General features: G+C 41.0%; 1 protein-coding gene and 1 long non-coding RNA gene across 3 annotated transcripts; one reads left to right on the top strand and one right to left on the bottom strand.

Moving 5' to 3' along the window:
• Positions 1-30,096: 30,096 nt before the first annotated feature.
• LOC115598103 lies at positions 30,097-35,197 on the bottom strand. 2 transcript variants are annotated; one of them, XR_003987384.1, is made up of 5 exons: positions 35,135-35,197; positions 33,086-33,203; positions 31,960-32,057; positions 31,788-31,866; positions 30,097-30,312 (listed from the first exon to the last, which is right to left on the bottom strand). It is a non-coding gene; the product is annotated as an uncharacterized LOC115598103 (long non-coding RNA). The 2 variants fall into 2 exon arrangements; XR_003987383.1 differs by having other exon boundaries at positions 31,788-32,057.
• Positions 35,198-35,331: 134 nt separating this feature from the next.
• Positions 35,332-42,342, top strand: FAM110C (family with sequence similarity 110 member C). Its single transcript, XM_008506201.2, has 2 exons — positions 35,332-36,778; positions 40,018-42,342. Exon 1 carries the CDS (start codon positions 35,638-35,640, stop codon positions 36,736-36,738), a length of 1,101 nt encoding a protein of 366 aa, XP_008504423.1. The 5' UTR covers positions 35,332-35,637; the 3' UTR covers positions 36,739-36,778; positions 40,018-42,342.
• The last annotated feature ends 29,747 nt before the right edge of the window (positions 42,343-72,089 follow it).

The following is a 72,089-nucleotide window of genomic DNA, read 5'->3' as shown; positions in this document are numbered from 1 at the left end:
ATGTAGAAGTTGTTCAAGGACAATAAAATCTCTGTATTGTAAGCACGGTGCAGAATGTAAAAATAAAAACAAACCACAGTCAAATAGCAATCAAGATTTGATCTCTAGTATTGAAGAATTTATGCTAATGAGAAAAGAGGAATAAATAGCAGATTGCTGTAATCTCTTCAGTACTGGTGATGGTATAGAAAAAAAGATTCTTTAAGATTACTAAAACGGGGTTTAACAATGCAAGAAGATAAATACTATGAAAATTATATCATTAATGAAAGTTTTCAATTACCATATATCAATTAGAGATGAAAACCAGATATCCAAGAAATGGATAGCTAAGACATTTCTTCATTAGTTTGCAACTGAGACAAATTCCTCAACAAAGAAAGGATTTGTACCTGTTCTTGTCAGAACATGAGGCTATTGTAAAAAAGCTGGACAGAGAAGGTAGTCATGTTTCACATGGGCCTAAATTAACTGGAAAAAGCAACAAAAAGAGCCCATATTAAAATTTTCCAGTTTCAGAGGGGAAATCTGTAGGATATAGGAAGAGCTTATGAGTAAAGTCTCTGGCACTGAGTACTCTGAAAAGTTAAATGAGACTTGGATGTCAAAGAGAGGAAAAAATGCTGCTCAGAGTTTATACTAAGAAGAGGAGAAATGTGAAAAATGAGTCGTAAAATTATTTAGGTGAATAGCCACATAAAAACTACATCGGGAGTAAGTATAAAACAAACAAACAAGAGCTTTCCCAATGTTCAAGGTTACATAGAGATCAAGACTAAAAGCTGTATCTGTAGCTTGATATAGCTATTCTGCAGTGCCCATCCCTGTGTTATATGAGGTCTACAGGTACCTTGCAAATTCACTGTGACCTTTAATACATTTAATAAATATTCTGTTATTCTCTTTTCCTGGATGACAAGAAATTTTGCTGGGTGATTAAATATATTTTAGACTCCTTTTCATCTTACACTTATTCAAAGTGCTTGAGATGTTTCTGTAGCCTCACTTCATCTCTTTATTCCTATAGGTCTTGGAAAGATCTCACACACACTGCCAGGGATGATGCTAGAGCATACTTCAGTTTATAGTTTGTCCCAGCTGTCTTTAACAAAATATGGCCACCTACTCAACCAGCCAAGTCTAAAGAAGGCAACCAGCTGGAAAAAAAGGTGTAGAATTCATCTCTGCCATTATCTCAGGTGGGACTACTTGGAACCCTCCACATTCCCTTCAAGTCTTTTCACATCTTTGATCTGCTGCCTTCTGGTTTTGCTACATAATAAGGATCCTACTCTTCTAAAATACAGGTTTCTGATGATGTTTCAACACTGCCCTGAAATTACTGAGCAGTAGGATCACAGTAGCAGTTTACAGAAACAATGGAAGTGCAAGATACATTCCCAGTTTCTCTCATTTTCACCCATTGTTCAATAATTCATGTACACTCAAATTTCAAATTACTTTCAAGTTCTATGACTAATAGGGTCTGGAGCTCTAATTTACTTATATGAATGTTTCATTACTTCCTTTCCAGTGAATTTAGAGAAGGTATCTCGAAACCTCAATTCCTTAGCATTTTGACAAGGATCCAGTGGCTGAGCCAAAATTTTATTTGAATTTAGCAAGTAAATTTTATCCCTCTGCAAAAGGAGAAAGTTTTTATTGTCATCTCATTTATCATTGCCTTCCAGTTACAAGGAGTGCTTCAGATGTATTTCACTAAGCTCCCAGTGCAAAGAAGGGCAAAATATAGCATGTGAAACATCAATTATTAAAATACAATATTCATTACAATGGATGTAGACACTAGGAAGGGCTAATGTGCTCAGAGGTACATGTTGATCTTGATTTATAGATATTAACTCATGCACTGAAGGTAGACAAAGAGTGGTATAGAAAAGCACCCACAAAGACTCAGGGAAAAAAAAAGGAAAAGGAATATGATTTCTTAATATTTTATTCTCTTCCACTAGGGTTGCAAGGTTGAAAATCCATCCTTTCAGTTTTATCACAAAACCTTTCCACTTTTGTACTGCACCATATCAGCAACGTACATCCTTACCCATGTTTTGCTTCCCTCCTATTCTCTGTTCACTCCTAAATCTGTCATGCTCATTCTTTAAGAGCTTGTGCAGCTCCCCCCTCTCAGAAAGACCCTTCCCCAAGACTCTGCTGCTATGTTGCATTTTGCTGAATTGTACATACCCATACCAGCATCAGCTCTGTTCTCCACCTGGGTCAGGCACCTTGTATCCAAAGTTCCATGGTTGCCAGAGTTTATTTCACATCTGCAACCCCCTGCATGTGTACACACAGCCCAACTCCACCCTTCACCAGGGAGTGTAAAACCTCCCTCATTGCTCCTATCCCAGACACCTCCTGCCTCTTCCCCCAAAGACAAACACCCCGAAAGGCAGCAGCCCATCCAATGTCTTATCTCCTGGAGTGTTACGAGGACTGTAGCCACAGCAAGTCAGCATGTGAGTGGCATTTCCTGAGGACTGATGCAATCAAAGGGAAATCTGGATACCAGGGGTCTGGACTGCAGTCCAGTTCCCAGAAGAGATTGGCTAAGGAAAGGAGGGAATCACCAGTGTCGTTTTCTTAAGAACAAGTTGTGCAAGTAACTATGAGGAATGGCAGAGGTAGAGATAAATAAAACTGCCTTTGGGAGGGACTTAAACACATGGTACACTCCCTTTCTCCTTTGCTTTCTACCATTTGTCTAGGTACACTGATTTTTGGTGCATTCCCTGAGGCTCCTCTCCATGCCCACACTAATTTGGATGATGGGCCAGAAGAGATGTGCAAGAACAGAAATCAGGGTTTGCAGGGCATGTTTTCTCTTTTGGTATCACCTCACTGCTCGACCTTGAGCTTCTTACATCCCATGGTGATAGCTAACACTGTACATCTGCAAATAGAACTCATGGTAACACATCTGCTTCTTCATACTAAGATTGTGGATGACACACAATGTGCAAAAAAAAAAAATTGTTAAAAGATTTATCACATGAAATAAAGTCTAACTTATGTGAAGTCACAGAAATGTATGTTTTGCACTGTGTAAAATCAATCTGGACTTTCCATATTTTTTAATTCTGTAGTGCTTTCCATATTTTGTAATGGACACTCAAAGATTTCATCAGACATTTTTACTGGTGTTTAAGTAACCTTCAAAATACCAAGCAGTGATGAACAACTGCCATTTCAATTAAATCAGCCTCCCGTTGCAGTTTGCATCTTGGAAAAGCAAACTGAGAAAGCCAGGGTGGGAATGATTTTATGACAACCAGGTGATCTCTGGGTTTGGGTTCTGACCCTGTCCTACTGCTCTGTGCCATAAGTTACTTCCTCAGTAGCTTCCATGATGCTTCCACCTTCAGCAAGCAGCCTTTAGCAGCCTGAATTAGACCTAATTCCTGAGCCCAGGACATACAGAGCTGGGAACCTTGATAGCACATTTTAAAGTGATTGACTTTTCCACTTATATCTCATGATAAAGTCTAAAGAATCTTTGAAAGTAACACGGTTCCTCATTGAGAGAAAAGTGTTACCTTGCTCCACATGGAATTTTTTTTAAAGAACTAGAAGTAAAAAAAAACCAAAAAAAACCCCACATGTATAAATCACTTTCAAATGAAAATGTAGCTATTGGCATCCTTGGTAAAAAGCAGGGCTAACAATCAATAAGCAGAAATGTAAATTCAATAAACATGTCTGTTTGTACAAGCTGATAAAGAAGAACTGCTGTAACCTGACTATAAAGAACCAGGTTGTGCTTCAGGCTGAAGGAAGGGCAGGAGCAATATATTTGCATTACTTTCTTACTGTTCAAGAAACATGCCCCAGCCATGTTCACAAAATTTTAGCCTAACAGGCTGGAGTATATGTAGCAGTCCCACAAACTGCACAAGGTGAAAATGTAGCTGTACAGAAATCCTGGAGTATGTTCTTTTATCAAACTTCTCCTAAATGGATTAATCGATCCCAACATCCCCAGACCCCTCATTCTCCTAGCCCTGCTCTGTACCAGAAAGGACCTCACTTGAACATTTCAGAAAGGAAAAGGAAAAGGAAAAGGAAAGGAAAAGGAAAAGGAAAAGGAAAGGAAAAGGAAAAGGAAAAGGAAAAGGAAAGGAAAGGAAAAGGAAAAGGAAAAGGAAAAGGAAAGGAAAAGGAAAGGAAAAGGAAAAGGAAAAGGAAAGGAAAGGAAAGGAAAAGGAAAAGGAAAAGGAAAAGGAAAAGGAAAAGGAAAGAAAGGAAAGGGACAGGAAGAGGAAAGGAGAGGAAAGGAAAGGAAAGGAAAGGAAAGGAAAGGAAAGGAAAGGAAAGGAAAGGAAAGGAAAGGAAAGGAAAGGAAAGGAAAGGAAAGGAAAGGAAAGGAAAGGAAAGGAAAGGAAAGGAAAGGAAAGGAAAGGAAAGGAAAACATTTCCAAGCGGAAACTAAAAAATGTGTGAACATCTGCTGTGACAGGAGATCTGAGTGCCCCCAAGGTCCTCACCCATGTCTATCCATTCATGTTAGTTGTGGACCTGTCCCAGTCCCAGGCTGTCTGCTAGCAAGCTCCTATCAAAGTAGGATTAAAAAGTATATTTATATTGTAATGTCATGTTATAAAGCTGGAACCTGGCTTGATTATTTTTGCAAAACCAAATTATTTCATGTGTAAGTACTCTAGACTCAACGTCCTCTCCCAGCAGGGTTGGAGAGAGGGCCCTATCTTGTACTGTGTCACTTTTAATTTCTCAAAGAGATACTAAGTGGGAATTAAAATTGTGACAAGCAGCACAAATGCCATTCATCCCAAAGTCCCTTATTTAGAGTACATACCTTCTGCTGTTGATCAGTAGCTCCAGCACCCACTGTTATTCAGGCTAAAGTCAGACACAGTGTTCACCTATTTTATCAGATCCATTTGGTCACTCCAACTGCATAAGAATTTGTGCCATAAGAAGGTATGAGATAAAGCAAAGGGAAAACTTGGAACTTGAGAGGGAAGTCTAACACAAGACTTATGAATATTCAAGTGGTGTGAAAATCTAAAGTCACTGTTTGTTTTCACCAAAATTTCAGTTACCTGAAACTGTTTGGGTTATCTTCAGGTTTGCCTCTGGATCAAGCTAACATGACTGTAGATCCTCCCTCTTTTTATGATTCCTTTATTCTGGTAAAATTAAATGATTCTTTGGTTTGACATAAAAAATGGGTTTCTTTCAGTGTTTGCTGATATTTTTGGATTTCTAAAATGGCAGATGCCAAGCTCTGACAGATACATAATCAGAGCTGATAAAGAAGGTGTTAAAGCCCCATGCACAAGTAATTAAAGCCTTGTCTGTCATGTTTCTTGCTGCATATTAAATATTCAACCATGGTATTTTAGTGTTGAAGGATGTAGTTTGTGTGAAAGCTTGACAATGGAAAATTTACTAATTGTGCCATGAGTCCTCCCAAGGAAGAAAAAAAATAAAGTTTCTACTGTTGCACTATATTGGTTATTTCTCCTCTGTTAAAGGAAGGAATAACAATGTTATAGCTGGGGAATCAATGTTTACTAAGTAATTGTTTTCCACTTTCCCTTCAGACAGTTTGTGTGCTTGAGAAATCAGTTCTTTCCAATTTCAAATTTCTCTGCACACTCTGAAACACAAAAGTAATGTAAATGGAACTCCAGATTTTTAATTTTGCATCATGTTAAATATTTGGATCATTGCTGTAGGCTCTGGTTTTGCTCTTAAATATTAGTGACTATTCTAGCATAATTACTGAACCTTGATTTCATTTTGGTGTTTATAACTTGTTAGTCATCTGCAAATTGAAGTCCTCCCTGATTCCTCTTTCCATTTGACTCTCATTCCAACAACTGAAACCTGGAAAATTTTCCTTCTGAAGTGGGAATAGAGACACCAATTTGATTTAATTCAGATGTCAAAACTACCGACCAGTAATATTTGCCAGAAGATGTGTGATTTTCAGGTAATTTCTCTTCCCTGGAACACTTATGTCTCATTAAAAAAATCCATTTAAAGCAAAAGCCTGAGGGCCCAGCCTACCCTGCACGCGGTGTACTGGGATGAAAATGAAATTCTTAACTAACAAGATATAACAATCCCATGCTGCCAAAAAGCAATATATTATTGATACTTGCATGTTTTTTGCCTTAATCTAGCAACACATTGTACTGAAGGCAGCTACTCCTATTTAAATGAGGCAGCCCCGTACGTAATGTATTATTACTAAGCATACATAGGAACAAAGAAACATCCTGATTGTTATTTTCAAGTGTTTGTGTATAGGTGTAATCCTATGATTGATGTTTCTGTACCCATGTACCCAATAGCCAAAGAGATTTTCACATTCACAAAAGCCTTTGGAGATCAGCCAGATCCCCTCCATTCACCTGGATCTCATAGAAGTGGTGGAGTGATGGCTGATCCTGGGCTAGCTCTTAGGCTAAAGCAAGCTCACTTATCCTTGGTGATGGCATTCTCAGTAATTGCAGGAGGAGTTATATTAAAAAATATTTTGAGACAAATAGACCACCAGATTTTCAACCAGGTGTTATTCTAGATTAAAAAGAATCATCATCATCGTCATTAGAGAATCATCATCACCCAGTTAAAGGTATAGAACTACTTTCCACAACTGAAGGAAATATATCTGATTTTCACCTACAGCATGTGGGTTGTTGTCTCATCTTGCTGTCTTGTGACTCAGCTGAAGGGAGTTTTCAGTGTTTCTCCCTGGAAGCTGACTCCCCAGGGAGACTTGAGCCAACATCTTTCATAACCACAACTGTTCAATCTGTACATCCACTTCTTTCCTTTAGCTTTCAAAGAGCAGAGCCTTTTTGACAGCAATTTTCTGAGAAAATCAGTAAGATTCACTGAGTGACCAACAGTGTGAATGTACCTATAGATAATAACTTGAAATAAGAGCTACTTTCCTACCCACAGCCACTTTCCTTGACGTGGTCCTAATGCACACAGGCACCCCAGTGCTCCTACCCCTTTTTTTTTTTGGATCATGATGAATGTTGTGATTCTTCATCTGGAGGAGCCACCAGTGTGCCCTGATCTGCCCCTATGGCAGCTATGGGATGTAGGGGCAGAGGAAGCAGCCTCAGGCATGGATCTGCAGCTACTGCTGGCTACAAAACCCACAGCTCCCAGTACCGTGGGAAAGATCCCCCACTGCCTGAGTGCACAAATGGCCTGTGCAGCTCAAAGGACAGATAAAGTAAACCTGTTCTGATGGACAGTTTTATTCAGCTTTCTTCAACAAAGACTAAAGCTATAGCATGAATGCATGAGAAAGTTATATCAAGGCAATGAGCTGAAAATAAACTTGCTTTAATGAGACGGATGTAGTTGTTTGATTATGCTCATTTTCTAACCTTGATCTTAATTTCCCTTCATATCTCAAGTTCCTATATAAAAACCATATTTGCTTTCCTGTGCTCCCTACTGTTCTCAGCTTTCCAGACTGCTTTGTAATTTATTGTAATCCTCCTGTCGGTGAATCACCCTTCATGCTGGTGTCTTCTGTAGGAAATTATTTTGGGGTCCTCATGTACTTTATTGAACTGTGTTCTTTCAGAGAGTGACTGATGACCCTAGTAAAACTCAGAAGTGGTTTACAACCAGTGGGAAGCTTTTTGTGACAGAGAAATAACTTTAAGCTCCCTGATAGCTTTGGAAGGCTCCAGCAAATAGAGTTTAAGAATGAAATAACTTGGGAAAAAAGCACAAATATTTGGTCTCTTCAGTGTCACTTGTACTCACAGGGTATTTCTGGGGACAATGCCAGCCAAGGATGGCACATGCACCTACCACAGTGGAAAGCAGAGTGCCAAGTGATACCAGCTGGGCCTGGCTCAAGAGCTGTAGCTCCTGCCAAATACCTGTGAATAAAAAAGCTGACTGGGATCAGTCCAAACACCACTACAAGACTCTTTATAGGGCTGACACTGTTGGAGAAAACTGCTGTAGAGACACAAGTAACAGTGCTTTTCTGTTTTTACCTTTTTCCATAAGACTCTTCTCTTCTTACAATTGTTTCAGTGCACTATTATCACAAGCAAGGAGTGGCTCAGAGGCAATAGGTCCTGTTTGGGCCTTGCTCAGGACTGGGTTTAATCATAAAATCCCATTGACTACAATGCTCTGGCTTCTACCCTTCAACCAGCTCCTGATCCACCTCATTACACAATCACCCAGGCCATGCTTCTTCAGTTTAGCTCCAAGGATGTTGTGGAAGATAGCGTCAAATGCCTTCCTGATATCAAGATAAACTATTTCTACTGCTCTACCATCATCCGTCCACGTTGCATAGATGCAGATGCATAGAAGGCTATCAGGTTGGCCAGACATGATATCCCCTTAGTAAAGCCATGTTGACTGCCCCTGATAAGCCTCTTGTCCTTGCTGTGCCTGGAGACAGCACTGAGAAGGAGTTGTTCTACCACTTTTCCAGGGATGGAGGTGAGGCTGACCAGTCTGTAGTTACCCAGGTCCTCTTTCTTGCCTTTCTTGAAGACTGGAGTGACATTTGCTTTCCTCCAGTCCTCAGGCACCTCTCCTGTTCCCAACAGCTTACCAAAGATGATGAACAGCAGCCTAGAAATGACATCCGCCAGCTCCCTCATCACTTGTGGTTGCATCCCATCAGGATCCCTGGATTTATGGATGTCCAGCCTCATTAAGTAATCCTTAACCCAACCAAGGGAGACAATTCCCACAACAAGACTGCTCCAGACAGAATGAGCCATGCTGGCTTTCAAATCCATGTCCATCAACTGATTACAGTTGAATCCACACAGTTTGCTGTCACTGCTTCCAGTGGGCCTTCATCAATGCAGGGCATTGTGTCCTCTGAAGAAGAGCCCCCAAGCAGGGATGGGTCAAGAAATGAGGGTTTTTAACTGAGCAGTGGGTCTTCTGACTGGGAGAAATGGTAAAGCACAGTGCTATGCTTTAGATGTGAGGATGTGACCATACTGGCTGCAGGATTTATGGGAGAAACTCACTCTGGAATCTCTGAGGGTCGTGGTACAGGAGTAGGTTTCTCTGTGAGGTTATAATTCATGAATACTGCAAAAAGCTGCATTTGATCTGTAGAGACCAGGATCTGGGATTCAGCCCACTTTTCTGCTGAATCTATTGTAAGCTCAAACTCCTGTGAGAAGATTCCCATTAATGTGAAGTAGCCCTGAGGCAATGACTATAATCAGAAGAAAAACCCTCAGAAATGAAGCATCACAGAACAGCTCTTACTTTCCCCTTTTCTCTAAAGCTTATTTCCTTTAGGGTGTTATTTTGCATTTAAGTGAGAAATGAATTAAATTTCTACAAATACTACCCAATGCCTCTTCCAGTGGTAATTTAACACAACACTCTTTGTAGTTACAAATAGCTCTGCTGACACATGGTAAAAATGCAAGACCATGGCTCCTGTGAAGTGATGATTCCTACACACAGAAGAGGTGACCTGATGCCAGGCATTCCTCTCCTCCAGCTTTCACACCAGCAGGCAAAGAGTTAACAGTCACCTCAGAGGCACCTGGAGAAGGAGCTTTGGTTTAGGGTCTTCTTAAGACATTTAATTATTGTGCTTTAAACTCAAAAGGGCCTCTGCTTCTTCAAATGTCAAAAAATAAAGCATAATCAGATAGTCTCCATCTAGAGGAGTGGATTATAAATACAGCTGTGCCAGAGTATTGACTCATAAGGCTTTTAAATGGCTTATATTTACAGTCATAAGATAATTTATAGAATAGATGTTATTGTTACAAGACTTTCTACAACATTGTAACTAGCAAAATCATATCAAGGATCACATACTTGGATCTCTATCAGCACAGGATAATCTTGCCCTTGCTTCAGGAGCTTCCAGAGAAAAAAAAGAGAAACAACAGGGTGAGGGTTCTTTAAAGCATTGGCATATCAGTAAGGTGTGGTTACTGTGATTTACAATGCACAGTGTGCTACAATGAACAAGCTGTCTTACTGTTTATGTTGCTTAGAGCCTCTCTTTATTATATCTGCTATCTTATGAAAACATTTCTTCTCTTTCCTGTTCTTGGCAATTCTCCTTTAGTTACATCCATACAAGAATTCTGCAAGATGCTTTTGTAAGTGAAAACCATTGTACTGCACCTCACCCTGCAGCTTACCAGATGCGGAACTGCTTCCATCTCAAAAAATGGCTCATTCCACAACTAAAATTGTCTTTTTCTTTTTCAGTAATGTTTTGACATTTAAAAGCATTCTTTTTAGGCACTGCATCCACTTTCTGAGTCCTGCCCCAGAGGAGCTGGGTTTCCAACCCTGTGGATGCAACGTGGCAGTTCTCTCTTACCCTGCTTCAGTCTTCTATTCTCTGCATCTTCTTCTGTTGCCCTCCTTACTAAGTATACAAAAGACTTTCAAGAGATCGTGCTAGACTCTGAAATCCATAAAGGTGTGAGTCAACACAGAGATGTTTTTAATGGCATGCTGTGATATCTCTCCTTCCTCCTCCCATTAGCCTTCCACTCCTCCTTAGGCAATACTTTACCTGCTTTTTTGTTTTTTTTTTTCTTTTTCTTTCAGTAAGTGATAATCACCTTCTTATCTAGCATCCCCCATGCTATTCCTGAGGTTCTGACTGCCCAGCTACTCTCAGTTGTCTTAAGTGATTTACATATCTAATTAAATGCAGAGTAGCTAGGATTTAGCTCTGAATCTTGCTGCTGCTGTTTTATATCCAAAGAAGGACTTGTGTGTCTGAAAGCTTATCTACTTCTTTCAAATACAGAAGTTGTTCTCATAAAAGATTATCCACCAGTCTTGTCATGTTACATGTTTACAGTGGTAACAGGATGTGGAGGACAGAGATGGGAGCCAGAAGGAAGGGTCAGAGAGAGGCAAATGTGAATGAGGTCTCTGAGGGGATGGAGTCCCACAGTGGCAGTTTTTACTCACCCTTTGCTTGATTATCTGGCTAGAATTAGCACTGATAAAGTTACTCACGTAGTCTGTGAAGGATCATAAAATGTCAAAAGTGAAGAATAATAAACAAGAAAGTAATCCAAGATTTTTCTCTTCACAGGTTTTTATCTGATGTTGTAAACTTTTTTAAAAGCTCCAAGTTTATGGACTTTCTCTAGCAGAAAAATGTATATTTTTATCATATAACATCAGAATTCCTTCTGTAAGTGACTCAACTCCTGAAGTTTCAGTGAGATAAAGAAAATGGTCCATTGAAAATGGCTATTTGACACTCTTAAAGGACTTCTGTTTTCTCTTTGGTAGGAAAATGTCCACAACAGAATAAGATATATTCTGAAGATTATTTATGAATAGGTACAAAACAAAGATCATGGATCTAGAGTCTTCAAAATAATAATAATTAAAAAAAATATTAAAAGGTAGTTTTTCAGCCAACATGTTCATTGATAATAATTGTTCAGTTTCCTTTTAAAAGGCTGAACATCTCTGGAAGGCATTCACTTTATTTTGGGTGTGCAGCAACAGAAATCAGGCTTATATTCACTAAATGAACAAAACAAAACAAAACAGATGCATCTAAGAAGAATCTAAGAAATGCTACAAAAACAGCTACTTGAAAATTGTTATTTCTGTATTTTAAAATTTATTGCACAGGACTACAGTCTTTTTGCAGGGAAGAAAATGAAGTGTTAATTTCATGAAACCTTAATGGTATAATAAACAAATATTTGAACATTAAAAATACAATTTTTCAGGCCCAGTACAATTTCAACAGCATCCGAGTGTGGCCATAGGAAGGGAGTAGCAGGACAACAAAAATGTGTGCAACCCTGCAAATAAAAAGATCTCTAATTAAGGACAGAGGAATTGTGCAGTTTTAAAGTAGGACTTTCAGATGATGGAGGCATCAGGGAAAGAGAGATTTCTCCTCTCCTTGGAGCTAGAGGCAAAACAGATATCAGCAAATAAATAATAAGTCTCTTGAAACACAGGGAATCAGCTCGGTGTTGGTTCTTCTGTTAAACCTCCAGCCCTGCTCAGGACTTTTTATTCAGCAGGAACCCCATGATGGCTAAGGTAGAATGGGGTAGTTAAGTTGCTCTTTCCTCTGCCAGAAAATAAATAACTCGTATTTCAAGTGTAAAGCTTCCTGTAGGCTGTGATATCTTTTTAAACATCCTGGTACAGGCAAAATTAAAACCCTGGAGATTAGAAGAACCTTTAGTTCCACGTTTATTGTCAGCATTTGATTCACCATGTCCTGGGGCTGTCTTAGTCAGCTGTCGGAGGAAGAGGCTCTAGGTGTCTACTCTGCTTCCTCCTTTGGAAACCTCTGTTACCTCTTATGTCTTTCCCATAAAGACCTCAAAAGTCTTGTTCCTGGTTTTCAAGGTCAGTAGTTGGGTAGGGTTCAAATACACTAATTTAAATTCTTTTGGCAGTGTGCTTTCCCAGACCTTTGTTTCCTACCTGCCCGACATGCTCCCAACAGCAGGGTTTCACACCTTCCTTCCCTCCACCATGACCGCATACCATCCCTCTCCATATCCTTCTTCCTCAGTGTCACAAGCCCATTCCCAATGAAGTTCCCCATGGCAAAAGGCTTGGCTGTTGGCTGGTCTGTACAGGGTCCTGCTGGTGGCCAGCCAAGGGGCAAAGCCCCTGACCTGGCTCCTGATGTGAGTACCACCCAGCATCCCAGCCCAGCTCTCCTGACATGGATGAACTTCTGGCCCTCTGTCAGCTGCCATGGCCAGAAAGCTGTGGCATTTCATCCATTTCTTCTTCTTCAATAATCAGCCTAGAAGCAGGTCCTGATTTGAACAGAAAACAACCTGTGCAGGAACTGTTTGCAAGATGGAAATTAAGAAGTCTGCCATTAGTTTTTGTGGTTAATACTCCACTTCAATGAATGGGGGAGCATCAGCTTGCAGGGTGTTTGTAGATACTTGCTTGAAATTTCAGACAGAAAAGATGGTTTGATCCATTTTTAAAAGTGTAAGAATATTATTCTGTCAGGCAGAAAAAAAAAGAATTGGATATATATTTAAACAAACAGATTACACATAAAAAGAAGAGATAACAAAACATGAGAAATGCTATGAAATGAAAATATGATAGTTTTACCATAACTGCATAAATTACTTAGTGAGTGACTTATTTTGTGATCTGTCTTGGAGCAAGTGAACCATTTGACTCAGACTGTTGGATCATTCTCCAGTCTTCAGATTTCCTACTTGCTGTCACATATTTGTCACAGGTGTCATATCTGATTGCTGTAAAAACACTCAGACAGGTGAGAGACACTGTTTCTGAATTTTGGATTTTTCACAGATGTAAAAGGCTCCAGTCTGAGCAGGGGCTATACATCGACCTTTAAGTTTTGGAAAAAGCAAAGCCAACAAACTGGTGACTGTTATTTTATTTCTTGGTACAAAATACTTTCATAGAAAAGCAATTCTCATATGGTCATATTTACATCTAAGTGTATTTCTGATACAATGTAGTTTGAAAAATACAGGTCTGCATTGCATTGAAAACAATTCACAAGAAAAATCTCTTTTTAAAAGAGTACATAGAACTTCAGAATTTTTTAAGGCTAATTAATTCAAAGTTCCTTGATCTTTTAGGTGAAAAGTCTTTAAAACAGCATTTAATACTTTTCCTATCTTTCCAGATACTTTGAAATACACTGCATTTTTCCTTTATTCTTATTTCTTTCTCCTGAGACTCTAGAATTCTGCATATGAGCTAGGCAAATTAAACCTTAGCCCAACAGGTTTAAAAAAAAAAAAAAAAAAAAAAGATATTTGTAATATTAAGGTTCCAAAGACACCCTCTGAAGATATAATAGTAACTTCGTTGGCATGCATCATTTGAAGTGTTTGAAGTGAAAGATGAACATATTTTCTCTCCTGTTAAGTATTTTGGAATATAAAAACTGGTAAAAATTGCATGTTATTTTATGCTCGTTTCTGCATGATTTGAACTTTCAGATCAAGCATCTGAATGCCTTGTTCAGTTTCAAGCTCCCCTTGTCTAAGTGTAACACAATCCCAATATAGAGAGTTCCTACCTGGAAAAATTCAAAAGGAAGATGACTAATGCTATAAAATGGTGAGAGTGCATAATCCTGTGAACACCTCTTTCATTTCCCAAATGAAATGTCAGACTTTGTGGGTAAGTAAATTATGAGTAGGTTTCAATGCATCAAAGCCATGCACGTGTGAGAGCTGCAGGGCTGTGGGATGGTTGGAGGAGCCTGGTGGTTGCAGGGGGGTGACACCCGGGTCTGTCCTCAGCACAGCTGCAGCTCCCCAGGGTTCTGACCAAGGAATCAGAGCAAGCAAGAGGCTACCCAGGGACTGCTGCAGAGGATAAGGGACACTTGCTCTGTGCAGGCTCCTTTTCATAGCAACTGACATAGACCTCTCCTACTGGCACCTTAGGCAGAAAATTGGGGTGGCAAAGAAGAGCAAACTCCTGCATCAGCTGCTGCTTGTGTGTGCACAAAAAGCAATGCAATATCCAGAGGATGGGTGCTGAGTAATGCTCAGTGGTCCTGGGAACTCTCTTCTAGGGCTGCCTGGATCAGATGGAGGGACTTTCAACCTATAAATTTCTCAGTACACTTCTTCTCTGACATCAGGTGTCTGTGCAGAGCCTAACATAACCAGCCCCAAATATCCTCCTGTCCCAGCTTAGCCGCCACCACCTGACCTACAAGTTCCAGCAGGGCTGAGCATCCACTCTGTAGCTCTGCTGCCTTTATCTCTTCTCCCACCACCAAGACTATGTATTGCTGAGCCATGGAGGCAGCAAAGGATTCATAGATGAAAGAAGTTTAATAGGTGGAAAACCACATAAATGCAAAGCACAGAGAAAACAAACTGCACAAATACAAATACAAATTAATTTTGGATCCCAGGACACTATCTTGATACAAACTGTGGCATAAAGTGCTTCTGCAGCCTTTCCTGAGATGGCTTCTTTAACTGAGTATGCTGTGTAAAATCACTCATTAACATTTGGTGAAAGCCTCTAGAAAAACTTGAAATTAAAAGTCACTCAGACTGTGATGCACTGATGAGAAAACATGGTTTTGAATTTCAAATAAAGCCTGTAGAATTACAGAAGACACCTATAAGCAATTCCCATACTAGAGGGCAACTTCCAGGAAAGCAATTAACATTCCACCTCCTCTATTTCCACCACTGGAGAATTCAAATACTGGCAGTCATTGACATCTGCTTATTTACCCCATTTCCCTCTTGTACATCCAGCTCCCAAACATGAGCTTAACTCCAGCCCTTTTATTAGTGATAATAACAATGCTTTGGCAAGAGCAATTACAAAGCAGCCTCTGGAGAGACTTGGCAGTCATTTCCCCTCACACTAAATATGTCAGGATCTGTGTCACCTACAATTTGCTCAAAAAAAGTAGTTTAAAAACTTCCCACAGCAATTCATTGCTCTGTCTCTATCAATTATCAGACCTCAGGACAGTGATGGGAGGGAGGCTTCGCACAGGCTCAGCAGGGCAGCCAAATTTGGCAAAAGTTGATGTCAGCATGGGATGGGGCCTCCAATGGTGTCTCCTGGCAAGACAGGAACTGCGGACTCTGTCTGTGTGCTGGGGGAAAAGGCAGAGACATTTTCCATAGGTACTTTCCATATGGCACATTTGTCAGGATGGTGCCCCAGACTGAACTTAGAATGTTTTTGTGATCACTGTACTTAAAAGCCATACCATCTTAGTAATTAAAAGTATGAGGTAACCAGTACTTTATATTGAAAGACTCAACCAACTAACCCCAAAGTCACCTGTGTTTAACAATGAAAAGAGAGGCAAAGATCGTGCATCTTATTCTTTCCAAAGAGGTGCTTTAACAGACCATACTTTTTTCTGGTCAATGGACAGTTATGAAGAAAACACAAGGCCTCATGCTAAATTACAATCTATTGTGTCAGGAAGACATTTCCAAACAAATAAACCAAATGAGAGCTGAAAAGCACAATTTTAGTTAGCTGAATAGAGTTGTACATCTCAGTTATGTTTTTCCTGTAATAGATTCTTCCAAAGAGCTCTTGAAATGTCTCAGAAATTTATTTCAGGAAGAATAAAGATTTGTTTCTCAAATTCTAGTTTATATTACAGATTTATGGGGATACTTGACCAATACACAGTTTTTATTTTAGAAGTAAGATTCATCTTCTCCAGTATTTACCCTTCAGGGACTAGCAGGTTCTTTCCCTGTCCTTCTCTCCTTTCCCTACACACATCACCAATCATTTTAATTAAGTTGCCAAGGTTTTTCCTGATCCTTTCTCTAGGCTCTGCTCTGAGTGAGCTCTCCTAGAATCAGATTAAGCACCAGAATATGTTTTAGTAAACAGAATTTATTCTTGACCTTCATCTCCCTGTCCACTGTTATAAACCAATCTTTCGTTCCCTTAAGGAAGCATCAGAAGAAGAAATCTCTATAAAAGACTTTCAATTCACACAGATTCAAAGGGGTAAGCTGTCAAAACAGTGCACTGAAGGGAGTAAATCCCATAATACCCACATCTATTCACACCACAGCAAGGTTTATGCTTTTACACACTGCTGGATGCTAATTTTGAATCTTGTTTTCTCTTTCAAAAAGTAGAAATTACATATTTTTAACTCACTACCTGCTAATATTTTACCTAGCTAATATTTTACCTAGGCAGAGGTCCAGGGGTATGTGGGACATCCTTTATCATCAGCAGCACATCAAGAAACTTCCACAGAACTCTGTTTGCTTTGCATCTGAAAAGTCCCAGAAGCATGAACCGTGTTTAACAACAAGAGTCTGTCCTTGTCCCTTTGTCTCCTCCACAAAGCTCTGCAATGTATTATTTTATGTGCTATCACAATGAGGATGGACTATAAAATAATTGTGTATCAGTAACCCCACTGTGCCAGCACTGCCCCTCTCTCCACACCTCAGGGTCTGTCACTCAAGTTGGCAAATATGTTCCCTACCACGTCACTCTCCCTCCACAGCCCTTCAAAACCAGTTTTATTTATCTTCAAAAGCTTATTTATACAAAAGAAAGCTGATCTCATCAAGCTGCAGAGTTCCTGGGGATGCACAATCACATCCTGATGACTACAACCTGTGCAGGTGCCTCTACTTGTATAATTTGAAACAGACAAACTGGGCTGCTAAAGCCAAGGGGACTACCCTTGGAGCATATCTGAGTGCCATCTGTTACTTATGGGACAGCAACAACATCAGGAACATTCACAGTCATTTAGACTCAAGAACTATTGATCATTTGTGTGTGGTGGAGCAAAGCACCTGGTGTTCCTAAGTGCAAGAAGAAAAATACTTTTTTTCTTTTCTCACTTTTTGCAGTGAGAATTTTCCACCAAACTTTAAGGCCGTTTTTCCAATGAAACACCAAAGCCCAAAAAGAAGAGCAGCAAGTTACACCACCCTAAAGAAAGAACCAGAAGACAATGAAGGACTTCCTACCATGACTCACTTTGGAGTCACCACCACCCAGGGAGGTAGACCTGGGGACATTTTCTATACTCAGATGAGTGCAGTGATTAGAATTGCTCCTGTAGCCTGTAAAAAAATCCCATACAGTTTAAATAGGTTAGTTGAATTCATGGGATACAAATTGAATAGTTATAGGAACCCTGGGCTGTGATGCCTTTCAAATGTCCTAAACCAAATACCTTTTTCTCCATTTTTATAGTTATCACATCCAGAAAAGAGATGAAGTGCCACTGGTGACAAGAGCAAGACAGTAGCAAAATAAATTGACTCTTCCACCCCCACATCATTGTATAGTGACACAATCTGTACTCTGTGTAAGAGCTGAGAAACACTGGAGCAAGCTGCAGTAGCACTTTTTGTTGCCATACAAATTTTCCCAGATCTACTGAATGTCACATAAATATAGTTTGAGTTATCCAGGCTAGATTTTCATCTAAATGGTTCAGAATTTGAGTACTGTAGGTCTTTTTTCTAAATGGCAAGAGTAAAATGACTGCCTCTGCTAGATACAGTTATTGCTCCATTTATCATCTACAAAATGATTTCCAGTTTTATATAATAATTCAACTTTCATAACCCTGCTGTCATTGTAGAAGTAATACAGTGATATTTTCTATTATGCATTATTTCTGACTATATGGAATAAACATCTAGGTGGTCCTTTTGCTGTGCTGCTCCCAGGAATTTTTTTAAAACTTCTACAGCAAATGCCCCTCTCACTGAGAAAACAGAGAACTGTTGAGTTAGCTTAGGATACTACAGACTCAGAAATGTTAAAAATAGACAACAGCAAGTAAACACAGACATCACTTCTGCTGTAGGAATTCCATGCTCTATTAACACAAATTTCATTTAAACCCCAGGCTAAGGTATCACATCTTAAATTCCAGATTATGGTGGATTTTTATGTTGATGCCAAATCTCTGGCATACTGCACTCCACTGCATTGCCTTCTGCAAGCTTTATGTCCAGTCTTTGAGACATTCCCTACAACCTGTCATTGGTAAATTATCACATACATTTCTCATCTGTACTTATAGTGGGGTTTTCCTGCCTTTTATTTCACTTTAATTTTACTCATGAGTGGTAGAAGAATTTTGGAAAGCTTGATTTAAAAAAAAAATCTCCAGGTAGTCCAGATAAAGCTCTGTGGTCAGAACAGGATGAGCCACTTAAGGAGAAGCACAATGCAGCCAATCTATAACTTAATGGAAACAAGTGTGTTTACACCAGAGGAAGACAGACAAACAGCAGGGTCCCTGCCAGGCTCCTGGGTGTGCTCTCTAAGCAGTATATCCACTGCTGGCCTCTGTCAGCAGCAGGATAATGAGCAGCTTGGATCTTTGGTCTGATCAATACTGTCCTTCATAGGTTTTATTACACCCCAGTTTCTTCTCCCAGGCTCATCCTTCTCTTGTGCTCATTAAATTAAATCTCCTATTTTCACACAGTAGATCACTTTACCTGTTTACGTACACAACCATTATATATGTCACCTATGAATCTGGCTGAGAAAATAGCCTGGTTTTCATCCTGCTTATTTATGGGCTGTATGGTGCATCCATTTTTCAGCATCTTCTAGAGGAAACAAGAAAATCTCCTTCAAAAGCTGACATCACATATGATTCATATGTCTCTGCACACTATTTAAAGAAGCATATTGCCTTTATATGTAAAAAAAAGAATTAATGGCCTATTGATGATCACATCTTCTAGTCAGGCTTCAGTTTAAGAAAAGTGAGCAATTACCTATCCAAAAAATGTCATTAATAACCCTGGTCAAACAAAACATGATAAGCAAACTGACAGCTCCTGACACTCTTTTTACTTTCTGTAATGTATAATCACTCAGAAGGTCCTTGAAGATATTGATTACCTGTGTCTTTTACCATATACAGATCCTTTCTTTGCCACAGGATTTTCTCAGCTAGCAGGACCTAAAGCCAAAGAATTATGGAGCTGAAAACTGAATGCCTATGGGGAAAAAAATCCAGACTATGCTGTCAGCACTTAAGGACCAGTAGAGCATCATTACAAAACCAGCTAAAACAGAACAGAAACAAATCAGCCAAACAGAAACAATCAGCTATTTTTTTTGCCTTTTGGATGGTTTTGCTTGTTTGTTAAAAAGTACAGTTTCTCAGAATGGACAAAAGAAGAGAGAAATTGTTTAGAACTGAAACATAAATATTAGCTCAAGGAAAAAGTAGTATATGCACCTTGTACAATGTACAAGATATAGTCTATATGAAGGGGATTTCTGAAAGAGTTTTTGCAGACATGAGGAATCCAGGACCACACTGTCCTGGACAGAAAAGTCTGACCTAAAGGCCAAAAGCAAAACAATCGTTCACTGTACATGCACTTAGTGTAACCAGGCAGCTATAATCTATCCTTGTACTAAGTACCAAGCCCTATTAGAGATATGACCAAATCAAAAAGAACAAAACATTGCCACTGCATAGCAGCCCTGCTGCATCCCAGATGGCTCCTCCTTTGAGCCTGCCTCAATGGTGAAACTGAGTAGCAGGTAGAAAAAAGCCCCTTTCAGCAAAGAGAACTGAAATTTAAAACTTGATGGTGGAAACATGACAGACAGGAGACCCCAAGCTCCACTATCAGGGCAACATTATATAAAAGTACATATAACCAGAATAAACATCAAAATTATGATTCTTTTCCTCTGTAAGATCTGCTGTCAGACTCTCACTAAGGAAAAGAAGAAATTCTTAAGTCCTTATTCACAGCCACAGAACTGGCTGTGGATGGCTTGGTTTTAAAGAACAGCTATGAAGTACCAGCCCTCAGCACACCCACTGAGCAAAGTGTCTTCCTGGTGTTCCTAGAGAACCAACATGACTCTTTAAAATTTCTTTTGTGAGTAGTTCCTGCATCTTGCTGACAACCAAGCAGAGGGACAGGTTGTCTACCAGAGAAACAAAGTCTGGAAGATTTCTCTTAGGACCTCTTTTTATGAAGACGAGATCAGGAATGACAAGTTATGCTGTTTCTCAGGTGGACAATTTCTTCAAGAAGTTCTTTGCCTCATTAATCCTAGTGAATTTTGGGAATTATTGAAGTCCCTATGCACAAACTCACAGAGTATGTGAGCACCTTAAGCCCACACCTAGTGCTAGCAGCAATGCGTTTACACAACTTGCAGACAGAACTCGTCCTTGTCTGCCCCAGCCAAGTATGGACACTGAAGATAAGGTGGCACTGAGCCCATCAAGTGCAGATGTGTGCAGGATAGGTAACATGACTGTCCAGTTGCAGAGAGCCTTGTTTGCTATCTGTAGCAAAAAAACACCTTGGTTTAAGACTAGTATGCATTTTCCAACCAGGCATACCCATAGATGGAGTAAAAACATTGAGAGACTTCAAGCTGGCCAGCCATGGGATAAAAACATGAGGGCAAAGAAAAGATGTAAAGCAGTAGATTTTAAAAGCCCTCAGCTAAGCAGTTTTATTGTTTAAGATTTATTATTATTTTAATATGACACATAGTCTACAAGCTGCAAGCTGTGTTAGAAATTGAAAACTGTTGCTTTAACATTTTAAACTCAGGATAATCCAGGGCAAAATAAAAAACACAAAACCATCCCATCTTAATAATTCCACCAATCATAATACTGTTGTAAGATTATTTGCTAAAACTTCTTATCTTCTCTGAACTTTTTAGAAATTCCGGGCAGAGTGTGCTAACTGTGCCTGTGCCACACCTTGGGTGAACTTGGCAGAACTGTCAGCCAAGGACATATTACAAAATTGTCAGAAATCCCTGACCAGAAAGGCCAAGTGGGAATTAGATTACAGTAGTGTGGGAGCAGAGGTGTGACTCGGAGAGACTTCCCAGCACAGCATGAGGGCCTACACCCAGCATCAAACCTCTGCAGACTTCTGCACACATCCTTCTAAAAGCAGGGTTATCCCAGAGAAAGCTGCAGATATTTGGATAGAGGCCATCACCTCCTCAGTCCTGACAGAGTAAAGAAGCAATTATAAGGCACAGTTCATCTTGTAATAAAACTGTTTCCACCAAGAAGCAGCAAGAGCAGAGGGAGCAACATCAGAGGACATTCAAATGCAGGATGACTTGCCAGTGCTATTTACACTGGGACTGAGTTCTCTAAAGCAGGTACATTGAGTCAAGTAGGGGTGCATAACGTGGCTTCATGGAACTCTCAAATATGGCACATATCCCATAATGAACCAATGTGCTTATAGAGCAGTAGCTGGAAAATCCCACGGGACAACCCTGAGGCATCTCAAACAGTGAAGGAAGGGACTCAACCGAAGCAACTAAACTTGGTCAGACTTAAGGGTGAGCTACACGATTCTCTAGTGACTGGTGTTGACTCGACTTCCAATTGATCATGGCTGCAGTTTAGACTCTGCAGCTACAACAGGGACACTTAACATTTGTCTTATGCTGAATCCCACGAGTACCAGTCAGTGTATAAGGGTACATAGTAGATTATTTTAAATGTAATAATCATAGTATTTCAGAAAGCTCACTGAAGCACAACGGAGATGTGGAAAAGTGATGGGTTTCGCCCCTAGATTAACATGTTTGGAAGATTTAACATCAACACATAGGCCCTGTTCTGAAAGAGCTAGTTTACAGATGTGGTTTGAGAATATAATATACTTTAAGTGGGCTTGCACAAGCCCATCAGATACTATTCTGCTGGTTGCATTCCAGCAGAGCACTGCATGGATAAATAGCTCAAGGAAGCATTGTTCAAAAGGATGTTCTGCACCTCTGCTAACCTCAGCTACTTTGATACAGCTAAGCAATAAAAGGATCAAAGCTATTTTAAGTTAAAAAAATCAAAGTTTTCCCTTCTTTACCTTTCTTTCATTCCAACCTACAGGCTTAGGAGAACTCCTTGTACTTGGCAAAATGCATTGGTTTTGCTGGCTCATGATAAAGCTGGGATCAGGCCCTAATTTCAGGATCTGTGTGTGTGTGTCCTCTAGTGACCGCAGAACAAATGTCCACAACCTGCTCTACAAACAGTGCACTAAAGGCTGAAGACAACCAGCTCTGTTTGGAAGGAAAACAAATCTTCAGTGACTTTGTACTATGAAGTTAAAATTTCCCATATCATATTTTTAAACTAGTTCTGTTCCCCAGGGATGAACAATCTACTCAAAAGGAGTGAAGAAACACCTGAATGAACTGGATTGCAGTGAGGAGTCCCTGGCAGTTCCCTGCTTCCAGAAGCAGAGTGGGATGAAGCTGGAAAGCTCCAGAAGCCTCTGGAAAAGGCTCTGAAGATATTCTCCCTTCCAGTACGGGCATGCATAGATGTATGTGTCCACAGACACAGGTAATGGAGAAAGAGACCACTCTGTCAAGAAATTAAAGGCTGGAGCTCAGTTTCTTGCTACCATCTTGAGGAAAGTCAGGGCAGAACCTGCTGCCCTGGGGCACATATGGGTGAGGTCAGCAGGATGGAGCAGCACAACTGGATCACATCCACCCACCTGCTACCCAGACTGGACCCTGTCCCATTGGCTCTCCGTTAGTAGGTGGGATGTATGGTGCTCTGGTCTATTTTACCAATAAAAGATATAGCCCACGAAATCTGAGACCACCCCTAAAATGCAAATTATAGTGCAGTAAAAGGAGATGATCAGGATCAGGTTGAAAAACCCACATATGAATCGAATTAAAATTGGAATAGAAATGAACCAATGAATCACCCCTAGAACTGAGCTCTGTGTGCACGAGGGCCCTTCCTGCCTGGGCCATCTGACGTGGCTATTTCCAGACCCTATGTTACTGTTTAAAAATGAAAAAGCCACTTCCACAGTAAATTTTACACTGGTCACAGAATTATCAGAATGGAAAGGGACCTCTAGAGATTATCTATTCCAACTCTCCCACTAAGGCAGGAGATCTGTGTGTATTTTTCAATGTAGACACCATGTCTGCTTGGCAGGTTTTAAACACTGTGACTGGTACAGGAGGGGCTGTTTTTGTTCTGAGAGAGAGAACAATGACTTCTGCTGCAGACTGAGACCTTCCTTGCAGAGCAGGATTCTGGTCAAAGACCCCAAGTGTCCTGCCTGGGTGTCACGGGGCCCAGGCTGGCCCGTGACATGGCAGTGACAGTGGCCCAGCTGCTCACGGGTGAGCAGAGAGCATCTGCTCTCCTTCGGGAATAGCCCAGGGACACGGGAAAGGGAGAGAGAGCCAGGGCCCCAGCTGGGGAGCCATAAGCACAGAGGGGAAGCAAATGCCTCTCATCAGGCCCCAATTAGCACAAGGTACAGGGGAGGCAGCTTGCTTCTCTTGCAGGCTGCATAAGGCTGGGGCAGAGGCAGTGGTGAGGGTGTGAAGAGAGGGAGGGAGATAGCGGAGGGGGAGGAGGGAGGGAGAAGATGGACAGCAGGGCTTATGTGCTCTGACTGAGATAAGCAAACCAGCAACCCACCCCTGTCAGTAAATGCATTTCAGCCTTCCCCAGAGCAAAGCTGCAGCCCAATGGCTTTGCAAATAATTTAATACTCCTTACCTTGAGCCACACGGTGCAGACCCAGGGATGAACAGGAATGATTTGCTGACAATGAAGGTGAAACCTTGCTGCTCTTATGCTGGGAATGCAGCTGCCATTTCCATGGGCATTGCCATGATTTCTCCTGTTGAGCCACAAAGAACTCGGTGCTGTGTAAAAGGTGGCCAGGGGCCAGGCTTCACACCTGTCCCGTGTACACCAGGGCTGTCGATCAGGCCCTCAGCAACAGGCAGAACTGAAATATTTCATGTAGTGAAGCAGACTGGTTTTCAAATGAAAGCAACATTCATATTCCTGTGGAAGAAAATGCATTCTTCACTGCAGAGGTCAGTGCAGTCTCTGGAGGGCCATAGTCCCAGTTTGGGAGGTGAGGGGTGGCTGATGTGGATCACAGCCTTTGTGCTGTGTCCTTCAAAGGGGTGAGTTTCAGTAAATCTGTGTTTGTGCACACTGAATAGAAACCTGCACAAGACCTGCACAAGATAACAGCTCTGGTAGGAAAAGGATTTGGAGGTTGTCACCACTTTAAATTATGTGTAAAATTATTTCAGTGTTCATTAAAACCACTGCCTATTATCTGTCTTATTTGGTTGAAAAAGGAAAGATTTTGTGTATTTTGTTTTCTTTCCCACACTCTGTGCATTGAATTGAAAGTTGTTTTTGCCAGCTGGCATCCTCGCTGATTACCCCCTTTCAATCTCTAAAATCCATTTAGACACATTATGGCAACTTACTGACCAATTTATATTCTCAGCCCTTGCAAAGAATAGTGAAAAAAAAAAGTAAAATGCTGAATGTAGACATTAAAGGTCAGAGATACAAGCAAACACTTTGATATGTCCTATTCATTTACATATTCAACATTATAAATATCTACATATTTGCAAAATAAAACATCTCTCAAACAAGACAATTGTAAACCAATGTGTACATACTTTGTGTACAATACTTTTAAGATTCTAAAAAGGTTTAATAAAGATTAAATTTTAAATTTAATAATTCATCTAAGTAAAATTATTTTAAAATAAAGTAGTTCCAATTACGTAAGTGATAACTTAAGCTCTTTGCAGTATTAATCTCCTTCCAAAAGCTTTGTAAAGGTTGAATAATCATTGACATCTTTGGATAGCCTGACAGGATGCATGTTATTTTCATTTCTTGAGTAATCATATCTCTGAGCAAACAAACTTGCCGGGTGCTGTATGTCCTTATCTCTGACTCAAGCCAGTGGGGACTGGAAACCATTATGACTTAACAGCAGTTAACGTCACATCCCACAGAAAAGCTTCATTTTTGCATGAAAACCTACAAGGCACACACACTGCAATTTTTCACCACCTGTGGTTTATCTCTTCATCCCTGCCATGCCCATATAACTTGACTCGGCTGCGGTAAGAGACTCAAGAAGGATGGAGAAAGAAGAAAAGCTGGGAACACTGTGGTCTGGCAGATGAGTTCAGCATTCTCAGCAAGTCTGTGCAAGCATCAGGTGATTCACAAATGGCTCAGAAAATGTTGTCTCTGCTGAAGTCAGATCAAGGGCAGTTCCAAGCTCCATAAGGAAGCACACAAATCCAGGGACTGCACTAGGTTCATAGGGGCTCTTGCTGAGGCACTCACAGGCTTGTCACTCCCTGGGGACTTCCATCCCTGGAGCTGTGTCCTCGTTCAGCTAAACATCTGCAGTCGTTGGACTTTGGTCTTCCAGCCTCAGATGGTTTAGCTCAGGAAAAAAGGCAGTAATAATCCACATGCCACCCCATCTCCCCCCACCAAGCATCAGGGCTGCCTGTGCAAGGTGCTGAATGCCCCCAGTTCACAGACATCAGGAGGTTCAAGAAGAGACTCAGATGTTGCATGAGTGGGTGTGCAGGTGTCCAGTTGAGCACCATCTGCCCCTTTAGGGAAAGAGCTTCAGTTCAGTCTGGGAGGGCTGCACACTGCTACAATATTGGAAAGATCAAATTCTCTCTGTTATTAGGATCATTGGAAGAGCTGCATACACAATGTGCAAAACTCTGGTATAGAAAACTATGGTTTTTTTAGGAGGGTGGGGTTTGTTTGGGATGTTTAACAAATGTGGCCATGGAAGCCATTTTCTAAGGAGAAATTTAAGTAATTATTATCTGCAGCTACTCTTTAACTTTTAAAATTAATTTTATTAGGCCTTCATAACAGGTTTCCCTCTAAGTTCAACTGTTTCTAAAATAACAGAGACTTTCTATTAAAAGACAAACAATATAATTAGGCTCCTTTTTCTCCAGTGAAGGTTGAGTTTCAGTGGGAATAAATAATTACTTAAGACTGTAAACTAATAACATACCATATTTCTTTATATTGATTTTAATCTGCTATTATTTCTTTATTTTTTGCCTGAGGATATTCTAGGTAATTTACAGATCAATTTATTAGAAAAATCAGAAGCCAAAAATCTATAGAGAAAAATTAAGCAAATGAGTCATGATAAAAATGGAAGTTAAATAAATGTTCAAGAATATTACATTATCAGCTTTTTTGTTTTCATTGTTCCTCTTGTTCTGCAAAATTGATTGGTTTTTACATAATCCTTCCTCACAATAATGTTTTTATTTCTAGGCCATAAACTGTTCTGCTCTGACAGCTGACCCTGCTGGGAGCAGGAAGTTGGACTACAGACTTCCTGAGGTCTCTTCCAACCTGGATTTCCCTGTGATCCTGTGATCTGTGCTGACTCCACTTACCCCTCCTCCACAAGCCAAAGCCTGCTCAGGAGCTACATCTCCACTGTCAGATCCCTGGGGCTGAGCCCAGTGCCCAGGCTGGAGAGGGGTTGGTGAGTGAAAGGCACATCACCCATACTCACACTCCACCTACACCTACACCTACTCTGTGACTCTTCTCCGGATTCCTGTGCTACTCCTGAGACATAATTACCATTCCTGTAAGCTGGAGGGGGAGTCAGTTATTCCAAACCATCTGAAAAGTGGGGGTTGTTCTTGATCCACCAGGATGAACTACTTGAGCTGGAGATCACGTGTTGCTTGCCTGAGGGGGTAAGATGCAGGAGAAGGAGGGCAGAAGGATCTAGACCTGGGGCAGCCCTGCCCTTGCAACCCTCTGAAGTAGCTCTGGGTGTGAAATCACCCCAAGCAGTACCCAGGGGACATGTCTGTCCCAGAAAAGAGTGGCTAGAGTATCCCAGAGTAGAGCCAGTGTGAGGCTGACAGGGCAAGTGCTCATCTTCTCTCCCTGACCCCATCATACCTGGTAGGTCATAACCCATCTTCAGACTAGTAAAAACCCTAAAGCCTTGGACTTACACTTAAAAAAAAACAAAACAAAACAAAAGACCCAGGAAGTTTTGCCCTTTTTATTTTTCTGTATAAAAGTTGTCTTTAAAAATATTAAATTCCAAGTAGCTTTCTAGAGAGGATGCCATAAACAAGGCTTCTGAACCTGCTGTACTTGCAATGATAGAAAATAACAAGAGATAGGTAGAAAAACATTTGTTTACATGTAAATTCTTGGTTGAACAAAAAATCCTTAAATGTAATAAATGATCAAAATCTCCAGTACTTCCAGCTCTCTTCTGATCATTACATCTTCTTTCTTGGGGAATGAAATAGGAGTGGCATGGGAATCCTTGCAGTCCAGCAGCCAGAAATGGACATACCCCAACTTAAGCTGAGGCTGAGTACCTTCCTGGCATCTGATTTAATGTTCACAGGGAAGAGGTAGAGCTGTTTGTTGAAGGCATCTGGAGAACTGATTCCCAGAAAAGCCCTGCATTATGTGTAACTGTATAATCCTGTCCAGAGCAGTTGTTGAAACACCAGCATGATAAGATCTGACTAAATCTGTAATTTTGTTCAACGTAGCTGTTGCAACATAAACCTAACGAGGCTTGGATACTGAGGCTTATGTTTATTTGTTTTGTATAGCTTTGGAATTGATATAATTATACAGAACAGCTAAGCCGTTCTACTCTCATTATCCAAGATGTTATTTAATGTTCAGAGTAAATCAGATTAGAAGAAATCTGTTATCACTTTCAAGATAAGTTATTGTAAATAGAGAACTTGTAGTCAGGTCATCCTGAGAGTACTGGGAATGCTCTTCTGTTGTTATGAAGGATTCAGGTGATGCTGGGATGTATTTAGGTCTCTGAAATGTAAAGGGCAAGGCAGTCATGGGTTTTGTTGGACATGACCTGATTTCACAATGTAAACAACTGTGCCAGAGAAACCAATTACAACACAGGTGTTCCCAAGCTTAGTTAAAACACAGCTCTGTAGCAGAAGAGGACCTTATTTATCTCCCTAAACCAGAGCTGAAAATTATAACATAGACTCAAACTGAGAACTAGTATGTGTATAAAACAGTTGCATGAATATCTAAAGGTCAAGCAGCCAATGAATTAAACTTTTACTAGAGAACTCAGTTATGTCCATAGGCTCAGGCTCTAAAACAGATGTGATTTCACAGAATCACAGAATGTTTTAGGTTGGAAGAGATCTCTAAGATAATCCTGTCTAGCCTTTGACCAGCACCATAAGCTAACTACTAAACCATGTCTTTAAGGACCAGTTCCAAACGCCTTTTAAATACCTTCAGGGATGGTGACTCCACAACTGTCGTGGGTCTCTCAGTGTCTGAGAGAGGGAATACCCATGTAAGCTGCTAGGACATGATGGAATGTCTGAAGACTGAACTGGAGGTCACTTAGTTTCTGTGCAACATTATGATTTTCCAACCTTAATACTGTATTTCAGTATTATCCTAAATTAGAGTCTTCATTGTGGAAAAAGAGACTAAGAGATATTATAAGAGTCTGCAACATAAAAAAGCGGACATTTAGATATCATAATGTGATTTGAGACACATCTGCAGGGAACACCTTGACCAGAGTGGAAGAAGGGATTTTTTTTCACACACTTGCCTTATCAATTCCCCAACTATAGGTATACAAATTATATATAACAGACAACAGACAATCCTCTGTTAGGAGTCCAGTAAACAGTGTCCTTTCATATGCTTCCTAATCTAGCTCATGCACTCTAAGAGAGCCCATGTGTGGGATTAAACAGAGAAACTCATGGGATGTAAGCATGAGCCAAGTTTCTCAGCTTCTTGACCACGAGAGATGTGTGATGGTCTTTGTGCCAATGGGTAGGCATGTAATGCCTTGGCACTTCAATAGCAGAAACTTTGCAGTGATTTTTTCTTTAGGCATCTACAGATCAAGGAGGCAGCAGAGACTGTTTTGAGGTACCCAGTGACACACAGACACCAGAAGTTACCTAAAACATCAGGGATCCATACAGCTTTAAATCCTTCATGGATTTTGGCTTTAGAGTAGAAGAAAGGTCATTAGTATATCCAAAGCTAGCTATACATTAGTCTAGCAGTACTTCCCCAGAGGAAAACTGTGGATAAATATGCTGACAATATATAGGGGTTGTCATAATGCTGTCTATAAATCCATAAAGTACTCAAAGAAGCACTATGACCCATCCCTGTGTAGGGCAAAGTGACTGTCTATGAGCTAGGTTGATTTGCAAAGGATTCTGCAACCCCTGAGAGATGCAGTTTTACATCTGCAAGTTGACTCTGGTTACTGGGAAAGACTGTGGGAACATCACTGCAATTTATACATAACTGGAGCAACAATAAGAACCTTTTGTTGAGTGCAAAGTTTATTTTGACATAGGTAGTATACATCCATTCATGGAAGATTTAAATTCAAAATTCAAAGAATCCCTTTCTGGGTCAAGAAGAGTTGCTCTGGGAGTTAAATAATTTCCTCTTCAACATCACAGCTCTATTTTACAGTGAAAACTCCAGCTCTTCCCCATCCTTTTATACATTATTCAATGAATTTGATCCCTCACACAACATGCTAAATAGGTCAGTCTTTTTAAATCTAGATGTTCAATCTCAACATTTTAGCACACACTTAAACAGTACCAAACCTGGGGTGGATTTTTTTCTATTTTTATGTGTTAGGCACGTCAGAGGTGTGTGAAAAAAAGATGTATAGAGTCAGATATACAAATAAAAGGTCTTAAGAGGGGAAGAAAGCATGCCATGGCTCACACCTTCCCCATTGTCACTGCCTAGTGTAATGCATGTTGCATTTGTCCTCCCTTTCATCTTTTGCTCTTACTGTGGTACTCCGTTACTTCTGATCTCCATTCCATTAAGGCTCCCCATATGTTGACATGATTCACTGTGATGGAAATTAACAGTCCTGTTGAGATCCATGATGGTTCCTCAGTCTGGCAAGAGATACACATGGGGTTTACAAAAGAATTCTACTAAAAAACCTGAAGTCCAGTAGTGGCAATTGTGAACAAGGTGGATTGATTTTATGAAGACATTTCCTGATTTAGATACTAAGTTGCTTAATGAAGCAAACAACCCAAAATTACAGGGATGGAAAAGGATGCTAAGCAATCTGGCAGTGGTGTGCGAGGTTTGAAGAGGACATGGACATGATGTGGGTCTACTTCTACCAAAATCTTTGCTGTACAGTGCTCAAAATCCTGCCTGAAGGTGTGCAGGCATGTATGTATCTTCTACTGTATGAATCTCAGTGTGAATCCTGACCCTCACTGATTTCATACTGAGGGCTCTGAAATATCCCCACTGGAGTCAGCTGGTTTGAAACTATTCCTTTACACATTGTGGCTGCTCTACATTACCCAAATGCAGCAAACAGGACACCCAGTGGCCCCACTCAGTATGTCACAGTGGGAGTGAGCCACTCTCTGCTCCAGGATGCTCCTGATTTTCAGGATATGCATTAGCCCAACACCAAGAGCTGCTATGGAGGAGAGGCCTCAGTCCTGGGCAACAGCTGTGCTGGGGCCTCCAAAATGGAAGCATCTCATTTCTGTTAGGGTTTGGGCTCCCCCTTTTTCATCAACTCTTCTCCTTGCCTTTCACCTCCCACTGCCACTGCTTAATTTCTGCCCTCTGACCACTATAAATCAAAGGAGTGTCACTGACATCAGGAATGGGGTGGAAGCAGTAAGCAGCAATGACCTAAGCTTTGCACACACTATACATTTTACCTGCAGTCATATTGCAGCAGCTCTTATTTACTGGTTTTCCAGTCTCCAGCAGCAGGAAAATGTGCCCTGGACACATTCCTTATTAATACAAGAAGAGTGAAAATTGGTTTGTCTTACCACACACAAAATTCAACTGCATTGTATTAGCAATAACTTTAGATCCTGCTGACTCAGAGATGTTTTGTAAAACTCCTCCGTGGGAAAACTCAGGCTGTCAGCTAAGGCTTAGTGTGTGCAGGGTTTGCTTCTCTTATTTTTGCTTGATGCATTACAGGTAGAGAGAGACCAACACCAGCTGACAGGCTAAGAGATGGGTGCTGCTGTGCCCCTTGTTTCTTCCATTTTATTGTCTGCAAACATGTGTGGGGCCAGGGGCAAAGTTTGTTCCCTTGAGGCTCTGATAATACACTAGATTTCAATCTGCTTTCCAGAATAAGAAATTCAATGGCTTTCTCATCTTTGAACATTGTAACAGTGTATCCATAAATATGAGCTGAAATTCCAAGATATATATTTATATATATTCCAAATATCATAAGCATATTTTAAATTTAAATGCATTTAAATTCTTACATACATGGCCTATATATATATTTAAAATAACACATAGCTGTGTAGCTGCTATATTAATGTACTTTATCAGACATGAGGAAAGGGTGAAAAATTTTACTGCTAACAATGTTTTCTGACCTTGGGAAGCCTCTTCTCCCACTTCAAATGCTATTGCCATCACACAGAATTCACAGGATGAAGGATCTTGCATATCAGGAAAGTCATTGGAAAAGATTTGTTGAGACTTTCCATGAGAAATTTTTTGTGACATGCAGTTTGTGGAAAATCAAAACTCACATTTCTCTTTGTCAGTAAGAGGGGGAGGAAACTGGTTGAAAATTAAAGAGGTTCCATCAAAAGTGTCCAGGTTTATCTTTCAGGCATGCCATCAAAACCTAGGAAATTTTAAGCAAAAGGAAAATATCACAATTTATTCTTTATGTTAAAAAATTTTTTGCATCCAAAACAATTAGTATGCTTTTTTTTTTTTTTTTTTTTTTTTTTAATATGAATTCTAAACACAAAACTATTGTCCAGTGAAAAGCTACTCTACTGCTCTTGCTCCTGATTTTTGCCTGTGGCAAAGAGTATGTAAACAGCTTTGGCAAAGAAATTATTTGGAGCTGCATAGTAAGACCAGTATTATTATTCTCATGTATATACTTAATATACCCATGTATATTAATTCTTCTCTTTATTTCAAATTAATGTAAACAAATTATGTCTGAAATCTTTTTGTAAGTTCTTAAAGATGAGAGATACAAAGTACAAGCAACTGGAACAAACACAATTTAAAATTCATGGAGGAATGTGAATATATCTTGTTATGTGATACAGTGTCATACAACTCCTAGGAAAAAATTGAAGGAAAAAATTAAGACAAATTTTTCAATATGGGGATGGGAACGAAACTTTAATCTCATTACTAAATTCATCACATCAACTGTCTTATTGCTAACACTCATTGTTAGAATAAATTAGCCTTCTATATAAGCCCAGACTTCCGTGAAGCATCTAAATATGTAACAACATTACCTGCACTCTTACACATCTGCATGTGAGCTGGGAAGGGCTCCCTGGAACTCATCTGTGTACATACTTTTACTGTTCTGTCTCAGTTTTTAAGCACATTTTGACAGTTGGATGCGGTGATCTTAGAGGTCTTTTCCAACTGTGACAATTCTGTGATTCTTTCATCAATTTTTAGGTAAGCTGTTATGTGAACCACCTCTGCTCATGTATCTGAAAAAGGAAAAAAACCCTCTTTCTCAAAAAAATATGCCCACTCCACCTATCCACAAGAATTTCACTCTATGGGATCCCAAAGCACATCATGAATTTCAGTCTTGATTCAGCAAGCATCCCATCTGAAATCCTTACCAGGAACTCAAAACCTGCCTGGACATGTTCCTGTGTAACCTACTTTGGGTGATGCTGCCATTGCAGGGGGGTTGGACCTCTCGAGGTCCCTTCCAACCCCTAACATTCTGTGACCGGGCAGAATTATGTGTTGGGGGCTTCTTGAATTCACACCTACATATCTAGGAACAAAGAGGATGTAAAATTAAGAGGAAAACCAGCTGTAGAACTACACTGGCAAAAGAATATTTCTGTTCAGTGTTTTACAAGCAAGTCTTCAATGAAGAGCTAGACCAAATCCTTACCACAGGTTGCTTAACCTTTCACTTGTCACAGTGAGAACCTATTACCCAGGTCTGCTGGGCTTGTCTGGAGCAGTAGATTAAAATGTGGCTAATATTTTCAGCATGTCTAAACACTCATCTCTGTGCACTGAGGGCACAGACAAAATTACACTCCTAAGAGTCCCAAGACTCAAAACTGAGCATACAGTGCTCTGCAATGTGTTTGGGAAGTCAGACCATGTCTTCCACAGCCCAACAAAAGGCAGGCATGTGCCCAGAGGAGTGCAGCTCCACTGAAAACTCAGCTGCTCTGGTCATACCTTAGTACTTTGTACCCTCTTATGCCCCAACAAGGATAATGTTGGTGCCAGTGCCCTTTGAGGACAATACAGCTTCTGGGTCCAGCCATCTGAGCAGGGCTCAGTCTGGGTAGCCTAGTGTGGTTTTTCTCCAGCTGCACAGCTGTAAGCAAATTGTTCTTGGTGGGAATTTATTGTATTCTGCAAATCTGTAATGTGGACGAGGCCCATAATCCACCTCTTCCTTTGTAAGCATGTTTGCCACAACTTAGTGACTGTACAGATCACCACAGAAGTGTTCTAGCATTGCAAAATCACAGATATAACAGATCAATTAAAGGAAAAACCAAACCAAACCAAACCAAACCTGGCTTTTGTTCACTTATTAGTGACCACAGGGAGGTGCGTATCACATGAGATCACATGGGTAAAAGTCAGAGGCTCAGACTGCCTCAGGTGATTATTTGTGACTTACGTGTCTGATTTGCAGGCATTTAAATTACAGCAAATGGCCCTGTTTTGCCTGTTCAGAATTGCCAGGTCCTGCTGGGAATTCTGCCCCTTTGGAAACCTGTCCTGCTTTTCTGAAGGGCAAAGATTTACAACATGCAATTCAGATTTATGCCATTCCATGACACCTCACATGTGCACCTCCAGAGCACAGCTCTGGGCCATGAACAAATGTATTCCAGTGGTGCCAATGCCGAGGGAAGGGCAGGGTGCTGCTGGCAGCAGCTGGAGGCACAGCAGCTGCTGTCTACTCAGTGTGCACACAGCAGTGAGTGTGCTGTGGGCCTCAGCCACCCCACCATGCTCCATCATGATAGACTGGAAAACTGAGGGACTTTATTTCCTAAAAACTGTAATTCCAGAAATGCCTTTTAGCACAGCTCCTGGAACATTCAGAATCTTCAAACCTGCAGGGCACTGCATCTTGTAAAAGCTATTAAGGGAAAGGTGGAAGGGCTTGGCCTCCCAAGGAAGGCAGCATTGGGGTCTGCTGGACCAGGTCCCGAGTCAGCACCCTTTTCTCCAGGAGAAGCCCTGGAAAATATCATTGAATCATAACAGTTTGGGTTGGAAGGAACCTTAACGATTATCCAGCCCCTCTGCCATGGGTAAGAACACCTCCCACCAGACCAGGTCTCTTCAGGCCCCATCCAACCTGTTTCTGAACACTTCCAGGGAGGGAGAATCCACAGCTTCCCTGGGCAACCTGTTCCTGAGTCTCACCAGTGAAGGATTTCTTCCTAACTTCTAACCTAACTCTACCGTCTTGTTTGAAATTGTTTCCCCTTGTCCTATCACCACATGCCCTCGTACAGAGTCCCTCTCTCCCCAGCTTTCCTGCAGCCCCTTCAGGTACTGGGTGGCTGCTGTGAGGTCCCCCCGGAGCCTCCCCTCCTCCAGGATGAACAACCCCAAGATGCTCCAGCGGGAGGAACCTCTGGGAGCCCCTCAGGGCACTTGCCGGCAGAAGGCAGGGCGAGGCCGTGCCCCAGAGCCGCCGTTCCCCCCCCCTCCCAGCACCTCGAGGGGCGGCTGTCCCAGCTCTTCCCGCACCGCTTCCCGCACCGCTGCCCCGGGGCCGCTCCCTGCCGCCGGCAGCCCGCGCGCTGCCTGCCGTGACGGGCCCGGCGCGCGGCGACGCCATTGGCTCTCCCGGTCCGGCGGGGGCGGTGCAGCCGCGGGCGGGCGCGCGGGGCGGCGCGGGGCGGGGGCGCGCGCAGCTGGCTGGCAGCGCGAGCACGCGGCGCCCCGACGGCAGCGGCGGCAGCGGGGGCAGCGGGGACAGGGTCGGGCAGCGGAGCCTCGGAGGGAAGGGCTGCCTGCGCTTTGCTCTACTTTTCTTTTAACTTCTATTTCTGTTTTGGGGGGTTTTAAAAATTATTATTTATTTTTTAGTTTTTAATTTTGTTGGGGGTTTTGTTTGTTTGTTTTGTTTTTTGTTTATTTGTCTCTTCGGGGTTTCTTTCTGTTTAATTTCCTTCCCTGCCAGGACTGGAAGCGGGATCCGCGTCCCTGGAACTGCTATGCCAACTGAACTCTCCCGGGCCGTGAGAATGCACGCCATCTCCGACCTCCACTCCTCCCTTACCCTGCGCCTCCTCAACAAGGGGCCCGAGTACCTGCGCAGGCAGATGGAGGCAGGCAACCCGGGACGGAAAAGTGCCGTGGAGAGGCTGGCAGCCGACAAGGCCAAGTACGTGAAAAGCCAGCAGGTAATCAGCACCAAGCAGGAACCCGTCATCCTGCTTAGCTCAGCCTCAGAGAGCAGCAGTGAGACCTGTTCGGTGGAAAGCAGAACGACCAGCAGGGACTTGGGCAGAGGGAAGAGCGCGAAGCCCCTGGAGCTGGCCAAGGCGGTGTACTCCTGCCGTGCCCCCCTGCAGCACGGCCCCCCCATAGCCAGGCGCAGCACCCCCAAGAGGCAGATGCGTCCGGATTCCCTGGTGATATACCGCCAGAAGTGCGAGTTTGGGAGAGGTCAGAGCCAGGACAGCTCGCGGGGGAGCTTGGTGAGGCGGATCTTCCAAGGGTCTGTAAAGGAGAAGCAGTTGGCTTCCCCTGAGATGCCCAGGCTCATGGAGGACGCCGCAGCCCCTGAGAGCAAAGAGCCTGTTTCAGCGAAAGACAGTGACCACGAACCTAGCAGCCATGGAGCAGAGCAGGCGGTGGCTGTGAGCACTGAAGCCCCGGGGCTATGTACAAAAGAACACGAGAGACCCTCAAAACTGAACACACTTCCCGAGGATGTCAAGGAGGTGAAGAGGAGAGGAGGTCTCCATCGCTCCCAGTCGGACATAAGCTCTCGCTACTCCAAGTCCTTTTCTGAGTTTGATACTTTTTTCAAGTACTGTGGCCTGGAGCAGGAGGTCATCGAGGATCTCGGGAGAGAGAACTTCTCGGTGGTGTCTGACAACGTCTCCTTCAAGATCCGGAGCATCAGCGTGGCAACCTCTGAGAGCGACTTCACGCGGCACAGCGGGGACGAGGGGCTGCTGGAGGATGAACTCACAGAACAGGTCCCGAGCAGTACCTCTGTGATAGAGCGCAACGCTCGGATCATCAAATGGCTGTACACATGTAAGAAAGCCAAGGAGAACAGCAAGGTGATGCAGGAGCTGGCATGATGGCTTCTTTCAGCATGCACTGCAGCCTGGTGAACTCAAGGTGTGTGCAAAAACCTTACCCTGTCCATTTATATATATGTCTCTTTCCTCTTTAGCAAGCAGTTGAATTTTCTTAGTTTATTTTAGCCTTTTCATGAAGGGAAGAAGGAAAGTGTACGTGTTCCATTATGGCCTTTTTGCAAAGCAGAAATCCAGGTCGTTACAAAAAACCAAAATGCAAACAAGTAAATCTTGCACACAGCTTGGGAGATTTAGATCTGTCCACGGCACCATGAAATAGAAGAGTCAGTGTCCATGAGGGATGTCTGTCCTTTGCAGATTGCTCCTTTATAAATAGTTTGTTTTCTCTAATTTCTGCTGTATTAAATGCTAGGAAAAAACTTAGATGGTAATTAACAGGTGCTTAGGTAACAGACTGAACTGAAACTATTACTAATTAGGAGTGCACTGCTATGGTATTCCTCTCTTTACTCATTTACTCATTCTCCCTTCCCCTGATGCACCCCCAAGTAACAGGAAAACAAAGCTGACTCAGTGCTCCTGCTAGCAATACTATTTCCCCCACAGCATTCTGTTGGGACCATAAAAGTTTGCTCCAGGTGGCCCCTTAGCATTTCACAGGCTTGAAGGTTTCTCTCCTGTTTGACTCCAGTGGATATGGCTCTTCTGCAGTGGTTCTTGCTGTGCAGTTTGGCACCAGTAGCTGAAAATCAGTGGTGCAGTTTACCTTAGTTAGAGGGGTACTTCCAGTTCTAAACAAAAAATAATTAATACAGATGTGTGGCAATGCGACTTGCTTGACAGACAAGCAGAAAAAGTTTAGCCCAGTAAAAGCCAATATCCTGGTTTTAATAAAGTGTCTTTATTTTGCATCTGATCTCCCAAGAAAGAACTATATTCATGGGGCCTTTGGTACTGATCTGGTAGATAGCAGTTTTTTCTCCTTGCAGTACATGAAACCTTTAGGATACATATCTCAGCTAGAGTGTGGTATTTAAAAATTGCATGAGCAGATCTTGCTATGAAGGATAACATGGATATTTTCTGACAGTCAGTAATTGGTGCGTGATAAGAACATCATACAGTGCAGATACAGCTGTTGATACAAAGTAAGGGCCGTATGAGCATGGAGATACATAATGCTTGAGCCTCTTTCCTGTGTAGATGTTGAACTGTTGCTCTGGATTCCTTTAACTTATATGAGGCAAAAATCCATTTACTTGCTTTAAATGTCTTTCAAATACATGAAATTTGGTTCACTTTTAAAATTCAGATTTTACTCAAATGTCTACTTTTTCTTGAGGGCTTAGGGAGGAGGAAGGGAGAGAGAGACAGAGCCGTTTTCACACAAACATTTCAAGCCCTTGTAGATAAGAACGGTTATCAGGTATCTGGCTGACAACTTAAAGAAGTGTTGTTATGTAACAGAGCCTTTCCCAAATTACCTGAGGGAGAAGAAAGGCCTCTCCTGAGTTAATAATTTCTCCTTGCTCATCCTCCTATGATATAAGGGAGATACACAAAACAAAATGATGGAGGTGGCAATTTGTGAAGCTTTCTTGTTCCAGCTGCCAGCCTTGCTAAGCGTGGAGGATGGGAAGCAGATTTCATCTCAAGCAGGACTATAGTAACAAAACCAACCACATTTCCACGAAGGAAAACAAAGTAAAAGCCTGTTTGCTCCTGAATGCCCTTGCCTCTGGCAAAAATCATGGGTCTGAGGCCAGAACCGTGGTTGTCACCATGGAGCCTGCTCAGGAAAGAGCAGTTGTCCCTTTCCCCTTCCATTTGCACAGTGCTAAGCATGTCCAGTGCTGCAGCTGAGAGGAGGTAGATGCTGGTGACCACCCCAGGGAGCATGCAGTCTGCAGAAAGGGCAACGGGGGCTTCACTGGGGAAAAGCCAAGGGCAGGAGCAGGGAGGATCTTTTCCAGTGGCCAGGCTGGTGTCACCTTACATGGGCTTGGTCAGTCACTTTTGTTTTAACATCTGAGACAAAAGCGAATTCATAGCTCATAGCCTAACAGAGTGGGTGAAAAGACCTCCATGAATTAAGCAGCAAGTCATTCTACAATAATTTTAATACCTGTAGCAAGGAGTGCTATACATTGGCAGCAGTTTCTTCTGGCACCAACATTTTGTTCATTTAGGAAACACTGATCCATGGGGTCAATATTATCGACCTAATTTTAAACATACTGGGGTTGACTCTCAGCTGATAGATCTCAGCAGTAGGGCTATAATTGCTTCCAAGGTAATTTCTGAAAACTGAGAATATACTTACCATTTAGACTACAGAAACAGAAAGTTCAGAGAGGTCAGATAAAACCAGTACACAGCACCCAGAATAAAAGAGTCATCAAGAGCTGCCTTAAGTTAAATTTTACATTTACTGGGCAAAATCTTAGCTGAATGTGGTTATCACCACATGATTGCAAGATGAGTCCTGTAGTTCTGATGTTGGTATTAACTTAAACCCAAGTATTCACTTTTTCCTTCAGTTCTACTCTTCCTTTGGCAATGCAGCATTAAGTTAGATATCTAAATGTTTTCACTGTATCCATCTATTTGGCTCTGTTTAGTTTGCTTAATGGTCAGCAGCCTCCTGTGCTGGATGGGGGAGTGGTGTGTTCTCCCAGGAGCATCCTTGAAGGCTCCTCATTTTACAACAACTTGAAAAGTGTTGCACCTTCTTGGGAAAAGGAGGCAGAAACCTCTTCTCTAAAATCCAGCATTCATTATGAGTAAAATTCCTTTCAAGAACTGCAGGGTTTTTATGGACTGGTGATCATCCCGTTCATATTTTATGTTCTCATTTTAATTTTTAATGAGCTGTCAAGGATCTACTGGGGCACCATGTAAATAAAACAGCTATTTGAAGGATCAGGTTCCCTAAAACATTTCATCAGAGTGATGATTGCATAGTCTTGAGTTTGGGTTTTGAGCTTTAGAAAACTGAGGTCCTCTGCAAGATGGGCACTGCTTCTCGGTGGGATGTTGCCTGAATTCACCTCTGCTGCTCAGCTTCTGTCACTGTCAATCTGACTATAAGAGGACCCACTCTGTATCCTCCTTCCTGGGTTGAATCAAGATTGTTCAAGCTTGAGTTTCAGCTCCATTCTTAAGTGGATGTTCATTATTCAAGTGGAAATTTCCTGGGAGGGGAATTTACTGTGTTTGCAATAGCTATAAGCAGCTGGATAAAAGCTTTAGAATATCATCTTATGCTTGTCTGATATGATAAATAATAAATGACTCATTTTTTTCTTCTTTCTTCAGGATCCTTGACTTAGAAGTGTAACTAAGCCAGACACAGGAAGAAACTCATCCCTCATCTGGCTCATGAATACTTTGTTCAAGTTTAGTATTTTTTTATTGCCTCCTACCCTTGCCTCTGTCCCCTAGCAGCCTGACTCTTGTCACAAGCACAGGGGTGTCCAAGAACATGATCACAAGCAGAGACTGTGAACCATGCCCCAGCAAGTCAGTGGGAAACCAAACTCCTGGAAAAGCAAAACATGGCAGCAGCTTCCATCCATGGTAATAACTCACCATCAGCTCACTGCCCTGGGATGCCATTCCAGGCTGTGACAGAAGGTCTGTGTTATGCACCCATCTCTTTCCAGCAATTTATTTGTCAGCAGGCATGGGGGAGAAAGTGGGAATGAAGTGGCAATGACCTTTGGGTCAGGCATTTCCTCGCTGGCAGACAGGCTCCACCCGGACCTTTAAAGGCTCTGTCTTACCAGGGATGTTTGTCCAGGGTTCATCCTGACATCATTAGATGTTATTTGTTTGGCTTGTGAGGACTAACTGTGGCAATTTTATCTGAGATACTTGGCAAACATTCTGTAAGCTAAAGCCCTGCCAAGCTTCTCTTTCCCTGAGAGTATTCAAGCCAAATTGGAGTACCTTGTATCCATCTAGTTTGCTCTGTCACACAGCTTGTTCAGCCAGTGGGGAGGACTAGCCTATGTCCAACATATTTTCAGGAGCATGGTTCCAAGAAACAGGTACTCAAAATGAGGCAGGGTTTTGCATTGCTACTGCCTTGCTGCAGAACAGCACAATTCACATGTACACAGGCTCCTCCACCTTGTTTGCAGTGTCTCCAACTACTGACATTGCAAACATTGCAAGGCTTGGCAGCTTGTGGTTTAACAGCTTTAATTTTATGCACTGTGAGCAAGCAGTGGGCTTACAGAACCAAGTTAGGAAACTTTATCCCATGCTATGTAAGGCCACACTTCCCTAGCATGGGTCTAGAGTAAGGCTGTGCCTGGGATGTGCAGGATGGCATCCGTGTGCTGCAGAGCATGAAGACATGTTAGGGCACAGCTGTGCCAGGTAAATATTCTTACAGAGTCAGACACCAAGTGCAGACAGCTCCTTAGTATCTTCAACAAATACTTCATTTGGACTAGCTAAGCTAAATGTATTTTAAAAGCTGATAAAAAGTACTTTAGATCATCATTGTAGCGAATGGGGCTTCTACAGTGAATCAGGGAATTTGCTGGCTGTGCCTCAAACACTTACCCCAATCTGTCATTGCTTGCTAGAAAATGTTTTGCATCAAAGTTTTTCTTTGCGGACTTAGCCAACCACAAAAAAAAAAAAAAAAATGCATGAACCCCCCAGTCAAAGGCAAAGCCAGTTCCCCTTTCAGTCACACCAGTGCTTGTCTGAGAGCTGCCCCTCTGGCATAACAGTGACTTGACCCAAGGGTTTTGCAGAAGTTAAAAGTTTACTTTGTGTTACCATGGTTGCAGTGTCCAGCTTACCTGGCCACCAGACCTTCATTATAGGCAGTCCAGAAACATCATCTTTCATTCTTTGCATTCCTTCTGCCCCAACCATGGCAGCTCCCACCACTGCCTCTCCTGGCCCAAAACAGCTGCTGGGGCAGCCAGGTGGATGTGGAGCTCAAGTAGTATTCAATCTGTGTTTCTCAAGTGTTTGCTACTCTGGGTAAATACATCTGGAGCAATGGAGAGGATGAGGGTGAGCGGTGACAATTCAGTAATTAACATACACAAGTGTTGCACACTGAAACGAGTTGCCCTTGAAGTACTCATCAAGCAGTTCAGTTGACATCAGTTAAATTGACAGCAGGATCATCTGGGTTGCATTTCCATGTATTTTAAATGTGCTTGTCAGTCCCTGGATGGTTAGTTCTCAATTACAACAATTGTTTGAGAATGCAGGGCATTTGTCTTCATTTTCTGGTGTTACATACTAAGGGCTATGTGTCTGAAGTTGTCAAGACAGATCAATAACAATGCCAGATAAAATAACTGTGGAACCCACTTTACACTTTGGAAAAAACTAAATAGTTGGAATGAGTTAAGCTTCTGCAAACTCAGCAGGAAGCTAGTACATGGGGATGTTTCTGTTAAATAATAACATTTCCATGTTTATTTGCAACATTATTATTAAAGGATGATTCTCAGATTCTCAGAAAACTCCAACCCAAAATGCTGCTAATATGATAAGATGTATGCACTGAAGGGGCAGGTTTTTGAGAGGTACAGTTTTGCTAGGTTTATCTAGATTTATTAGTCAGGAAGACAACCTGCTCTATCTGTTCTTTTCATACACACTTGGCAAGGTGCTGTAGCACATACATATTTATATGCATTTGTCAGAGCTAAGGATTGGGTTTATTTGAAAATATGGATGACTGTAAACATCTCAGAGGGCAGGAAAAATCTTCTGCGTTTCAAATCAGTGCTCTAACACAGGAGAGTTGTTTTGTTTCTAAGGAAATTTTTTGTTTCATTTTCAAGCTTCTGTTTGTTTTTGCTTTCTTATTTGAGCAGTTCTTGAAGGTAAAGATGAAAGATGCATTGGTCATGAGTTTTCAGTGTTAGGGGGAATATGTTTAATTTGCTTCAAAGTACTGAATAAAATCAATGCCTCTGTTGACATCAATAAAGATTGTATGGCAGAGGTTAGTGAAATGAAAACTGGCACCATTATGGATATTTTAAATTGTCCTTTTATCTTTAAGAGCAGTTTAGTAGTGTTGTGGTGACTTTCCACATGGATTTGTGGCAGAATTTCCCTGGCTGGGAAATTTTGGTTCTGATAAGAATCCCAGTCTCTCTGAGGTGTTATTTACTTCAATACAATGTGGACCTTTCTAAGATCTTATGATAAGCTATTGCCTTTATTTAATAGTACCTCCTGGGTAAGCTAATAACCTACCTATCCCAGAATTCCAGCAATAATAGATGACAGTTCTTGGGAATGGGTAATTAGGTGCTTTTTCCAGAGTGAGAGTTCTGGGCATCACTCAGCTCCTGTTACTGTTACATGTAAAGACTTTTCCTTCTTTCTGCTGGGTCTTTCCATCATGTCCCTCAAAATGAGAAAAACTTACTAGTGCTAGTCACTATTTATATTTTCCTAAATATGTGTATCAAGACAGGGTTTTTTTAATATTTACTTCTGAAACACATGCTTTGGAAGAGGTGTTTTATTTCAGCTTTAGTGATAAACTGAGGGACTATTGAAGTATGAACAGGAGTTTTAGAAACAGAATTGGGTTTCCAGACTTTTGGGAAACCTGAAACTGGGGCTGAGGGCAAAGGCAAGCCATAAATTGAAGGTTTGACTAGAACTATGTGTACCAAAATAGTCAAATGGAGTGCAAGCATGCAGTGCTAAGTGCTGTTAACACCCAAGTGTTTTCAAGGTCCTCCAATGCTGTGACAAAGGGCAATGTCCATGGCTGTAGTGTAACAGGTGAAAGGTACAAAGTCTGTTTTTTATCACCTGGAAGCAGGTATTTGCAATAAAGGAATGAGATAGAGACTGTACTCCTTGCAATATATTGTAAATATTGCTGTACATAAATGTATAAGTAAGAAATAGTGATTGTTCCATAATATGTATATTACTTTTCTAAGGGAAGTAAGCTTTCACGTTTTGTGGAATCAGCCAAACATTACATCAATGGGGATTAAGCAGAAACTTTCTCTTGGGAGAAGGTTATCCTGTCATTGCCTCCTGTAGAGTTTATTTCATCTGCTTTTGAATCCTATTAAATGGAGAACTGGTCAGATCTGATATGGATGTTTCTAAGTTTCTATGTTTATATTCCCATGAAAGAATCTGTGTACTATTGAATGCATACAAATAAAAATACCACTCTTCAAGTTAATATTTTATTACAAAGTATACTCTGATTTTGCTGTATCCATTAAGGTACTGTTACTTTAAAGCAAGAATCCCGTTAGGTACTTAATTTCTCTGTGAGTGGGGCTGGTACTGGACTGTGAGGATCCAAAAGCACGATGGCCATACCCAGATACCTGGCTGAGAGCTTAGGCAGGGAACCTTGTAAGGAGGTGACACTCAGGGTAACTGTTAGCTCACAGAATCAGCAAATTTGAAATATATGAGGTTAGGGGTATTCCACAGGATTTACTGTTTTTCATTTCAGAATATGGCCACTGTCTTACAGTGTGCTGCACAGCCCAAGTCAGAAGCAGCAGGGAGTTTGAAGTTCTCCTCTGAAGAAATGTATCTCTTCTTAAAAACCTGTTGTTGGACTAGATTCCATAGAAAGAATAAAATGCACGGTGTTAATTCCCTGTGTATATAATTTGTGGAGAAAGCAGAAATAACAGCTGCATACAGTGAGCTTTTACCAGACACCATTGCATAGTTATTATTTTCGTGTGGTCTGACCTGCTCAGACACACTGGCCAGCATTGGAACACAACTGAAGGTAGAGATAAACTGATGCTCACTGTGCAAATTAGGCTCTTCCACAAAAACCCAGGAGTTCCCATCATGGATGTGTAGCCTTCCTTACACAAGCCCTGGATGAGTAGTATCAATGCAAGATACAAATCAAGTCTGGAAAGGGGTGACAATTTGTGCATCCCCCTTGCTATGGAGGTTGATGTCCCACAGCAAAATTTTGCTGCCTTAGAGAGGAAGGCACCATCATAGCCCATGAGTATCCTTGGGCTACAGCCCAGTTTAGCATGTAAGAACATTGTTCTTAAATAATTTTTCCCATAGCAACTTTGTCTCCTGTTCATGAACTCTGGTGAACATCTTCCACAAATAAGGATTTGCAAGCTCCTGCCTGGTGCAAGCAGCCTCTTAAAGACCACAGCTTACTGATTCACTGCTTTTCTTTTCTGTGTAAATGGGTGTTGGAAAGAAACTCCACAAAGATAGAGTAACTGGAAAAAGGCCATACTTAGAATGTCCAAGAGCTTTTGAGAAAGAACAGTCTATGTCAGTAGCAAACAAATAATCAGATGTTGGGCTTAGCTTTACCCTGCAAAGAGATGCCTCCAAGTTTTGGGGGGGTTTAGTGATGGGCCTGTATTTATCCTGAATTTATCCTGCAAGCCTAAACGGGACTATATCAATTCATTGCAGTGGACTGTTGGAGGGAGAGATGGTAGATGTCCCACCCCTGGAAATAAAACAGGCTTAGAAAGGACAACTCAGCTCATTTGCAGACAGCAGTGTAATAGGCACCTTAGAACAGGAAGGTCTCCATGACAAAAGGTGTTGAGAATTTTGATGGCTTATACTTGCCAATGCATCTGGGGATATAACAGAAAACCAAACAGTAACAGAGAAAACAATCTCCAGATCAAACTGAGTTACATATATCCATCTCAAGAAACTTGTCTAGTTCCTGAAAGAACAAAAAATCCTGTAAAATTACTTTGCACATTTATAGGGGAGTTGGGTTGCCTCAGCAATTAATAGAATTAAAAATATCTAAGAGCAATAATATTTTGGGTTTTACAGTTTGCCTCAATAATAAAGAGCCCCATGAGAACACCAATTTTGTTTTTATCATAAGCTGCAGCATGAACCACTGGGTAGTGATAATTGAGTTATAAATAAAAAACCCCATGATTATTGATCAGCTGATGATCAACATAAGACATTGCAAAAACAGCCAGAGCCAAGATTTAGACTCTGTCTGATACAGCTGAGCACTCTCAGGGGAATGCTGCTCTTATCCTTCCTGCCAACCCAACCTCTTCTTACATCACTGTTTTTCTCATTGGTGAGTAGGAAGTCTTAACCACTTCCATGGTTATTCATCAATTTGAATTGATCATCTTAGCCCCTCCCTTTCTGTGTTTATATCTCCAATGAACTCATTCCTGTGTCAATCATGTTACACAAAGCAGCATTCTATCCTCCTCATTCTTGTAAAATCTTTCTCTTTTTTTCTTCTTTTTCTTCTTTTTTTTTTTTTCTTTTTCTGAACAATATTTCCAATTAGGATTTACATCCTTCTGCTTGATTTTTTGTCTATTTTTACCCCAAGGAAACAAAAAACTAAACACACAAATGGTCGAGAAATGAATGAATTGCATAGTCAAGCAGAGGCTTATGAGACATTCCTGTCCTTTTTTATGTACATAGCTTCTCCTGCAAAACTTATCATCACTCTTCATTGTTTTCCTCTTTGGTACCTTGTCTTGCTTTTAGATCTCTTAGATTATATTTCTCAGAACTGTGATGTGACATATTATTTGTCTGCAAAGAGCTCTGAACACAGCTACTGCAAAATCAAATGTCAAATCACAAATCTTTTCATGGTGTAGTATAATTTCAACCTTCTAGGAACTTCAGTGTGGCCAAATAAAAAGAACATCAGGCCAGTGAAAAGAAACAGGATAAGCTTTGCAGCAACAAGACCAAAAAGAGAAACACACCTGAAGCCTCTCTGTGGGGGACCTGGCACAGAGAGCTATATATTGAACTTGGAAAGATGGGGCTTGCCCCTCCTTTATTGAGGACTAGTCCTCCTTCAGCATTTATTTTCTGCAAGAAACTGAATTTAGGAAGCAGTTTATCACACACAAAAATCAACCAACATCAAACTGTGATATAGTCTTCTGTATTCACCTGCAAACACAAGTTGAAGTGACTCTCCAGGCATCTACTGGATTTAACAAGAACTCTCCCAGAGCTGCCTCCATCTGCTCTGGTAGCAGCAGAAATAGGTTTCTGTTCCTTCACCTTTTTATAGAAGAAGATTCATTCCTTGACGTTTGATACTATAAAGAGACTGAAAATCATGTAATTTCTGTGAATTTTTCTAAAAAACCAATAATCTGACTAGTAGTTAGTTTTCTTGAATTTTCATTTCTATAGGTTATATAACTTTACAACACTACTGTTAATGGAGAAAGACCACCTCATTTCTCCAGAGCATGAGATAAGATTCTACTTCGTAGAGTATCTTAAATTGCTCCTAAACCATTGTGGAAACAAAGTGATGGGATGGCAAGAGGACTTCTCTGCCCACTGATAAAAAGTCTCATCGTGCTCTGTCCAAGAGCATGTTTTTCTTCTATAGCCCCTTTGTCTTAAAATCCCCATTTTTTGCTACCCGTGCCTGATCTCAGACCATCACAAGTAAATTCTCCTGATATTCAAATTTTGTATTATGTTAACATCTTGTCTTACATGAGGACAGAGGCAAATATCAACAATAAACCTTATATATAAAAATCTGTACAGTTGCTGGAGTACATAAAAATCTAATTCTGCTGATTAATCCACAGAACCTAAGATAATATTGCAGATTTCTTATGGGAAAAAAATTATTATGGGTGCAATAAAAAATTGTGTCCTGCAAAATTCAAGGAAACAAGTAAAAAGATTTAGGGAATGTTTAATTCCCAAAATTACAAAATTTGAGTATTTTCTGTCTTTCTTCATGTGCTTAATGTATAAAACTCTGAATGCCTATCCACAGATTCAATTATACCAGCCATGGAAATGGGGTTCCAAAGTTATCAGCTGACTCTCTTCAGAGTACCCTAAGAAATGAACTTATGGCAAATCCAATAACACATTCTGGGGAGACTGCAGTAAATTGCAAAAGGAATGATTCCTCACAGAATAAAACTCAGAATCTGCCTGACGTTGGAAGGCTCAAGAATCTGCAAGTGTAGCTTTCAATCTATTTATATTACTTTAGTTGTAAAATAAAAACTGATTCAAAAAACATTGCAAATCTCCATGTGCACAACTGTACTTCACCCATCCTCTCTGTTTATTTTAAGTCAACTTGCTGCATGTCTCAGCTGAACAGAAAGCCAACTGAGAAGATTTGGGACTCTGAAACATTTATTTAGCTGAGATGCAGTTACAGAATGAAGTCCTGATACCAAATTGGGTGGCCTTGCAGCTGAGCTAGTTACCATCCATCAGCTGCAGATCCAAGCTCTGAAGTGTGCCACGGTGGAAAATAAAACACTCTGGACACCTTTAGTACTGTTTTAGTGATTTAATGTTTCCCTGAGCATCTTTTCGGATTATTCTCCATGTGGCAGGAGGTGATGCAGAAGTGAGGACTGCTGTGAAAGGAAAGTTGGGAAGAATGGGTGATTGCCTTGGGCTCTAAAACCTCTTGGTAGAGTTCATCATCTCAGCACTAACTCTATCAGTTTCAAGGTCCATGCCCACTGTGTAAATAGAATACAGACCAGTAAGTTAAAGGAAGAGGACAAGATCTTTCTTCCTCCAAATGAATGTTCAGCCATTTTAAACAATCCTATATTTGTCGCTCTAAACAGATTGCAAATATATATTTCCATCTTGAGTCCACCTTAAAATTATATATCTCAATGCTAAATCAAAAAAATGCTGAACAATTCATTCAATTTTCTTATAGGTATCTATCCTTTCAATGTATATCTATGCATAGTTCTTTTCAATGGAAAGTTTTTCAGTTATGATCCAGATCCAAAACCTCCAAACATTTAGGACTGTTCAGATACTTCATCTAGACAAGAAAGAGAAGGACACCAGTTTTTCACTTGACATTTTGCTTCAAACCTGGTCTTCATCCAAGTTTATGGTTCAGAGGAAGAGGCAGGAGTGCCATGAGGAACGTGTGGTATGTGGTGTGTCTGGCCATGGGTAAGTGCTGTGTTTTGCTGTTGGTGTAGAGTATGTAGCGTGATAAAGTCCTGGGAATGACTACAAAACATAAACATTGCCCAGTACAAGTATTCCCAGTAATAAGAACCTCATAATGTTCAGTTTCTGAAGCCTTCATAGCCTTCCCTAGCACTTGCAAACAACCTCAGCAGCATGGCTGGAAGCAACCTGATAGTGTCTGAACTGTCAGGATTTCACCTTTGCCACTATGGCCAAGGATGAAACATAAAGCAAAGACAACAAATTCTGTCAGAGCAGGAAACAAACATGGGTGGTTCTCAGTGAAGTCAAGTGGGATGGTGAATTGTAAACACAAAATATTCAAACATAAATGGATGTGTTCCACCAGGAGAAGTGTGCTGCCTGACGACAAATCCATCAGAAGTAAAATTAAAGCCAGAAGCTGAATGAGGAGGTGAAAATGAGGTGAGTTCAGGAAGGATTCTCAAAAAATAAAAAGCACAGGGAATGAGGTAAACTGGAAACCTCTCAGATTGTGGAAAGAATAAGGATGTAGCTGTGATGATGGGGTTTCTGACTGTGTGGATGATGCAAGAAAAATTAACCCAGAGTAAACTGAAAGGTCACTTGGACTTAAGTCCAATAAAGGATTAATCCTTTATTTGGATTAATAATAAATAGCCAGGATGGCTGACATGAGAGTCATTTTAATGAAGTCATAGGGACTAGATACAGACTCTATACAATGTTTTGCTTTTCAAGCTCAAAGATTCTCAGTGTGTTTAATGAAGTAACTAATTATTGGTAGTACCTGGAGGTAGAAAGAGCCATGTGATACTGCAGTCAAGAAGAGAGGTGCTAAGTTTGAGCTATTTGAGATGGTGTAGTGTTTCAAAAGCACTCACAACCTTTCAGAATCATAATTCTCTTTGTCAGAAGAATCTTGGAGCCAGACAACAGCCAAACAGATGCTGGTACTAAGGGTTCAGCCACATGACTCAGCTATGGCAGCTGAACCTGCCAGCACTTGCCCTGTGAGCTGCTGTGACTGTCCAGGTGCTCTGCTCTGAACCAGAGGTGATGGAACCTGGCCTGTAGGTAGTTTACAGCTAAAACATGTTGTTTTCTTAGTAGAGCAGGCTAATATGAAACAACATCCATCAGCTCAATGCATGTCACCTAACTTCAAACCCCCAGCAGCTCCCTCTGCAGTCAGTGACTCAGCCTGTCTTTAGGTTTAGGTATGAAGGATGAATCACTTCTGGACCTACCTATATTTTGCTGCTGATTACAGAGAGGGACTCAGATGACTAGTTTAGACTAGAATACTAACCTTTGGCCACATAAACTTAGACAAGAGCAATTCCACCTTCAGCTGATGTTCATAGCACAACATGGTGAATGTTTTTCTCATGGTCTCTCTGAAGCTCTAAAGCCTACTGAGATTCTCATAGAAGTGCTGTCATTTTTTTCAGCCTTTATTGAGACAAAATATTTCAGTCAGAGTGGCTCCTGTTTCTGAAAGACTTGAACAAGGTGTGGCTGGCAGAACTGGAGTTCCCCAGAAGAAACACCGCAGAGCCAACATGGTCACTGGCAGAAAGTCCCAAGATGGCAAAAGAGGTCAGGTGCCTCCAGGGTAGGTGGGGCTTGGGAAATGTGGCACCACAGTGGTACCCAAACATCAAGTGGAAGCGTAAGATGTGTGCCTACTTCTTTAGCAATAAGCAACTTAGTTAAAGATAAACTTAACATTTGGCATATTAATTGACTTCCGTGAGTGTGGCTGTCTGGAACAACTTCTGCATTCTCTGCTCCCTTCAGTCTCTTTTCTTAAAGTTACTTTAAATTCTCAACTCACTGTTTAAAGTGGTGCTAACTGAGCCGTGGTGACATTTGGTATATCCCTTTGATAGAGCACAACACAGAAGGAAAACTTAATGATCAAGAGGTGTGCTGTTATCTTAAGAGCTGGGTCTTAAGCCAAAATCTGAAACAATAGCTGGAAAGTCACTGAAAAGGAAGGCAAGGATTGATTACAACTGCCTTTGTATTTTTTCAGAATGAAAGAGGAAAGACCAGTTTGTGAAAAGAACAGCAAAGGTGTTGAAAATCAAGGGGGGGGGAGGACATGTGAGTCATTATTGTACATAAATCTAGATATCTAAAAGACTGATCAAAAAAACTTCAGCAAAAATATTTCGTAATGAAAATCAAGTTCTATTGAGTTCACATTTTTCACAAAAGTACCAAATAAAGCCTGCCTCCTCCGAAAAAAACCAATATATTTTTTCCAGGAAGAACAACCACAGGTCAAAGCAGAACATCACCTATGCAGTAGAGGAAGCACATTGTAGCAGAAACAGTTTGCCCAGAGCATCTGGTGCACACAGAATTAGGTTCATTTTCAGGATGGGTTTTTTGGAGGGGCATGAGGGGGTCAGTCACGGAAAAGTTGAATATAATTAGCTATTACTTGTTCAACTGAACTGTAAGGAGGAAGAAAAAGTTGGAAAGTTGATGAAATGTGTAACAACTGGGGTTTTTTCATTATAATGGAAAGGCCAGAACTGTTGTGACACGAGTTTTAGAGAGCTCCCATGATACTATTAATGCAAAACACTCTGAACTAACACTAGTGAGTATAGACACTGTACTCCCATAATCTTAAAATTTCAATACATACATATACTTTAGGTAGTCTAATAGGATTACAGATTAATATATTTTAGCATTTCAGTCAGCCCAGTATATTATAGACCATTAGACCTCTTTATAAAGATGTATTACTTTCTCCAGAGAAAACGTATATGCTTATTTCTGTGATAAAGTTCTGAAAAGAAAGCTTTCATTTTAACTCTAAAATTGGTTGATATTGTATTTATGTGAATGTACAACTACTGCAGATGTTAATGTGTAACTAAGTGAAAGATACTTTGGAACAATAGTTTGTTTCTGTTTGCAGTTTTCACAGTTGTGCTACAGTGAAAAACTTGTGATTTGCATGTAACATCATGAATACAGTTTGCAGAAGAGTTGGAAATAAAGGCTATTTCACTTCTAGCTGTCTTTTTTTTTTTTTTTTTTTTTTTTTTTTTTATAAATGTCTACTCCCTGGCTATTACTTTATTACTACTTTTATGAAAGGTATGTCTGTCTGAAACACTCTGAAATCACCCAGATACTCTTGTAACATTCTCTCCAATTACTAAGCAATGCTTTCTTCATTTCCAGATGGAAAACTGAAGCAAAAAGAAGTTAAAATTCTGTCAAAATGGAGAAATTACATGCTGATGCTAAAGGGGAAATTTGTTGTTTCTCTAGAAAAGAGCTATTGCAGAAAAACAAGGAAAAAAACAAGGAATAGAGAAGGAAGGAAAGAATTGCAAGAAACATCATTCTGAAACAGAAATGCTAGGAAATAAAAATCCATAAAAGACTTTAAAACAGAGCTTTGACCTGTTTTTAGCTCAAGGGTGTCATATACCCAGCTTTCCTCCCTCAGAAACAATATTCTTCTACTAATATTTCTTGAGGTCTTACTTACATGATGCTCATAAACCATTTATGAACTCATTATTTTACATTTTACTCCTTAACTTGTCCTTCCCCAGCAGTCCTTTGCCTCATATCTGACCCCTTGATTTGTCATGGTGCTTATTATGAAAACCAGGCAGCCTGTCAGGTTGCACAACACCCCCATGACATACGCTGGGCGCACCTGAAAGTCACACACCGGGTTTGCCTGAGGGATTGGCTGCTCCTCCCACAAAGGGGCAGAGATTGCATCTGTTTGCAGATGAAATCTATATTATTGATTTCAAGCCATCAAGGTTCATGCAGATGCTGTTTGCTGAAACCCCAAGGCAAAGTAGGAATTGCAGCACTGGAGAGATACCTTCCAATTTCTCTTGCTTATGTCTTTCCCTTGCACTAGCACCTATCTTTTATTTTGACTTTGTGTTTTGGAGGCATGCTTACACTATATTTCCTGTAAATACATTTTCTATCCAGAGATTTTCCTTGCCCTTCTAAATACACTAGTCCTCCATCCTCTAGCAGTCTGTCAAGTTTGATCAAAGGAGGAGCCTGAGAGGAGCTAGTTTAAAAGAGAATTGCTGATCAAAGTACTGGAAAAAAGAATTTTGACCAGAGATATGTAATGTTATATCATGGGAGGGTTGGTAGGGAAGGAATAATGGTCTTTTTTATTATTAAAATAAAAGCTTGTAATAATGATAGTTTATTTTTAAATACACTAATAGCTCTCATTGTCTACTAAATTTAACCAGCAGCTTTCCAATATCTCTTCAGCCCTCAGGGCTCTTATCTCTTTGGTATACATTTAGTTTTTTCTCTGAAGACTCTTAAATTCATTATTTTTGAAGATAAGCTACTGGACTAAAAGGAACAGAACTTTTATTTTTGTTTGCTTTAGAAAATCCACACATGTTCTGCGGAAGAAAAATTGACTAAATTGACAAAGCTTAAAAGCTGTGAAGGGCAAAACACGTAACTGGGACAACTTCTGTTATTTGTGTGAATCCACCAGGAAGCTGCCTACTTTGCACCAGGCTTTGCGGTGTGGGAAGTGCATCCACACCACTTGCACCCCACCCAAGGCTGTAGGATGCTGCTTTCAGCAGCAGCACAGGAATGCCTTCAAACTCCAAGTCCCTAAGTGCCCACGCTGCTTCACAGGGCACAAACACAGACCAAAAATATATTTGTGGCAAAAGCAGTTAACATTCAAAGAAGTATAAAGTAATGACAGACAGCTACAGTAAAGAAAACAAGCACAAGTTAGAACAGAGCCAACATTTTCAAAATAGTGCTAGATATCTTAATCTATAGTTGGGCAACTTAATTACTCATCCACAGTCTTCATTACACTGTTGTGAAAGTCTCCAATTATGGAAAAAAATAAAACAACAAAGGACAGTTCACATCTTGTTGCCTGAAAACAAGTGTAAGACTGAGGTTTTTATAAATAAGCAGGGATTTTAATAGATATCTTTCAAAATGACCAACTTCAGACATGTCTGAAAGTCCAGTTCTGCAGAAATGCCAACAGGAAATCACCTCTTCTTGAAAATGTGTCACCTGTAGTTGGTAGTGCAAAATTTTGAGAATTTTGGTTTGGATTCCTGATTGTAAACATCATGTTTGTAAACACAGATGTTTACAAAGAAGATGCACTCAATGTTTGGATTTCAGGCTAGGCTTTCACTGTTTTTTCAGTGTTTCCATATGAGTTGTGCTGGAGGGAAAGTATGTAATAACAGCAAAGTTTTGTAAGGATTCAAACATGACTTAAAAAAAAAGTCAATAAGAACACAGTTCACAATGACAAATCTTTCTGGTCTCTTTCTTATACAGATTCATTCTTCTAAGAGGTAGAAGCACACAACAGAATTATGAAATACATCAACATTTCTCCTCTCTTATTGCCTTCTATTTGGGATTTTATTTTTTTTTTTTTTTTTGGCAGACCTGTTTGTAAACACACATCCCTCTTCCAATTACTGATCTATCAATGAATGGAAAGTTAATAACATTTGAAAAGAGTAGCAATAACAATCTGAAACATAAAACAAAGTTACCCACAGGTTCTCTTTCCTTCCGTACAATTAGAAATACCTGTCACTTTTTGGAGAGCATTATGGATGAAATAGTAGGTGAATAGGCAGAAAGAGATGCAGACACATGAATAATTTTAAAACATGACTAATGTTCTCAATCATTAAATGATGATTTTTTAGCAAGATTTTATCATTTCTCTTCCCATTCAGTTGTATGCTTCACCCATTAGGAGCAATTTCTCTTCAGAGTTCTGCAGTGACTTTCCTAAAAGAGCTTCACCACCATGAAAGAAGAGCTGACAGATCAATTACAGTACCAGGGATTTTCCCTAATTAACACTGTCTAGTGAGCAATTAAAATTAATATCACAGCAGAAACATTTCAGGAGTTTGCAGACATTAATGATTTAATAATCATTGCAATTGATATAGCCACTTCCACGGGTGTTTATATAACAGGAGCATCAGAACCTATTGAAGTGGAAGGTGATCAAAGTCATGTCTCTAATTAGGCAATAAGCCAAAGAGAAAGAACAAGCTGATGAACTCTTCACAGTGTTCATATAACCCTTAACTGCTTGCTGATTACAGAGTTACCAAGCATAGGTATGGAATACATCACACTGGCAGGACAACTAAAGCTTGTACCTCAGAACCTTCAAAAAATTATATTTTTATCTTAGGAAAATAATGTGTTTACCACTAAAATTCTGAATAATCATCATTCCTGAATATGAATGGGCTTTATTTTCATTTTTTAGAAGACTAAAATGGTGGAACTGCTGAAACACTGGTTTCAGGTGAAAGGTTTAAGCGGACAATTTCAAGAGCTTTATATTGAAGAATTTCCTCCACAATCCTTTGAACATTCCCTTTTCCCACTGTTACTCTGCTTAACAAATTTAAGGCCACACATGTATATTCACTGTAAACAAAGAAAATGAGCTGTACAAAACTTAGGTTTATATAGTGCTTGCTTGCTATTTTAGAAGCAATCTTGTTTTCCTTTCTCTACTAACTATGAGATTATTTATCCTGGTCTTACTGGAGCAGTCACTCTTTTTTGTATCCCTTGGCTGCTGAAAACTCTTGAAAATCTGAGACCCTTCATGTTATCAGTGAAAGGTTAGAACATCCAGCAGATCTTTCAATGCTCTGCTGGTGCTGCTGCTGTGGACCAGGGGCTGTTGGGAGCTGCCAGAAATCAGCAGAAATCAGAAACTAGTGATCTCTGGGTGCATGCATCTGGTTTGTAATGGTTCTTTTAAACCCTTTAGTATGAAACACTTCAGAAAGTATCCATTGGCAGAGCGAAAACATAACCAGCAAATGTTTCCTTCAGCAGATGGAGTTCTTGCCCAATCCTCTTTAGATTCAGTGAAGTAGCCCTTCAGAGAAGGGATTTTTTTATTGTTTTCCTGTGAGAAACTGAAAATATACAAGTTCACCACACCCCAAGGCAAACTTAGAGCCCATGTTACTTGGCTGGAGCCATTTTTAGCTACACAAGAGAAAACATGATTTCTTAATGCCATCACTTATTCACTCTCAGCAGCCCCAGCTCATGAAGCAATTTAGGTCACCCAGATAACTGCACTCTGTCTCTCTCCCAGCAGCTCTGGTGCTTAAGAAGAGTTCACAGTTAATCATGCTACAGAATATTCAGGTATGTACATGCTATGGTGCAGTCAGTGCAGTGTACAAACAAGTACAAGAAGCAAATGTTGCCCAGCTTGGGAATGAAAAAAGCCTTTTCCTCTACACAATTCAAAGCCTGAGGACTGGAAAAAACAATGACACATCAGTCTGCAGAAAGCATGTCACCTTGTTATGATAGCCCACAGAGTCCAAGATGGCACAGAGGACATTCCCAGAGGGTAAGTGATTCAGCAGGGCTGTCTGAGTGTCCCTGTGAGAAGTGTGAAAAACACATGAGAACCAGTGCCCCTGGGAAGTCCTCATTTCAGCTGGATTGCCTCAGCAAGCACAGTTCAGGAACCTAGGTTAGGCAAACTGTATGCAATCAGAAATTAATTTCCAAATAGGCAGGTGTTTTCAGTAAGAGTATTAAGCAAAGACTGAAAAGTATATCAAATCTGCTCTGTGCTGCTATGGCATTAAGATGAGGAAATCCACTGTCTTCCAATATGAGAGGATAGAAAAGTGAGTTTGGAAGAGAGTTTACAGTTGGGAAGAGTGGCTTGGATGAAGTAGGAAAAGAAAGAAGACCAGGCAGAAGTACCAGCATTAACTGGTTTTAACATGGCATCTTCTGTCTTGGAGTGTGAGGGAAGCAGCTTCTGTCATATATATCCAGATATTATTGGTCATGACTTGTAAGGACCCTTTCAACATTCACCTCTTACAGCACTCAGTTAGGAAAGCTTTCCTGGTGCCCTCAGAGAGTTTTTCTCAATTGCAGACCATGATGAATATGCTCTGGATGCACGTCTGCGTCCTCTTTCACAGCCAGTCCCAGCATCCTACATGACTTTATTTGTGGAAGGTGGCCTTACAGTTTGGCAGCCCCCCACTTTTCCTCCAGCAGGTGCTCATCCAGACCACACAAATATCTACACAAAACGACTGAACTGATCTCAGAAGTGAAAGCCCCCAGAATTTCAGATACACTCTCCATGTGTCAGCATCAGTCCCTGGCATGAGCACATAAAGCTCTTCAGGATACCAAATTTGTCTGTTCGCTTACCTGAAGATCCTGAAGCAGTCTGTGCTTTGTTTCACCCTTTCCCAGCCTTGCAAGTTCCTGTTACGTGGGACAGTTTGTGAAACAAGCCCCTGAGGAATGGGGACAGTGCCAGAAGAGCCTTTCTGTGGGTGCCTTTTGAGGAAGGGTCTCATGCCATGCACTGGCAGCACAAATTGATCATTTTGCACAGCTGTGCTGGAGCAGACTATGGCCTTTTCAGAGAGCTGCTTAGAAGAGTTGTGTAGGATAATGTCCTGGAGGGAAGAGAGGTTCAGGAGAGCTGTTTATTTTCAAAAATCACCTCCTCTGAGCTCAAGAATTTTCCATCCTGATGGAAAGGAAAAAAAAAATCAAAAAACAAAGGTGGCAGGAGGACTGCCACTCCTCACTAAATCCAAATGTAAAAAGGAAATAAATAGGAGGTGGAATCAGGGACAGGTATCCCAGGAAAAATACAGGGACACTGCATGAACATGCAGGGGTGGGTTAGAAAAGGCAGGAAAGGATGGGATTAGACTGCTTTGCTGGAGAAGGATCATTTAGAGAACATGTGAACACACTGGATGGACACAAGTCTGTGGACCCTAATGGGATACACCCACGAGTGCTGAGGGAGCTGACCAATGTCCCTGCAAGGCTGCTTTCCATTGTATTTCAAATACGGCTACTGGGAAGGGTTCATGAGGACTGGCAGAGAGCAAATGCCACTATCTTCAAGATGGGTGAGAAATATATGGGGCCTACAGCCCAGGCAGTCTCATCTCAATCAGAGGGAAGGTGATGGAGCAAATGATCCTGGAAAACCTTTCCAAATACCTGAAGGGTAAGAAAGTGGCTGGGAGCAGTCAGAAAGGATTTGCAAAGGAGAAATCATGATTGGCCTGATAGCCTTCTACAATGAGACAAATGTCTCAGTGGCTGAGGTGGAAGCAGTGGATGTCTGTCTTGACTTTAGCAGGACTTGTCACACTGCCTCCAACAGCACCATTAGTGACCTAGGTACTGGGACAGAGTGAAGGCTCAGAAAGATTGAAGACAATGCAAAGTAGGGAGGAGTGGCTGATCCACCAGGGATGTTGTGCTGCCATTTAGAGGGATCTGACCTAAACAGGCTGAAGGAATGGGCTAACAGCACGCTCAGAAAGTTCAATTAAGGGGTAGTACAAAATCCTGCACCCAGGAAAGGAAAAGCTGGTGCTCAAACAAGTTGCTCAAAGCCCCATCCAACCTGGCCTTGAACTCTTCCAGGGAGGGGGCAGCCACAACTTCTCTGGGCAACCTGTGCCAGTGGCTCACCACCCTCATACTGAAGAATTTCTTCCTAATGTCTAATCTGAGTCTACCCTACTCCAATTTGAAACTGTTAACCCTTGTCTTAGCACTACATGGCCTTGTGAAAAGTCCCTCTCCAGCTTTTCTGTAGGCCCCTTTCAGATACTGGGAGGCCACTTTAAGGTTGTCCTGGAGCCTTCTCTTCTCCAGGCTGAACAATCCCAACTCTCTCAGCCTGTCTTTACCAGGGAGGTGCTCCAGCCCTCTGATTATCTTCGTGGCCCTCCAGTGGGCTCACTCCAACAGCTCCACGTTTTTCTTGTGTTGGGGACTCCAGAACTGGACACAGTACTCCAGGTGGGCTCTCATGAGAGTGGAGTGGAGAGGAAGAATCCCTTCCCTTGACTTGCTGGCCACACTTCTTTTGATGCAGCCCAGGATACAGTTGGCTTTCTGGGCTGCAAGTGCACATTACTGGCTCATGTTGAGCTTCTCATCAACCAATACTCCCAAGTCCTCCTCAGGGCTGTTTTCAGTCCATCCCCTGCCCAAACTTTAGTTGTGCTGGGAATTGACCTGACCTGACCTGACCTTGCACCTGGCTTTGTTAAACTTCCTGTTGCTTGTGTGGGCCCACCTCTCAAGCCTGTCCTGGAGGGCATCTCTTCATATTGACTGCACCACTCAGCTCAGTGTCCTTAGCAAACTTGCAGAGTTTCTTGCACTCAGCAGTTCTCAGTGAAATAATGACAGTCATTCACAGCTCTCTCAGGTCCTTCCACTGCTGTAATAGACATTACACCACTGAAGCAGATGTGACTATAAAATAACTAATGATGTGCTGCTCTGCATAGAAAAAAAAGAAAGCACTATTTTCAGAACTAACCTCACTGATAAGCTGTGATGGTAAGTTTGAAAGCCCTAGTGGTAAGAAGAATATTTAAAAAGAATGCCAAAGCATGGCTAAAACTTAAGTAGATACATTTTGTCCCACTCTATGGTTTTTATTTCCTTTGTCATCCAGTGTATTTTTATACATTCTGAAGGTCATACTTCAAAGTCTGGCTTTAGGTTCTTTCATTTGCTCAGAAGTGCCTGGTCCTGATGCCCTCTGCCAAATTCCTCCCTGCAGAGGTTTTATAAAGCTTTTATGAAATTTATATTTGGTGCATGACTTTTCTTCTCTAAAGAGGGGGGAGATATGAGACTGATCCAATTTTAATTAGCACTTTAAATGAGTCATTATCATATCTGAAATACCTGAATGAGGTTCTTAGAACTGGTGCATCTTCTCAGAGGATGGCATCTCCAGATGCTTTACATAACGTGGTTACAGTGCAAGAGAGAGCTCTACAGTGCAGTGCAGAAGGATTCACACCAGGTGAGAACTCCCTGGGATAGCTGTCACCATTTAATGTGACCCAGAGCAAGCAAGTGCCTCCCATATCTACACACTGCAAGGATGTTTTTGGTCCTTTACTAAATATATAGGGTATCAACAAAAGAGTTAGACAGCAAAGGCTGGGATGGAGATTCCCTGCAGATTCCCTGCCCTCCCCTGCAGAAGGAGGAGCAGTGTCTGTCCCCCAGCCCTCCCCAGAAACACAGCCCCCAAGTCCCAGCCACTTCATTGCAAAGTGACTTCTCCCTGCCAGCCAAAAACAGCAGGGAAGAAACCCTGAGGGTAACAGCCCTGACAGCCTTCTGAAATTCCTCCTGCATATTTACATGTGGTTTCCCTCTACTCCTTTTGGCCTTTTGGTGGTGTTTGGTCTTTCTACTTTTGTGCTCTGCATAGAGAAATAACATTCAGTGCCAGCTTCTGCTGAAGATCAGACTCCTTTTCACAGTTAGCAGGCAGTAAGAAAACCCCATCAGCTGTTATGCCATACCACCCTACCCTGAGATGTCCTTTTGAGGAGATGGATTCTGGCATTCTTAATTTTTCACCTATTTCCATTCCCAGCCCGGCTGCCAAAAAGAGTTTAAAATGAACAGGGAGACAGTATCCATTTAACAGTCTGCTAGTTGACATCTGCCTGCTCATTTGAGTAAAGGAACAGTGTGATGATCTTACTATATTCTGCAAATAACAAGGGTTTTTTTTTTTCCCATGACTTATGTTTAGTTAGTGGGTGGCAAGCTCCAATATAAAATGTTGCTCCTGATAATACAGGCCAGTAAGACCTGTATTGCATACAGCTGTAAATATTCTGCTCAGCATGGTCCCCCGCAGCCCTCTGATAAAAGGAAATGTGAGCAGAGGTGCACCTTGACCAGCTGGAGCCTTGAAATGTGTTTGCAAGAGCTCAAGTTGCAGCTTGTGTAAAAGCTTTTCTTGTGTAGTGCTCAGATCAAGCATCAGTGGCTGCTGCTCAATAGTCCATGAGGAATTAAAGCCAGTGACAGGTTAAAAAAAAAAAAAAAAGAAAAGAAAAAAAGAAAAAAAGAAGAGGAAACACATGGTACAGAGCAAGGAACAAGGGCTGGTTGATGTTATCACTCAGCTGCAAACAGCAGGGCAGGGGTGGGGAGGGAGGGCAGCTTGTCCCAGTTAATCCAGCCTGCTGCAGATTCAAAGGGGCTCTGCTTTTCTTTTAACTCCAGTTCCCAGAACAAGGAAGAAAAACAAGTAGAAGAGCCTTGGAGGTGGGCAAGGCAAATAAAAATACAATAATGGCAGAGTGTCCTAAAGTGAGCAAGGAGAGAAAATTGTAAAACATGGTCTTACTCAAAACAGATGGCTAGCTTTGCACCTCGAACAGCAATTACTCTTCCTTCCAAAACAAGTTTAGTAGCATTCATGTTAGGGGTGGTATCACCTTCCATTATCTCCACACTTACCTGCACTGGAATACACAAACCTGGGCAGCAATTAATATTTCAAACATGAATCCAGCCAAGCACTTAAATACAACCTTAAATTGAGGCACATTATTAGTCCCACCAAAGTCAACAATCTCTTGATTTGATTAAAATTTAACAGGTAGTTGAATGCCCTGCTAGACTGAGGTCTCCCAGATGCTTCTGAATAAATTATGCGCCTCCCAAGCAGTTTGCCTGCAGAGCTGGGGGGCTCCATGAACACCCCCCCCTTGCACTGGGGATGTTCCATGCACATACATCCCTGCACAGCATTCCTGGGGCACATCCTCACTTGGGACTGTCTGTCTGTCCTGGTCATTGCCCACTCACCTCCTCCTTGCCTCAGCTGGAGAGAGCCAGGGTTGGCCTGAAGGGTTTAAATACAGGCCAGGCCTTATTAAACCATCTTGCTTTAACTGATGGGAGGTCAAGGAGACTGTGCTGAGACACCAAGTTTAGGAGGATGGTAGCTTATCTCTTGGCAAAGATACAGGAGATAGCAGCCTTACCATCCTGCACGCCTGAGCCCCAGAAAGGGGAATGATAGCTGCCAGGCTGAAAAAATCTAGGTAAAACTGTACTGTGATTTCATTTAATAGTCAATGGAACAGATGGTTCTTTTCCTTTGGCAGAGAACATATTTACTTGGCTTCATATTCACTTTGTGTCACAAATTGTCCGTGACTCTTAAAACAGCAAGAGTAGATGTGGGTGCCACTTCTGCAGGTATAAATGCAGGGCAGAGTCTCTGTTGTCACAAGTCTCCCCTTTGGAGTCAAGCCACAAAGTAGAGTCATTATTTCTGTTCCTCTGAGATATTTAATGCTCACATGCACTTGAAAATAAGAACATTTTCCAACCGCAGGAAAATTATCGTAGGTGTGGACCAAAGCTGTAAGTTCCATTCATTCACAAGACTGCCTGTATAAAATGAAGAAAGCTGTACAGTTCCCTTAAGCTATATGTCTCTTGAGCTTCAAAGCACATACAGGAAACACACCTACAAAACTATATGGTTTTCTGAAGCCTCAGGTCAAGAAAGTAATATATGACTTACTCACTTGGTGTGCTATGCTCAGTCTAGTAATGCTGTACCATGCTATGTAATTCAAAATGTCAAGCTGATAGGGGAAATTTAAAATATCCTTCTCAAAGAAACACCCACACCATGACTCAACATTGGCTTTGGGCACAGGCAACGTAGTGAAGATTTCTCGGGAAGGCAAATCCACCATAGATTAGCAGAGTATACCACAGGTTTGAAAATTACTTAAACATGGTCTGAATTCTGGATGGCTTAGTTAGGGCAAATTAATCCAATCTCATAGCAGATGCCTTAATTACTTTTCTCCAGTGTCTGCACATAGAGCTTGGGTTTGACAGTCTGGGCAAACTTTTCACCTCTCAGCTGAACTCAGGCACCATGATTTTCACTGCCTACATGTTTTGTAATGGGTGCAAAAAAAAGTCTCTTGTGGGTGTGAGGATATTGCACGTAATTTTTTGTAACTTTTTCAAGTAAGAAATCACACAGAACAAAATCTTTCATGCATTGTGGTTTATGCTGAAACTTGAGAAAATCTGGCTCATTTCTGCCTTTGACTATTAAACTTGATTAATAGGGCCAAGCAGAATTAAAGGCAGCAGTAAACTGTTTTAAAAGTACTGTTCTCCTTCTCTCTGTTATTTTCCAAATTACTTTCTTCCTTTCTGCTTGTATTACCCATTAGGCTGTGTTTCAAAGACCACTAATGGGGCTAAGTGCCTGGGGCTTGCTGGGAGAGGTGTGGTTTGGGAAGCATACGGTGCACAGCCCTGTTTTAGAGATGGGGCCTTCCAGGTGTGAGCAGGTCCAGGACCTCTTGATGAAAAACCAGATGCAGGTCTTCAAATGCTGATTGCAGTGCATTTGCATGAATGAGGCTTTCTGTCAGGCAAGAAGAGTGATACTAGAACTGCTTTCCATCTTCCACTGCTGTCGCTTCTCAAATCACCAGGATTAGAGATGAGGTGGGAGGAAACACAATGGGAAGTATGGGCTTAGCTTTGCCCATCAGTGCCATGGTCTCTAAGCTTGCTGTAGCTGAGTGCTGCTGTATTCAGTGCCTCCAGGTCCCTGTACCAGGCAACAGGTGCCAGACCAAAAGAAATCACAGCAAGCATAGCTTTTCTGAACTTACTATAAACATGGAGAGGTATCAGGGCTGTGAAGAAATGTGATCCAAGACAGGTCCTTTAGTTTTCTTTCTGCATGTTGTACCATGATCCAATGTGTTTCACACTCAGAAAGAAGGGTGACCTTCAGCCAGACACCACTCAGTCCTTTGCTTGTGGAAACAAATGCAAGAAGGGGTTGCCTAATGTTAGCTGTTTGCTTATCCAAGCACTGTCAAGACCTGTTTGGACTGCCCAATCCTACTGAACTAGCCATCTGCTCTGGGGGACAAAATAATATTCATCTTGAGCACTTCTACCAGGCTTACCATTTTACCAGGGCTTTACAAATATGATCTGAACTGCAGTCATAACACTGATCTGTGAAGTAGTGAGCTGTCAGCCAGCTAAGATTGCAAACACTGTGTTCCTTTTTCTCCAGATAGAACAGCCTCACTCAGAAATGACAGTGTCAAAACAAGTTTCCATTACAAATCTGGACAGTGGCCTGAGTTTATCTTTTGATAAAAGCCCCTTGGTACAAACAGCAGAAACATCCCTTTTGGTGGGTAAAATGACCTTGAAAAACAGAAGCCTGATGGGTGCAGAGGAATATGCCTCCCACATAACTTGCAGGAATCATAGAATCATAGAATTAGCCGGGTTGGAAGGGACCTCAGAGATCATCTAGTCCAACCCTTGACCCACCAGAGCAGTTGCTAGACCATGGCACTGAGTGCCACATCCAGTCTCTTTTTAAGTCTTTTATCCCCAGTAACTCTGAGGAAACCCCCTTGGATTAAGAACAAGGGGGATGTTAACATTACTGGAGTGCAGAGTTTCAGTCATTCTTGTGTATCTACAATACTGAACTCTGCTGTGACAACAGCACAGCTTTTTGTTGCTAAGCATAAGAAACCAAAGAATTTGGTTTATTTGGTTTGGAAAGAAACCATCGTACAAACCAAAAGGGGAAGATCTGCATTTTGCTAGGATAGAGGTTTAATCTGACTCCACTAAGAAATTCTAAGGAAATTCTAAATTTAAGTTGCTCGTTTACACTGCAAATGGAATATTCTTGTGTCAACTCAATTAAGCTCCGTGTAAGTAAGTGCAGTATTCATCAAGAAGTCATCAGGATCTGGTAGACATTAAGTTCCATGTGGGCTTCTCATGAAATTAATCCTCAGTTCCTTAGGAGGTTGCAGACAGGAGTTTTCTTCTGTTTTCTCTCATAGCAGAGCTGGACTGATAGAAAGTGAAAAAGCAGCATCTCCTTATCTGAATCACTGAGCTACTGGCCCAGAATGCAAGGGAATAGTTTGCTAATCACGCAATTAAATTTGTAGATTTTCTTGTTTGGCAAAACCTGTTACCATACCTCCTTCTCTAAGGCACAAGGCTCTATTCTAAAGGAGATCAAAACATCTGCTCAGTGAATTTTCCTTTCCTATTGAGCTATTGAGATGTTGCTGCTCTGAAACCATGGGAAACTGGGTCCTTTTTTAGCTGATTTTCCTCTTTACTAGGTAAGACCCTTTCATGTCAGGCCACTACACTTGGCCTGCTGGAGCATGCAATAGCTCTCTGGTAAATTTTGTGAAGGAAATAGCAATACCTGATAACATGAGCTGTATAACATTTAATGCCATGTTTAAAAACCCGATTCTCAATTTAAGTGATTATGTGGAAATCTCAGCTCATTAAAACAATAGATATTAGCTTTAGCAGCCTTCACTGCTGTGGAGGAAGGCTTGAAAATTATTATCCAAAAATTCACGAACCATGAAATCAAAATAATTCAGATTAGTTTGTGCTTTTTAAAAAATTATAAAACCTGAGACCCAAATTTTCATAATAATAAGAAATACACTATTTTTATTTGTATTTCCTTTTTTTTTTTTTTTTTTTTTTTTTTTTGTAAAGGAAACTCTTGGAATGTATTAGTGTCTGGGCCTTAAAATATTAAACACTGTTTTCTTTTAATTGCAAGCTAGTGAAGGTTATCAGATGATTTTTTACACTGGTATTGCTACTGTTTATAAAGAAGTGAAGTGTTACATTTTGGAAAAACAAATATCCAGCAAAATGTTTTATTTTTTCATTCTTACACTTCAAAAATTCAAAAATAAAAATAAAAATAATTCACTTACAATTAAAAAATAAGTTTCATTCCTGGATGTATTTAGTCTTAGTTCTCAAAACATTAATGGATATTTTAAACTCTGCTAAAATCTTCTTTTTTATCCTACAAAGGCCTTGTACAATTTAAGATTATCTCCATGCTTGAAAACCGTTTCTTCTTGCTCTGCATGGAAACTGCTGTGTGAGCACAGGAATGTCTTTCTCTGTGGCTTTGCACAGAGGTGCTGGGATGTGGGGAAAGCAACCCCAATAAAAGGAACACATCTGGGCTGAGCATAGGTTTTCCAGCAGCTGTTCTCTCCTGTATCCTCTTGCCAATTTACCTGAGAGAGATTCTGCCTTTGGTTCCAAATCTTTTATCCACATGGAGCAGTATGACTGCAGGAATTACCTACATCTTATCAGCCCTTATTTCAAACTTTTTTCTCTGTTCTCTATTTTTCACCAGTCTTTACCTGAGATGACTACAAATTTTAAAACGTTTTCCCTTTGTTTCCTTCATCCCTCTCCTGAAGCACTTTTCACACATTTAACATCACCCAGCAGCAGCTGTCATCACAGTTCAATGGGGCCTTTATGAGGCTTAATTTACTGTGGCCAAACTGGATTCTCTGTACCTCACATCATAGCCTTAGGACCTCTCTTTTGCTGGTACCTGCTATACGTGGAAAAGGAGGCAGAAATCTTTCTCTCGGTGTTGAACTGCTGGTTAATAACCTAGCAGGTTATTTGTGTTTAACAAGTTCCAGGTATGTATTGACATCTGTCTTTTACAACTGGCACCATGGGGAAAGTGCCCCTCAGACTGCTTTGAGTACTACCTATATTTAGAAGAACTCTGAAGATAAGAGCAGTTATTAAAGTAATGTGGGCACCATACCCACCTACAACAGCAGGTGACAATAGAAGATCATCAGTGATGGAAAGCCATGGAGCCATATCCCAGGGCTCAAAAGAATAGTAAAAAATGGTATGTGGTTGTCTGTGGAGGACCATTCACACTCTCCTGAAACCTTGCACAAATTGAACATAAATAACATGAAGTTCACAGCATTGGCCTTCTTAGGTTAAGTCACACTAGTGATGCTAATCTGTTCTGAGGGTTTCCTGCTCTTTTTCCCTATTTGCCTTTGGTTTTAAATAAAGACATTTAAACAAGGTAGGTCTCTGCTACCTCTAATGCGTGTCTCAGGCTATGCCAGTGGCAACCTTGTAAAAAAGGTTCAACAGTTTAAGAGAAGTCAGCTTTAATAATGAACCATAGGGCATTTGCAAATCAGTGCAATATCTGTACTGAAGATTTACTGTGGTGGAAATTCAAGCAGAGATCCTGTCCTGTTATCATCTGCTCAGTTGTGTATATGCTGTCCCTGCAGCACACCAATGTATCTACTGAGCTCTTTGAAAGCAAAATATGGAATTTCTCTGTGGATTTGCCATCACTGAAAAAGGCAGACTGTCTCCAGGTTAATTTGTGCAAGCAATTATCAGGACCAGCTTGAAATAATATGCAAAAAGGCCTCTTCTGCAGAATTTATTCCTCATAAGACCTGCAGGCAGTCTCTCATGGCATCATTTTAGTCTCACCTTTCTCCTCTCTCCTCTGCCTCTCTCCTCCAGAGAATTTTTCCAAGACTGTCCCTTTTTCCACATTCACTTTTCCAGCTCAGAAGTGTCACCTGGGCAGAACAGGGGGATTCCCTGCTTTTGTCCATGGCTTCTGGATTGCCCAGCATCCAGAAGCCATGTAAATGCTCACTGGGGAAGAAGGTTGCTCTCCAGCATGCATTCAAAAGTCTGACTCTTTGGGGGTGAGGAAGCTTGATTTGAGTGTATGGACATAATAGATGATCTGTGTTTCTGCTGTATGTTTGACATGCTCAGGATGTCACTTTGCAGAATCAATGTATGCTCAGTAGCTTTGATACTTTGAGTGTGTATTAATCCCATGAGGTACCTATGGCACTGAAAACTGCAAAAATATTTCTGTTAAGAAAATCCATCTGTCATAGCAGGCCCTGAAATGACCTTCCCCAAGACTCACTGTCTAAAAATTAATTAAATTTTCACTACTTTTCTAATAACCTATATAAAGCTAGAAGCACAAGCCCTGAACAAAACTGAAATTCAATCCTAAGTGAGACATAACTCTCCTTCTTTCAGTGATTATTTGTTTCAAACAAGTAACTGGTGGAGCACTTGGTGTGGTTGCTTCCCTAACGTCCACCCACCTGGGCCATACAGTGATCCAACCTGTGTTGGAGAAAAAGCAGGTAGGGGGGTTAGTTTAATCTATTTTTCAAGACCAGTCCTATGGGATATAGAATAGCATTTCTTGCCTTTATTATCAGAAATGACACTGAAAGTTCACAAAAGCCAACAACCACATTTTTGCCAGCAAGTTGCCAATTGTTTTTAATTTGTGAAACATCCAAAAATGTTTCAACTACTGGACCTATTTCAAATTTTATGCTCCAGCTTTGTCACTTTTATCGATTTTAGGGGCAATGAAAATATCTGGCAGGCTCTGGGCTGAATACTGACTTTGCTACTTTCCAATTTACTCATGTTGTGCCCTTGCACATAGTGCCAAAGATCAGAATATGAAGAGTTGTCTGTTTTTATTCCTTTCAGTTCTCAACAGTCCCGTCAAACCCTATAAATGGAGAGGCTCACACTGTTCATTCCCTTCCTATTATTTTGCAGAGAAAAAGCTAAATCTCCCATCATGGTGACACCTCTCCTGCTCTGCATTCCCACATCCTTGATGGAGGTGACCAGCTCGGCCAGGATGCCAGCAGAGGAGCAGGAGCATCACAGGGATACACCTTGGCTAGAAACCACATTCCCAGCCTGTCCCCACAGCCCCTCCCTGACATCCAGCACCTTCTCACAGGTCAGAGGCAAAATCACCCAAATGAAAGCTGCCTCCACTAGCAGGCATTCACCAGGCTTCATCCCCAACACAACAGGTAAATCCAGCACACTGGGGTGGTGAGCAGGAGCCCTCCAGAGACCACGTCGCATTCTCCTAGTCCTGTCTGCTGAACCTGGGCATCTGGGCAAAGAAAAGAAGAGGTTTTACACATATACTGCCCTCATAGCTTCATGAGGTGGGCTGCAACATCATCTGGAGCTAGTAAAACGAACCTGGCTAACAACAGTGAGTTCTCTGGGAAAAAAAAAAAAAAAAAAAAAAAAGCAGACGAACACCCTGGATTCTGAAGACACGATAAAATCACATGCCCTGTAAGCTCTTATTATTATAATCACTTCTGATGTGCACTGCGAAAAAGCCACCTGCCTTTTATCTCTACCTCTGTCTGCTGTTTGTGGTTAAAGAACAAGTGACATTTATTCTCAGCTAAAAGACAGCTTTGTTCCAGGCCAGATGTCTCATTCATAGCACATATGTCAGCCCTGCAGGTGCTATCACAGACTCAAAACCTAGCAAGTTTTGGAGCAATTTTCAAATAACAGGGTGATCTCAAGATATTAGAATAAGGAAAAAAAAACCAAAACACACTCTCTGCTTCAGTCATAGCAAGTTTTGAGGGATTTTTTTTTCCCAGACAGTGAGTTACACTGTGTTTTCTCTTCCATCACTATAACTGAGATAACTTCATTGACTTCAGAGGAAGCTTTCACATCTGTGCTAGTAAGAGTGAAATTTAAAACCAGCACATGGATATGCTTCATATTTGGGGGACTTGGCTGGTTTAGCACTTTACATCTTCAAAGACTGGCTTTAGATTTCCCTTTAGATTTATATTTCTCTGATGTCTCATGCTGAGCTTCTCATCAGCCAATACCTCTCCTTCTCCTCAAGGTTGTTCTCGACCCATTCTCCACTCAACCTGTAGTTGTGCATTGGATTGCCCCAGTGCAAGTGCAGGAACTTGCAATTGGCCTTCTTGAACTTCATGAGGTTGGCATGGGCCCACATCTTGTGCCTGTTAGTGTCTCTCTGGATGGTTTCTCTTCCCTCCAGCTTCTTGCTTTTCTAAAACCTATTTTGGATATCTATTGATCCACAGCTCACTATCATTGCAAATACAGCTCTTCTTCAAATGTATATTGTATGTGTTCCATTTGTGTTTCTAAATTAGATTTTAAAATACTAGGAGCAGATTGTGCCAGTGTCTCTTAGTCAAATATTTTTATGTACAACTTTGCTTCATCTTAAACTTTTGACTGTCATAAGTGGGTAAACAATTTTTGTTCAGATGTACAAAACTACCTAAATAAGAACCAATGTAGATCCAGGCCTTTACACACCAGAACCATACTCCAAAGCAATACCCTATCCTACAGGGACTAGGAAAAGTTATGGTGTGGCATTAAATTATTCTTTCATACATACAATGTGATGCATTTCTCTTGGAAGGACATCACCATTCCATCCACTAGCCAAGCTTCCTGTTGACAGGTGGAAGATCTGCATGTTCCCCTGGTACTAATACACTTTGCTTGCAGGTACTTGGGGACACTGGGGACAGTTTCTGCCACATGTCCAGGGACAACCACACCAACTCTACACAAGACAACGCAGGAGGTAGACCCAGTGAGGAGAAAGACCTACAGCTTGCCACACTGCACTGTAAAAGCCTTTGAGCATGGATCTGAAGCATAGTCTAAATCACAGTGCCCTTTTATAGCTGTACTGATGGCCCTGTGTTAGATGGAAGAGCTCTTTTTCAAAGTTCCATCTTCAAAAGAATCTTAACAGAACAAAAATATCAAGAACTCCCCAAAGCCTTCCACACACCCCCAAAACTGTAAAAGGTTAGAATTTACTATGACCCTTTCTAAAAGGTCCTTCTTTTGACACAGAAGAGCAAAGAGTTAAAAATGGGCAATAACTCCCAGTCACAAACAGCTTTTGTGGCTTTGCTTTGATTTGTAATCCATTTCCATCATACAGAAGTAGAAGAAGATAAAACATTTATTTTAAAGAAATCACAAATATGTCATTTGTCTGCTTTCTTTAAATCTCTGAGAAACCAGTCTGCCTCACATTTTGCTTTCCTGTGTGCTTATGTTTTTCTGTTTTTTTTCTGATATCTCATCACTTAATCTTTGCTTACCAGTTTCAGAGAGCACAGGGTATTTGAAACATTGAGCCAAGAGAAACTCACAATATGATGTCCAGCACACAGATTCTGTGTATAGGCTGAGTCTTCTTAGGAAGAGTTTATGTTTTCCTTAACACAAATTGGTTAAAGAGCATTTTACTTCACATATTAAAAGTAGCAGAAATATTGAAGATGGAGTAAAAGCACACCAATCACACATAGTTCACTTTTCTGAAATGTGTTTGTGGAGCTGGAGTGTGCTGACAGCCAGTGTGGAGCAAATTCTCCTGCCTCTGTTTCTTTTCCACAAGAAATAATTAGGATGTGCTCAGTCAGGGAAGGAATTAAGGGTGAAAATATAACATCTTCAAAGTCCATAGATGGCTAGCATTCTGCTTGCCACCCCATATGTTATTTGCTACACGTATCCTCTCTTCTACAAGCAAGATAAACTTCACTGTAGATTAATTTTGATCCAGGCTATCACCTGCTTTTTGTTGTGTGGCAGCTATATGAGATTAAGACCTCTGCTGAAGTCTTTGCTGAATTAACACACCAGCATAAGTAATTTGCTGCACACGCACTGGATTATCTAATTGAGCTTCTGTATATTTTTGTTTTACTTTTGGATCTTTGTATGAAAATTTTGTCATTGAAATCATTGGGAAATTTGCTGCAGACAGCCACGGTTTCATAGATTCATGGCAGCTGTCTAAAGAAACACAGAAAAATATTTGAGTTACCTTTACTGAGTACTATTAAGTACTGTAAATGTACTGCGTTATCTTTGAGTACTTTTTATTCTTCACTGTGGATTGACATATTATATAGACCTAGAAATAAATACATGCAGTTCCAGGGCTTCCAGTCATTCTCCATAATGCAAACAGTTTGTATAGTCTGTCAATCAAGTTTCCAGGATTCCTTTTACTTTCTCAAAAATGAATGAAAGATTATTTATAAAGGATAATAGCTTTATAGTTTGAAGAGATATATTTTCTTGCCATTTTCTTTCCACTTTTGGGTATTTTATTTTCCTGTTCTTACAGTTGAAAATGCCAAGGTGCAGGGTGAATGGATAAGAATTCCACTTGATGCAAAAATATGAGGAGTGTTCAATAAAAACCACAACTCACTATCAAAAACTCAGAACACCCACCTCTTCCAAAACCACTTATTCATTATTATTTTAAGTAATAATCCTAAAATCAGCATTTATCACCCTAAATCAGAACACATTAAGAGGAACATTGTATAATTACTTCAAATTAAAGCTGCAGGTCATATTTTTATTTTATTCCTTAATATACATTGATAATCAGAGGGAGGTCAAGGGGATCTGTACAGATGAGAACTTGCTAGAGCACAGCCTCAGGTATTATACTACTATTTCAAAAGTTATATGACTTTCCACATGTAATTAACTATGGAGTTAGTGCTTCAAGGTTGGAGCTACATTCACATATCCTTCATAAACTCAGCAAGCTGTATGTGTGAATGTCTGATGGATGCTGTGGCACATGACAGCATCAAGCAGCTCTCCTGCAATTGGGATGATCCTCATCTTCAGAGACTGGTAATGAACCAAAAAAGCCTCCCAGCTGGAAGGTGAAGTCCTACCTGTACTGCAGCAAATGCCAACAC

The sequence above is a fragment of the Calypte anna genome, chromosome 3 (genome assembly GCF_003957555.1).
Source record: "Calypte anna isolate BGI_N300 chromosome 3, bCalAnn1_v1.p, whole genome shotgun sequence".
Classification (NCBI taxonomy): Eukaryota; Metazoa; Chordata; class Aves; order Apodiformes; family Trochilidae; genus Calypte; species Calypte anna.
This window is presented reverse-complemented; position numbering and strand designations above follow the sequence as displayed.

What these genes read in the sequence shown, in the direction of transcription:
- FAM110C (XM_008506201.2), top strand. Translation starts at nt 35,638, where the DNA reads ATGCCAACTGAACTCTCCCGGGCCGTGAGAATGCACGCCATCTCCGAC.